Below are 69,067 nucleotides of genomic sequence, written 5' to 3' on the forward strand. Positions count from 1 at the left end.
AATTGGTTCTCTTCCCTCAAACAGGCATCTAAGACTGAATCGATTATCTTTGCTGATGCTTCTACTAGTGTCGTTCTCGCTACAGGTTTGGTCAAGGTAAATGATAAGTTTGAATTGAAAAACGTAGCTTTGGTTGAGGACTTAAAGTACAAATTGCTTTCAGTTTCACAAATTGTTGATGAAAATTTTGATGTTCACTTTAAGAAAACTGGAAGTAAAGTATTTGATTCTTGTGGTGATTCTGTGTTGAATATTTCTCGCTATGAAAGAGTGTTTAAAGCTGATTTTGAAAATCCTGTTTCACCTGTGATAACATGTTTGGTTGCTAAGTTTGATAAGGATGTAATGTTTTGGCATCCTAGACTAGGACATGTTGGTTTTGATCATCTCAGGAGGTTAAGTGGTTTGGATCTTTTTCGTGGTTTGCCTAAACTTAAGAAAGATCTTGATTTGGTTTGTACACCGTGTCGTCATGCTAAGATGGTTGCTACTGTTGACGGTCGTTATCGATCAGTTTCGACCGTCAATATTACTAAAATAGGAGAGAACTAGTGATGCTTGCAATGCATAAGTATATTAGAATAATAATATTCTACTAGTATTAGGTATACTAACCTTTTGCAGGGAATGACAATAAAGTGGAGAATCGACATCAACATAGACGATAAATCAATCGGACGATGTCGAGAGATAGACTTATGTATGAATGGGCCAAGAGCTCAGAATTGACACGATGAATTGGGCCAAAATTCACAAGTCTACAAAGTGAAGCAATAGAGGAAGTCGCCAGCCGAAGATGGGCTGGTTTGGGCCAGCCCATGGTTCAGCAACCCCATGTCCACTGTTGAGGCTAGGGTTTGGCATGGACGTCCAAGATTGCACCCCAATGACAGTTGGAGGGTACTTCGGACAATTCCCCTTCCACAACCATCATAACCACCTCTATATAAAGGCTTCACTCTCTATACTTCAACACACACCTCAAGCAAGGGCTCTCTCATTCCTCTCAAGTTTAGTTTAGTAGTATCTAGCTGGTGGAATAGAATTAGAATAGGAATCGGGAGTCCGGAAGTCTTCGGAAGAGTTCGGGTATGGCTCTAGTAGCTTTCCTTTCCTCTTTTGTAAGCTTTGTACTTTTATTAGAATTCTCTTCTAAATACATTTCTAGTATTGAAATACTTTCCGAGTATATGAGTATCAACTTTACATTATGTTCTTGTTATACTGAATATACTGCTAGCTTATCTAGGAGATGTTTTGGTGCGGGTATAGTGTTTGCTTATGCAATTACTCTATGTCATGACGATGATATTAGAGTAGTATCTGGTGGTTTAGACGTGGTGTCTAAATTACGGGATATCATTATTTAGGGTTATATATTGCGGATGAGAGGTGGGCCGCTGATGGTGATAGCTCAGTACGGGTATTCCTCCGCGCCTATATATAATCCTAAGTTAATTTCCTGGGGAGGGTATTCCTCCGTATTTAGCCCCGGTTGGATGGTCATGACGGGCTGTCGTAAGGAACTCGGCAGTCAGGGGTGGCTTCTCGAAGTACCAGGAGGGCATCGGATAGAGGGTATTAGCTAGTATATCAGTTAACTAGAATGTATATATACTATGTATATTAGAAGTACAGGAATAGATTCTCTTTCTCTTTTCTTTCCACCTAGCTTAGATTATTTATTATGAGGATGAGTAGAAATGCTTGTGTGTCACTCTACCCTTGGATTATCTTAACCCCTGCTTAGAATATGATTATCACAAGTAATATATAAATTATTAGTTGAGTTCTCTCTACATGATCTTCCCACGGGAAAAAATAAATACGATACCCTTGGAATACTCTCGGGTGAAATGCTACAATGGTATATCCGTGCGCTTGCGGATGAACTCTGTAACCATAATATACCAGAAGTGTTTCTGCGCCATTGCTGGGATTTATATTTCTAGTAATGTCGTTAAGAAACACCAACAGCTACTTCACATGCTCCTATTTTTTCTATGATGACGGATGCACCAGGATAGCTATTACACATGGATACTGTTGATCTAGCTAGAATGCAATCCGTTGGAGGAAAGTGGTACGTGTTGGTTATTGTTGACGATTTTTCTCAATATCCTTGGGTTTTCTTTATGGCAACTAAGGATGAGGCTTTTCAACACTTTCGTGGTTTGTATCTTCGATCGGATCTTGAATTTCCTAGTTCTTTGAAAAGAATTCGAAGTGATAATGGTGGTGAGTTTAATAATGCTTCATTTAAACAATTTTGCAATGAAAAAGGTCTCGAACATGAATTTTCTTCTCCTCGTGTTCCACAACAAAACGGTTTTGTTCAAAGAAAGAATCATGTTTTGGTTGAGATGGCTAGAACAATGTTGGATGAATATCACACTCCCAGAAATTTTTGGGCTGAGGCAGTTCACACTGTATGCTATATTTCAAATCGGGTTTTCTTGAGGTCAAAATTTGGAAAAACTTCTTATGAGCTTCGATTTGGATGTCAAACCAAAGTTTCACATTTGCGTGTTTTTGGTTGCAAATGCTTTGTCTTGAAATCTGGAAATTTGGATAAGTTTAAGATACGCTCTACCGATGGAATGTTTCTTGGTTACCCCGCACACTCTCGTGGCTATCGTGTACTTGTTATTTGTTGAGACTTGTGAAGTTTCTTTTGATGAGGCTAGTCCAGGTACTAGACCCGAAATTGCAGATACATTGTCACAGGTTCAGGGAGAGGACGGTCATATTTTTTAAGATGAGAGCAACGATGACGACAACGAGGTCGGCTCGGCAGATCAGACCGGGTGCCAGGCCGGTTAGACCGCCGGCAAACCTCCGGTCAGACCAGCGCAGGACGTGCGGTCAGACCGGCCAGGGTCGTCGGATTCCAGTTCTATTGACGCTGATCGAGATGGTCCTCCAGAGGCTACAACTTCGACCAGTGAGGGTACGGAACGTGAAACAAGTTCAGAAGTCACTGCTCCTTTGCATATTCATCGACGACATCCGTCGGAACAAATTATTGGTAATATAGGTGAGTGGACTACAAGGTCTAAGGTAACGTCTCATGATGTTTGTGCAAATTCTACATTTGTTGCTTCTTTTGAACCCAAAGATGTTACTCATGCATTAACTAATGAATCATGGATTAACTCCATGCATGAAGAATATGAAAATTTTGAGAGAAACAAAGTTTGGACTTTAGTTGAACCACCTTCTGGACATAATGTTATTGGAACCAAGTTGGTTTTCAAAAATAAACAAAATGAGGATGGTTTGATTGTGAGAAATAAAGCTAGACTTGTTGCTCAAGGTTTTACCCAGGTGGAGGGTTTGGATTTCGATGAAACTTTTTCTCCTATTGCTAGAATTGAGGCAATTAGACTTTTGTTGGCTTTTGCTGCTTCAAAAGGTTTTAAATTGTATCAAATGGATGTGAAAAGTGTTTTTCTGAATGGTTTTATACAGGAGGAAGTTTATGTCAAACAACCACCAGGTTTTGAAAATCCTGATTTTCCCAACCATATTTTTAGATTGTCTAAAGCTTTATATGACTTGAAACAAGCACCTAGAGCATGGTATGATAGGCTCAATGGGAAAGCTTGACAAAACGTTTTTTGTTCTTAAGCATGGTGATAATCAACTGTTCGTTTAGATTTATGTGGATGATATCATCTTTGGTTGTTCAACTCATGCTTTGGTTGTGGAGTTTGCTAAGACTTTGCGCAAGGAATTTGAGATGAGTATGATGGGTGAGTTATCGTACTTTTTGGGATTGCAAACTAAGCAAACACCTCAAGGTACATTTGTGCATCAAACGAAGTACACAAAGGATCTTTTAAGATGGTTCAACACCAATTGGTTCTACAGCTGTGTTGGATCTTGATGAAGATGGTGAAGTTGTTGATCAGAAGGAGTATAGAAGTATGATTGGATCTTTGTTGTATCTAACTTCTTCTAGGCCAGACATACAATTTGATTTGTGTTAGTGTGCACATTTTCAAGCTTGTCCTCGTGCTTCACATCGTGAAGCGGTCAAGCGAATAATGAGGTATTTGAATTATACACTTGAGTTTGCAATTTGGTATTCTACTCCATCTTCTATATGCTTGAGTGGATATTCCGATGCTGATTTTGCTGGTTGTAGAACTGATAGGAAAAGTGCTAGTGGAACATGTCATTTTCTTGGTACATCATTGATTGCATGGTCTTCTAGGAAACAGTCTAGTGTTGCTCAATGAACTGTTGAATCTGAATATGTTGCTGCTGCTAATTGTTGTTCACAGATTCTTTGGCTTATATTAACTTTGAAAGATTATGGTCTTACTTTTGAGAAAGTGCCTCTCTTTTGTGATAATACTACTGCTATAAACATTGCTAAGAATCCTGTACAAAGCATATTGATATTCGCTTTCACTTTTTGAGGGATCATGTTGAGAAGGGTGATGTTGAATTGACGTTTTTGGATACAAAGTTGTAACTTGCTGATATTTTCACTAAACCATTAGATTCTAATCGCTTTGCTTTTCTTCGTGGAGAATTGGGAATTATTCATCCTTTTGGCATGGTTTGAGGGGGAGTTTTTGTACCTCATGGTTTTATCAAGCAAAATTTGATAATAAGATAAATTAAAAAAAAGGAGCTTTATTTTATATATATGGTATATTCTTGTGCATGCTATCAATACTATGAAGGTTAATTTGTCTCTGGTATAGCTTGTATGTATTCTAGTCTTTTTATGAGGCTTAGATATTGCTTTTAAGGGAGATGATGCATGACATTTTATTTCTATACTTTAATTAAAAAAATATACAATATTGATACTAGCATATGGTTTGATTTATAAATGCTTTATATATATGATTTATTCAATTGTTATTCCTCAAATAGCTTTGTTATTGCTCATTGTGCAAGAGAATAAAAAATATCTATGTGAGAAAAAATGAATACCAAATCCTTGGAAACAATCGTAACAAGGACGTATTCAATGTGAGCAAAAATAATGGGTGCCGAATCCTTGGAAACAGTCTTGACGACAAGGATGTACCCGGAATAATTGAGAGAAAAAATATGAGCAAAAAGGCTCAAATAAAAGTTAAAAAAATTCTCTTGGTTGTTTTGTGCTAAAGCTAATTTGAGAATAAGTGATAAATGCAATATGTATATATGTATAGTGTTTATTTTTCATCCTATGTGCTTGTTAAGATGTTGCATTATAAATCGTATGAAATCATGAATTTTGATTGTTGATTTGAACTTAATTGTAAAATATTTGGTTCATGATTATATTTTAATGCATGCTTGCTATATTATAAATGGGTTCATCTTCTTTTTGTTGCAACACATGACTTGATGTGCTATATGTATGCTAAGCTTTTTAACATCAATGAACATGATTCCTATGCTTAATGAAATCATTGTCAAAAGGGGAGAAGAGAAGAGATTGTGCATGTTTTTTGGTTTTTTGGTCAAGTGGGGGAATTTCTTTCTTTTTAAAAGTGAGAGAAGTTTTCTTTTGGATTTTGAGCACGATGTGTACGTTTGTACGAAGTGTGCGTGCTTTTTACCACTTCGTTTTTATTTTTCCAAACAACAAAACATTTTTTGATGGGTTTGCCAATGTGTTCATCAAGGGGGAGATTGTAAAATCAAGGTGTGTTTTGATTATTATTCTGTGATAAACAATTGGCATATGAGATTATTGGTTTTGATATTTGGAGATTATGGGCGAACTGGTTTTGGAGATGATTGATTTTTCAGGTGATGAACAGGGTTACTATTTTTCTCGGGTCCGGTCAGACCGGGCAATTGCTGTCGGTCAAACCAGCGCTATGCGAGCGGTCAGACCGGCCAACGCTGTGTTGGTTTCGGTTTCGGGTTGTTTGTTTGGATATCCGTGATTGTTTCATGTTTATGGCTTCTAGATGGATACTATACGTATGTAATACTGTTGTTTGCTACTAATGAGTTAAGTTGGAGATAGCTTGGTCTCGGAATATGGTTTCTTTATTTGATTCATGTGTAAGTGACTTGATGCCTCGGGAGAGTATTGCCGGTGATGGATTGGGAGTCGACTTGGGGATAAGGCGATGTCCATGACGGTCAAATATCATGCGGGATACTTAGGATAGAGTTCAATGCACGTGGTTGGTGAAGATTCCATATGGCATACGATGGAGGTATTGTGTGCGTATAGGATGCGGAGTCGAATTTGGAAAGAGTCCAAATTTGGTATGATTGGAGTTTGTAAAGTTTGTTTCTTTTACGGGAAGGTTTCCTAGGTGGATTAGGACTTCTAGTATGAGTTTGGTTCGTGGCATTAGGCTGCCTACCTCATGTATAAATAGAGAGGGAGCGTGAGGCTTCCCAGTATCACTATCGAGAGCATTGAGTTGATAGTTTAGTTAGGTTTCGAGTTTAGTCGAGATTTTCGTGAGGAGATGTCCCATAAGGCCTTCACACACTATGTCCCTCGGGCCAGAGATGTTGAACTAGCCAGGCTCTGATACCAATTATAGAATTGTAAAGGGCATTTCCGACCCCAAAAGCTAGCCATTGAGGCGAGGCGCTCCCCCACTTACTTCATTTGCCCTTCCACAACCAATGTGTGACAATTCAACACTGACAAGGCTAAAATGCAAGAAATTAATCCAGTTGAATTCAGATCTCTATTTTAACTATTTTGTATGTACTTCTCGCCAGATGGAAGATAAGTTTAAATGAAATCTAACACCAGATGGAAGATTCTTGGTTAAATCTCATTATTTTGCTTTGGCTCATATGGGAGCTCCTAATATTAACAAAACTATTTGAAAGTTAAAAATGCCTCTTAAAGTAAAGATTTTTTTTGGTATCTATGTCGAGGAGTGGTGTTAACAAAAGATAATCTGGCTAAGCGGAAATTGAAAGGGAGTAAGATCTGTTGTTTTTGCCACAGAGAAGAAACGATAAAATATTTATTTTTTTTTATTGTCGGCTAGCCCGATAGGTTTGGTCTCTAATCCAGATTGCTTCAAACATTTGTTCGCCTAGGAACGTATCACATATGTTTAGGCAATGGGTTTTATGACATACCAAAGAGTTTAGACCTCTTGTCTTCCTAGGGGTGGCAACAACTTGCTGGGCAATTTCGCTCAAGGAATAACATGGTTTTTGATAGGAAAACTGTTTCTTCTCCTTTGCAGGTTATTTCCTTGATTACACATTGGCTCCGATCATGGGTTATTCTCCAGAAACTCAATTTGCAGGACTTTGTCACTTCGGCTTATCTACATTTGGAGCAAGTGGTCAAGGAGTTTTTTACCCCGGCATATGGGTGGCGACCTAGTTTTCGGGTTGTAGGGTCTTGATCTTGCACGCTGGTTTTTTCTCTTATTTTGAGTGTGTTGGAGTTTGTTGGCTGTGTGCACGACAATGGTGCAAAGGACGAGAGTATCCTCAGAATGACTGAGATCAATAAAGCTTACATTATCTAAAAAAATATACTTCTCACTAGCTCTTTTGGTTATCCGAAAACTACATATATATTTAAGATATCAAGCAACTTAAGTACGTACATAAAAAAAAATCTCTATGTAAGGGTGTTGATCAGGCGTGAAATGTTCTCTTCCATTAACCTAACAAAAAAAAGGGGTGAAATATATAACCAAAAGTATATCCCCACACAAACATGAATTCATTACTGCAAAGAAGACCAATAGTTTCTATTGGGCCAATTAGCAAATAACCATGCATGGCGAGTTGTTGACTTGTTGCGTCTTAAAATCCATATGAACTTCAGAATTTTCCCAACTGTTTGGATTATTAGGAAAGAGGAAATCCACTTTAGGCGTGGGAAGCAATAGGAACACTGGAGTTACTTCTTCTCAATACAAGTCACAGGAGAGTGGTGGCTTCAGCAGTTGATGCATTCCATGTATTTCTCGATGACTCGTGCTTGTGTTAAGCAGCCCTCATGATCCTTCAAGACTGAAAGCTGGAGTACATAACTGGTTTTAGCTATCCATGCTTAATGACAGTATGAGGTGCTATCGGTTGGCTCAAGACACGAGGATATGCTGTTTCACCGTTTTGCTGCTTGGTGTGCTAACAATATTGGATTACAGACTTCTGTCAAATGTGTGGTTTTAAAAAAATTAAGGTATTAAAACAATTTAATAACAATAAGTTTAGTGTTCTTTTGCTACTTCAGGGTAATGCATAAATATGATATTCTATGTTTTACCTTATAACGAATAGATTCTAATAATTGGTTTATTATCTGTACTTAGGATTACTCCTAACGTTTAGGAGTTTAATTGATCCAGTTTGTTGAGATTTGTAATTTTGAAAAAAAAATTCAGGAACTAAGAGTACAACTGTGTACAAGTCTACAGCTAATTGTTCAAATTTTTCATCATATGTACTTTTCTTAGAAGAAGCCAAGAGATTTCATTCATTTAACAGAGAATTACAACACCTACAAGGCAAAGAGATAAAAAAAACACGGTTGAATTCTGATCTTTATGAATTATTTTTTGTGTTTCTTTCAAGTTGATCAAAAGATATTTACGAATGGAGGTATTCATTTAATGCAAAGTACCGTATATTACACATCTACAACTACATCTAAAGCTATTTACAATCACCTCCAAGTCTCACTCTGGCTCACTCAATTGTTTCAAAACTATTTCGAATGAGGGGTATACATTTAATGCAACGTACTATGTATTCAACATCTACAACTACTTAAGTACGCACATAAAAAGAATCTCTACATAAGGGTGTAGCGACCTGAAGTTCTTTTCCACTATCCTAACAACAAATGAGCAATACATACCCAAAAGTTTATCCCCACACAAACATCAATAATTCCCAACTCCAAAGAGGTCCAATAATTTCTATAGGGCAAATTAGCAAATAACCCTAGTGAATTTTTGCAGCTTGAAATCCATATATATGACCTTCAGAATTCCCAACTGTCTGGATTATCAGGAAAAGAGGAAACTAACTTTAGAAATGGGAAGCAACAGGAGTAGAGGCCAAGGTTTCCAGTGCTTTTCACATCCCAAGAAACCATGGAAAATAGCATCCATGAAAGAACAACGGCAAGTCATCATTCCTCAACACTAGAGTCACTTTGCCGTTCGTGCAATTTGCTACAACTTGGCACCTAGCAATATATCGAACCAAACACTCCCTATCATCTCACTGACTTTCATGAGCTTTTGGTTTTAACGATCCCTGCTTGATGACACTCTGAGGTGATATCCGTTGGCTCCTCGTGACATGAGGATATGTGTCGTCGTTGCAGGGTTTGGTGCTTGGTGTGCTAGCTAACAATTTGGATTGCAAACTTCGGTCCCTTGGTATTACAACAATTTAATAACGATAAACAAGTGTTGTTTCCATACATCCATACTTAAGTGTAATATATAAATATGTGTTTTTATTTTTTTTACCTCAAAAAGGAATAGTTGGTAGTATACTTGCAATTACTCATAACGTTTAGGAATTTTTATCCAGATTGTTGAGATTTTAATTTTGAAAAATAAAATCTAGGAACTAAGAGAGTACAACTATGTATGTACGGGCCTATTGGTTTTGGAAGAATTTTAACACATAAGAATAGAAAATGTAGAGGAATTGAAATGTGTAGATACTTTAATTCATATATATGAATTTTCCAAGAAGTTTGAGTGGATGGAAAAATTCTTACATTTTCTCTCTGCGACTTCTATGAATAGAAAATTTCATTTGGTTTTCCTATACCTACATTCCTATGAATGAATGACACTCATAGGAATTAATCCTTAGCAATCCAAATCCTTTGCTTTTCCTCCAAAATGACTAGGCCCATAAATCTACAAATTAATTGTTAATTTTTCATCCCATGTAGTCTTTTTTAGAGGAAGCTTTCGTTCATTTAATTAAGAGAGAATTACAATCACCTATAAACTACTCCATCCGTTTCATATTATAAGTCGTTTTGATTTTTTTTCTAGTCAAAATTTTTTAAATTTGACCAAATTTCTTTTTTTTAAAGAAAAGTTTGACCAAATTTCTACGAAGATGCTGCAGTATTGTATATCGCATGTATTATACATTGTATCAATAATCCATCCATGTACACGTAGATAATCTCAGCATGACAGCGTGCTATATATTCAACCAGCGTGGCCGACATAATTGATAGAGCCGTTAGTTCAGTGATCTTGGTTAGGAAACAAAAATTGTAATGGGTAAAATAAATATTTGAAACCAGTGGAATGCTTTGTTGTAGGCCATTGTACCGAAGGTTGGGCCTTCAAGGAAAAGGAATAAGTTCACTTTGGGTCCCTCTATTTGTCGTCTAGTCCGATATTGGTCCTTTGGTCTCAAAACCGGGTACAAGGGTCATCCACCAACCGCGCTACAAGACCCTCCCCTGCCAGATGTACGCCACCTGCGCTACAAGACCCTCCCTAGCAGAGGAGATGAGATGCGAGCGGAGCCACTCTGCCCCGTCGCCGTCCGCTCCGGCCCCCGCCCATCCCGCTCCGCCGGCTGGAGAGCGATAGAAGAGGGAGAGAGGGGGATAGAGAGAAGAGGGTAGTGAGAATGACGTGTGGGTCCACATGGGCCCACCATTTTTTATTATTTGTGTGTGCGACTGACATGTGGTTCTACGGATATTATTATTTTTTTATCTAATTGCCACGTAAGCGCCATGTCAATGACACGTTAGACAAAGACCTAGTCAAAAGGAGCCACGTAAGCGCCATCTCAGCAAAAATCGAACACAATACTGCCAAGGGACCTCATTTAAATGGTTTCGTAAGTTGGGGGACCCGTCATACCCGGTTTTACGGCCAAGGGACGAAAATCGGACTGGACGACAAATAGAGGGACACAAAGTGAACTTATTCCTCAGGAAAAATTGCTAGCTTAGGTCAGGTTCAGGCCTAGGGTGATTGTTGGGCTGATCTGTTAGTTTGGTAGCTGAGATAAGCCCATTTAAGCCATTTTTTATACATCATATTGGGTCAGATTATAAGTTCCCTAGTGGTACGTCAGGGTCGGTTCAATCAATGCGCTATTAGTCCATTATCATTAGCTCTCCAAGGGTAGCGATCCATTCTTTCCAGGTAAGCTAGATCAATACTTTTTTTTGGGTAGCAAGAGAACCCATATCAAATTAAGTAAATAGATTAACTAGTTAGCGCATATCGAAGAGTTGGAGATTTCCTGCCACTATAGAAAAAAATGTTGTTGATGGATCAATTTTCTGTAAGTGGGTCTCAATGTGGATCGAGACATTAATTTAGCAAGGACAAAATAATGGGCCAAGAAATTCAACTAAATTCCAGGACTATCCACATATATCACAAGAGATATGGCCATATGGGCATTGCTAAAGCTTGCAGGTTAAACAGGTAAAACAATCCCACATATCAATATTTTTGACAAACTAGCAAGTTAAATTGGGAAAAAAACCACCTTCCAACATTTGTGTATTATTTATACAAAGGATTTCTCAAAAAAAAAGTGAGCCATGTGTTGCAATACACACACTTTATTTGTTGCGTACAAATCAAGATCCCCTTTCTTAACGATGCCAGACATCAAGAAGCCTACAACACTCTATCTCTTCATGCAGCGTATGATGGTGGTGACGTTGAATTCCAAGTTATTGTGACCTGAAGTCTAGTTTGTTTTGTGGCTTTTTATTATCGAATTTTTTGTCTTTTGGAGTCCGGTGCAAAAATTTATGCCTTTTTCACTGTCATGGTTATCCAGTTTTGGTGATTTGCTAAATGGCGCGTTATATGCCTATAATATTGTTATTCCAAGGTAGTATACATGTATTAATACAATTTCATGCTTTCAATAAAATTAGGACCATGAAGCCTTTCATGTAACACGATAAGCAAATTACTCCAATCTTATCTCCATTTTCACATCCTTCCAAATTCTCCTACTGTCAATTTATTCTATTTCTCCAACAACTTCGTCTTTATTTCAAGTACTTACATCAATTTATAAATTACAAAGAAAGGAATGTTGTTGGTGATATGCCCTAGAGGCAATCATAGAGATGATTGTATCACATACTCTGTTTATATATTTATCCGACGTTGTTCCTTGAAATAGATAACTCATTATTGGTTAATGAATATGTGATTCTTTCATAAAACTCTTTATGTTGTATGTTGCTATTTCTAAAGGATACCTGATAAAATATCATATGTGGAATAAATATGTTTAAATGATCAGCATATGTATTAATTGATGATTATGTCTCATGGATCATGGTATAGAGATACCAAATTAATAATGTGGACACATGTTGGGAACATGTTGTTAGATAGACCCAACATGAGACACTGCAAGAGCCATATGTGTTGTGTCATCGGTGATTTCATTTAATGTTGGTATTAAATCCTTAGACCTGAGATTATCATGGTTCCCAACATGTGTAGTAGCTTACTTAGGACTGCTAAACGCTACTCCGTAATTGGATAGTTATAAAAATAGTTTTCGGGCATGCTATGAAACATGTGGTGGGATATAAATAATCAAGATGGGATTTGCCCCTCCTATGGAGCGATATATATGGCCCCCTCGATGTTATAGATTATGGAAGTGCATGGCCATGCCAATGGTGATTTAGGAGTCAATCACAAGTTCGAGTGAATGATTGAGCTATCAGAGGATGGCACATATCTAGCCTTGAGTTTAATCGATATCGTGAGGCAAAGGGGTTCATACAAGTATACACTAGAGGTTCAACCGATATGATCTTTATGTATGTCCGGTGGGTCAATACATTCTGCTAGGGGCTGCTGTTGACATGTGGACCGAAAAGGAGTTTTCGGGTTACAGCTGAGTTTACGTGAACCTACAGGGTTGCACGCTTAATAAGCCGGAATAAGAGGATTGGATAGAGATCCAATATGAGCTTAATTCGGATAGGGATCCGAATAGAAGTCCTATGGGCCTTGGAAGCCCGAGTCATGGATCTTACATATTCGTGAGGGACGTGACCAGCGGATAGATCACATCACGTGAGAAACCCTAGCTGCCACTCCCCTCCCCGAGCAAAACCCTAGCCGTGCGCAGACACTAGCACGTCTGCGTGTGGCGTTCCGTCCCTGTATGTGTGGATACCGGTAGAGGTGCCGCTGGTTTGCGGTGCTGATCGGTGTGAGAGCACGGCGAAGAGAACGCACGAGGAGGATAACATCGAGCTGCTGCGATCGACTACTTTCTCTACACCGACGCGCGCTACGTTCCCGACATTCCTTCGGCTACTTAGCGCTTACTTCCGCTACACAGCGCGTCGAGTGGTAATGATCTATGATCTAATACTTGTATGGTTCCTGGTTTACGCGGTAGAAAAATTTTGATTTATGCTATCGTAGCCTACGCGTATCCCAACAAATGCAACTTACATTATGTAAGCATCCGATTATCCAAAAGCTACTACATTTTTGCATCCTTCCAAACCCTTCTACTGTTATTTTGTTTTATTCTCCAATAATTTTGCCTTTAATTCAAGCATTTACATCCCAAATCTACAGGCAGTGGCAGACCCAAGATTTGAACCCAGGCCTAGCCAAAAAAAATCCGAATGCAATACAATATGATTCGATATAAAAAGTGGTAAACGATACGGTATATAACTCTAAATGGTTCAATACAAGTAGTAGAAAATAACAAATAAGTTTAAATCTTACCTAAATGAAAATGTAAATTGTTCAAACATAACATAAGGTCTTTAGATAAATAGGATATTACAATACTAGTCAAGACTCAAGAGCTTTTGCTTCTTTGTTTCAACAAGCTTAATAGAGAGCTCACCAATGTTGTTTTGGCCTTTGAATCTATCATCCTCTCTCATATCATCAATATATGTATCAAGTTGGAGCTCAAGTTTCATCAAATCAGAGCCTTCAATGTCCTTAGGATAAAAGCTTGCAAGTCCTTCAATGTCCTTCAATGCCACCGCGGCCGCCAACGCTCCCACCGTCACCGCCGTATGCTTGGTCGCGTGTGAGTTTTCCCCTTATAGTGCTCGAGTTACCTGCAGCCGACTGACCATATGCCCGTGTAAGGGCTTCCCAATGATCCATCAAATCAGAACGCTGGGACCGCGGGAGCCGGGAATCCGGGAGGCCGCCGGGCGACGGCCGGACGTGGGACGGAGAGGGCGCGGCCAGCCGGCCAGGGGTGGAGTCGCGGAGAGGGCGAGGCCGTGCTGGTGCCAGCACGGCGCGCGAAGGTAGCGGCGCTGCCGCCACGGCTGCCGGATGGGCACGCGCGCCTGGCGGGAGCCGGCCAGCCGGGAGGCTACCAGACTGACTGACGGAAGCGGCGGGAGGAGCGGCAGCGCGAGTAGCGGCCTCGCGGGACGGCAAGAGCGCCTGAGTCGCGCTAGCCTCACGGCTCGCGGGAGCGCCGTCGCTGTCAGTCGATCGGGACTCGGGGGTGGGAGGCCGGGTGGGGAGAGCGCACGGGAGAGAACAGAAAATAGAGTTAGGTTTTTTTTTGTTGGGCCAGGAAAAATGAATACCTGGTCTTCACTGGGCCGAATTCTAGGGTAGTCCTGGACCTACCTGGACTACCCTTTGGGCCCGCCCCTGTCTACATGTTACAACTTACAAGAGAAGCAGTGTAATACAAGCATTCAATTGTTTTTTTCACTATTAAATATACGATATGCGAATTACCTTAGCTTTGTGAAAACTATTTTAAAAATGGACTCAAGTACGTGACGCACAACAGATATTTTGGTGTTCTACCTTTACTTTACTTTATTTGTAGTTGTTACCAAAGAAGGTAATTAAAAACATACATCTAAACTAATCAACCTCACCAGCAACATTCATGTCTATGCTCTGTTCACCCTTCCTTGATACAAAAGTTCCATTTTACGTCATAACCAAATTCCGCCCTAGTAGCTATCACTGAAATGACTTTTTTTTTCTCTGGGACTGAAATGGCATTTCTCTCTTCTGCCACAACCATATTTATGCATTGCTAACTTTTTTTCCACTCCTATTGAGGCCAACTAGATGTTTCACACTATTAATGTACTAGGAAATAATAAAAATATATGGGAAAATAGTACATCCACTGCTCATAGAAACAAGAAATTTTCAAATTTACACAGTAACCAAAACATAACTTTGGGAACTAGTTTATGTTATAAGATATTTATAGAACTTTAGTAGATCATATCATTATGAAATAAAATTTAAAGATAATTATACAATTTAAACATAATGTGTAGCCAATATGAACTAAAAGTATTTAAAATATTTGCAAAAAATATATCTACATTAACAAAAAAAAATAATTATTAATATTTCCTTACGCTAAGGAATGCACCAATGTGATAACTGGAGTATGAGACTTCTCCAGAATTTTGAGGACTTATTTTGTGGAATTGCCTGTAATAGCGATAGAAGTTTTCTTGTTTGCAGATGACCTCATTTCTTCAATTACACGCATGCCGAATTTGTACTTATCTCGAGTGGTATGGACAGGAGGGTGAAGAGCATAATCTTCAGATATTTTTGTGGTAACCTGAAAAGAGAAGAAGTGTGTATGTCATGAATATTGCAAGTAGGTATTAGCACTTGATAATTGATCATAAGAATGAAAAAACATTTTGCTTCGTTTGCCATGTTCCATGCATGTGGAGGTGAGGTGCTCTGCATTGAGATCAGGATTGCAAAAGAGAATGTAGTGTTGGAAGGAGAAACAAAAAGGTGTTTGTGATATTTATATAGCTGAGTGGTAATGGTATACTTTGTTGTGGAGATCTTGGTATATTAATATGTGATTCTTTTTATTATGTTTATGAAATCATACTACGAAATGAATTGGAAGAATCTCTGCCCAATGATGGATTTTGAGCAGATGTGGTTATTTCTGGAGAGAAAGTATAGGACCAAGTTGAGTAGGAGTATGATCTGGTAAGCAGTTACATTTGCATAGTTAATTTCCATATTGTACCAAAAAAAAGGGTAAATTAGTATTAATGAACTTAAAAACTGGGCATCCAAAATCAGTCCATATGGCACGCTTCAGCCCCAGAAGCATGGTCTGGATGAGGGACAAGAAGATGAAATGGCCAACGCCTTCGGCCTCATCCCAGTGCAAAACATGAAGAACTTTCCCCAACATCCATTGGATATACCATTTTCTCCACTGATATATATTAATATGTACATGGACATGAATGAATATATGGGATATTATGGTAAACATATATAATCCAATATACTTGGCTTAGAACATGATACATACCATTTTAGTGCCTTCTTAATTTCAGGATTACTATATTCGAAACATCTTTGTCTTCTGATCTTGTCCAAAATTACTATATAATAGACCTTGTTGTATACATGGATACCAAGTAGAGAGTAGCCGTAAATTGCACAAACTAGCAAATAAGGGACCGCAAGATAGCAGCTGCCTTTTTTAACCAATTTGTTCCTATATGGATCAATGAAACCAAAGGTGTATAAGGAAAATCAGCAGAAATAACCCAATGAGAAACTTAAAATCTTTCAAGATGGTAAGAACAGTTACTGACCTGTGGTACTCTATACAAGTGTAGTTTGGCTAATGCAAAGGATAGAAAAGCAACATTAGAGGAAAACCTGAAATAATCCAGGCACCAATGGAATGATGATGAGTGAGGATTAGTACGATGATGGGAAGATTTAAAAGAGATTTACAGAGCCAATTAATTAATGGTGCTAATGGCATCTAGACTAGCAGTATTGGCCTTGAGGAGAGGAAATGGATAGTCATCACTCCCCGGAGAAGCGGAAGGGGATTGGTGTGGGGTGGCAATGGTGGGGGTGGGGATAGGATGAGCCGCAATGAGAGCATACAGCTAGCTACCTGAAAGAGCTAAAGCCAGAGTCGCAAACCGAGGGCGCGGCTCCGATGGATGGTGTAGCTACATGCCGTGGATGGCCTACCTCTCCAAGGAGCGAGCCATTGCTGTGACTAGGGGTGATAATGGGCCCAACATATTAGCCTATAAAATGTGAGGGCTGGACCCAAATAGAGTTGGGCTGAGACTTAATAGATTTTTGAGCTAAAAATATTTGAAGGCTAAGATGGATTGTGAAAGGGCCCATGGGCCGTGGCACATTACCACTCCTAGCTGCGACACGTGAGGAGTGAACGGCGAAGGGGCGGCAAGCTCATTGCATCAGCGGCAGATAGTTTTCACAATTGTTTATGAAAAATATAGGTATCATATATTTTTTACAATAGTAAATGTTTGTAGCACAATCCAATGTCTCTAGAAAATGTCTCTGTCACATATTTTTCGCAATTGTTTGGTATGTTTTTCATACAGTTCAATGCCTCTAGAAAATGTCTCTACCACATATTTTTCATAATTGTTTGGTATGTTTGATGCACACTTTAATGTCTCTAGAAAATGTCTCTACCACATATTTTTCACAATTGTTTGGTTTGTTTGTCACACAATCCAATGCCTCTAGAAAATGTCTCTACCACAGTTTTTTTCACAATTATTTGGTATGTTTGTCACAAAATCCAAACCCTCTAGAAAAATGTCTCTACTCTCTTATAGACATAAAAAATGTGACTATAAAAATATTGCAAGATACAAAGGCATTTTATAAAATGTGTCATCATTTGTATAGGCAATTCACCGTAAGGCCCCAATGAGATATTTTTGAAAATGCCTCTATAGTAATAAAAAGATGTCTCCGTAAGGTATTTTTGTTATACTAACATGTTAAACATTACTTTCTAATATAATGAAACTGGAAGCAAATTTTTCCTCCTTTTGTTTGATGGGTGTAGAACAAAATTATACAACACACACTAAATTAATGCCCCTAATTGCACATGTACTATACCATTTCATATAATGTGGATCACAATCTTTGTCCCTTTTTTGCCTCAATGCAAATATAATCGACTAACCCTGCGCTCACTACTACTTCAGAATAGTAAAAAAAAAAAGGGTGGAAGCATAATACTAAAGAACAAAGAAGGGTGCATTTGAAAATTTCAAGATAGAGAGCTCGACTGCAAACTATTTCAAAAAGAACTAAGAGGAAATTATGTGCCACTACATACACTTTAGGCATTACATCGCCAACATTATTCAATAATTTTAAGATATAGGGCTTGAGTGATATTGTTTTTAAAAGCAAATGACATGTTGCGCCACAGACACTTCAAGCATTACATCGCCGGCAGTATACGAGGCAACTTTCCCCCAATCTATAGAGGTACGACCTCAGTGGAAAGGAAAGTGCACGTCTCCACGGTATTCATCGTCACCAAACCCTCCACTACTAATAGTCTCTCTTAGTGTTCCTAATGGCAGATCTCATTGAGCACGTCGTCCGCAACATGATGAGGAAGATGAGCTATATTGGAAGGTATGGTGCACAAGCCCTACTCCCACCGCTGTTGCTGCAGGTAGTAAAAGGGAAGTAATAATACTAAAGAAACAAGGCAAAGGTCATGACATATGGCTCAATTGCAAATTATTTAAAAAAAATAAAGAGGAAACGGTGTACCACACCACGAACACTTTAGGCATTGCATCACTAGTATTATTCAATAATTTTAAGATATAGGCTCAAGCGTTACATCGCCGACAATATACTAGGTTACTTCCCCCAATATATAGAGGTACTTCAACGGAAAGGAAAGTGCACATCTGCACGTTATTCTTCGTCAAGCGTTACATCGCCGGCAGTAAACTGGGCAACTTTCCCCCAATATATAGAAGTACTTTAGCGGAAAGGAAAGCGCACATCTCCACAGTATTCATAGACACCAAACCCTCCACTGCTAATAGTCTCTTTTAGTGTTCCTAATGGTAGGTCTCATTGGGCACGTCGTGTTGTTCAGCCAAGAATTGTGGTTAGATATCCCAGATCCACAATATGATGAGGAAGATGAGATATATTGGAAGGCATAGTAAAAGGGAAGTAATAATAATAAAGAAACAAGGTAAAATTCAGGACATATGGCTCAATTGTAAATTTTTCAAAGAAAAATGAAGAGGAAACTGTGTACGCACCATAAACACTTTAGGCATTTTATCTCCAGCATTATTCAATAATTTTAAGATATAAGTTCAAGCGATATTATTTTTAAAAGAAAATGGTGTGTCGCACTACAGACATTTCAAGCGTTACGTTGCCAGCAGTATGCAGGGCAACTTTTCCCCTCTATTTAAAGGTACCTCAGCAGAAAGGAAAGCACACATCTCCACCATACTCTAGCTATTCATCATCACCAACTCCTTCGTTGCTACTAGTCTCTCTTAGAATTCCTAATGGCAGGTCTCATGGAGCACGTCGTGTCGTTCGGCCAAAAATTGTGGTCGGATATCCCAGATCTACAACATGATGAGGAAGATTAGCTATATTGGAAGGAATGGTGCTCAAGCCCTACTCTCACCGCTATTACTGCAGGTAGCTGCCATCTCATGCCTATTGAGAGTTATGGTAAAGATGCTATCATTTTTGCGCGTAACCATGAACCGTCAACGGGTAAACTATTTGATACTTGTGATGATATTTGATTGTTTTTTAAGCTTGCAGTTGTTCTTTTTGCACAGTTCATGTTGACAGATCTAGATCTGAGTTTGAGATACGTAGTATTTCCAGTCTGAAGAATAAGTCAAAGACCTATGTGTAATCAACCCATATTTTCAATCTTCATTAGTTTTAAATGGAAGTTCATGATATTAAAAAACTTGAGTTTGATCTCTTAGGTTATTCATGAGGACTCAAAAAGTTTAGATCTAAAGATCCAAACTTTTGAATAGTTGTATTGTTTTTTTTTTGTTTTGTGCTGCACACATAACTTTTATCATGGTAGATTTGGATATGAGGGCGTACAAGATGTTCATTTCTTTCTCAAAAAGTACATGGAGATCTAGTAGAGTAGTATTGAAATCATCATCTATATGATCTGTTTAACTTTTGCAATAAAGAAATAGTATTACTACATGAAAGTTTCACTTTATAGACATATTTCATTGGTTTACACAGTGAATCCACTAGAGTTCATGACAATTAAATAAAATCTCACCAGTTAGGCCCTCGAGAAAAAAAGTTGGAGCAACATTATATGAGAACATATTACCTATCTTCGGGGACAAGAGTTGAACGACCTATCTATCTACTTCCCGTAGCCCAGGACGGGCGTCGTCATCTAGGTACGACTTCTTATTTTGATCTCCCCTATGCCTAGGACGGTGTCTGTGCCAAGAGCCATAGTGAGTTGTTGTTTCCATTTGTTTCTTCTTTCTAAAGCGTAATTGTATTTTACATAAATAGTGTCATGTTTCACTACCAAGTTTCTTTTTACAAAACCTTACTCAATTGGATCTAGATCGGATGGCTTAGATTTCACAAGAGTCTATTTCATGAAAAAAAAATCAGACAGCTGTAAATTTTCTTAAGACTAATCAGTAAAAAATATTTATTATTATTCTATATAAAACTAAAAACATTTCAGCAACATTATCTCAGCCGTTTCACCAACCTTTTTTTTGTCCTTTTCCTGGTACATACCCTGCACCCATTCATGAAATCAATTGAATATGACCAAAGCACTTCCAAAGAAGGAATCACTCAAACCAGTACTAGCACATTCAAGGTGCTTAATTAAAACACTAATTTAAGCATAACCAACCAAACATCTACACCTGTTCCAGCCACTAGCCAGCCAGAAGCAGAATTCCACCGCACGAATCTCAAAGCACCCGATCAATGGGTCCCCACCTGTCAGGCAGGGGGAGGGCAATTTGGTCAGAGGGAAATCCCAACGGGCCAATTCAGATGCTCGCAGGAGGATAACTCCACTGCCTGCGGTGGCACTGTGCCAGACAAAAACTCTCCCAGAGAGAGAAAAATTCAGCTTCTTTGCTCTGTGAAAATGTGAATGCCAACAGTGCATTGGTTAAACCAACGTGGACCCCACCTTTCAGGGGTACATTTTGCATCCTTTCTCATCTCAGAACCCATCTTTTCATTTACTTTTATGCTTGTAAGAAAAAAAAAAATTTTAAACTTAATTGTGAAGTTGATTTTATATATGGTTCAGTCATAATTTATTTCACAGTATTTTCTTTTGAACCGCTTAGGACATTGTAAAAAAATACCCATGAATTATTTTTTATTACCAACTAGCAGTACGAGGGTATGTTTAGTTCGTGAAAAGAAAATTTTTGAATGTCACATCAGATGTTTGACCAGATGTTGGAAGGGGTTTTCGTATACGAATGAAAAAAACTAATTTCATAACTCACCTGGAAACCGCGAGACGAATCTTTTGAGCCTAATTAAGCCGTCATTAGCACATATGAGTTACTATAGCACTTATAGCTAATCATAGACTAATTAGTCTCAAAAGATTAATCTCGCTATTTTCATGCAAACTGTGCAATTAGTTTTTGTTTTTATCTATATTTAATGCTTGTCCAAAGATTCGAGGTGACGTTTTTAGAAAAAAAAATTGGAACTAAACAGGCCTAAGCATAAATATAAACTAAACAATGGACTATCGGTCTCTCTCTACTCCTATGACAAGGAAAGTATCTGCCGGATTTATTTCTCACCTAGAAAAAAAAAATAAGTCTAGAGAGAGAAAGGGGCTGTAATGGCGTGTAGGAGAGAGAAAGCTTATTGCTAGGGGGGTAGTAATGGCGTGTACTCACTCGAGTAGTCATGTACAGCAGCTTCAGTTCATCCATTTCTACTACTACTCTTTCTCTCTCATCTTTACTTGCAACTTCTGATAGGCTGCTGCTGCCTGTGTTGTGTGTGTGATCGATCCCTGTGGCTTCTTTTGGCCACCACAGCCTTTTTGACGTTTCCCGGAGCACTTCTCTTTCTCTCTCTCTCATTCTCTCTTTCTTCCTCGCGCTACAGACACTGCTCTTGCTGCTGCTGTTACTGCTTGCTTGCTTGCTTCCCTCCGCTTGCTCAGCTGGAAAAGAAAATCTGAATATTCGCAAGAAACTGATCTTGTTCATTTTAGGCATTCATTCATTCATTCCTGCAGCTAGCCGTTTCGATTCTGGGGCTATAAATCGGCGCCTTGCTGGGTTGCTCTTCCTACTCGTGCTTAGTTTCTTTTGCGCTGTGTTTTGCTAGCGTTGGTTGGGAAATTTTTGTGAGGGTGAGCATTCTTGACAGGTGAGAGCATTTGCTCATGGTGATCTTTTTCTTTTGTTGGTTTTCTTGGCTTTCTTGATGTTTGTTTGAGGGTTTTGCAAGTAGAGTGGGTGTGTCCTGGAATGGTTCTTGATCAGTGATGAAAAACAAAATCTTGTCTTTGCGATGTTTGCTCCATGTTTTGGGAGATTAAGGGCGTCAATCTTTGCAAGCCAGCTGCCAGATTGTTGCAGGCCTGAAAGGCACATTTTTTTTCTTTTTTGTTCAGGGCTTAAAAGGGGTTTGCTTTGTTTCTCTGGGGAATTCTTCCTGTGGCATCTGATTCTCATAGCCTATAGGCCAATAAAGTTGCTTAAAGCTTCCTTCTTTACTGCTTTCCTTTCCTATCCTATCTTATTTAACTACCCACTCAATCACATTTATTAAGCCTGATTTCTCTTATTGATTGCTCATTGTGGCAATTGTTAGATCACCCTGAACAAGCAGAAGAACAAGGGGGAGAAGTTCCTGCTTCTGTAGAGATGGCTGACATGAAGCAAGAGGAGATCAGCCATCCACCAATGGATCAGCTGCAGGGGCTGGAGTACTGCATAGACTCCAACCCATCCTGGGGTAAGTTTGTCATTTCACTCAAGCTCCTTTTTTTTTATGTACAGATAATGATTTCACTGAAGTGACTAGGATTGTAGGGTTCATCTGTCTGTTCCTTGTCTGGTATTTAATTTTGTGTGATTTAATTTTCATGGTACAGGGGAGGCAATTGCCCTGGGGTTCCAGCATTACATCCTTTGCCTGGGGACGGCTGTGATGATCCCCACCTTACTGGTTCCACTCATGGGTGGAAATGCTGTAAGAATCTTTTCACTGTTTTACCATGCCATTTTATCCATTCAGCTATATACTCATATCTAGTTATTGAAATCATTGTAGTGTGTATCCTGTAATAATAAATGCTACTACTTTCAAGATGAATCTTCTGGTTAAATGCATTGGATTTATGTACCGTTGTAATTAAGCTTGTGGAATTTAATAGTATGAAACAAAAGTTGTACTCTGCAGATCAGATAAATGAATTTTGGTACCTACCTCCTGTTCCATAAGATGCTCGTAGGGAGAGGGCTCTATGAATGATAGTATAGTACCCTCGAATTAGTTGGTCACTTCACTTGCATGTGTCCAGCAACTCTCTTTCCAGATAATGATGTTTTTAGTCACTGCTTTTGTGATGGAGTGCATGCTGATAGGTACATGTTTGTCTGTTTTGTTTCCAGCATGACAAGGCAAAGGTGGTGCAAACCATGCTGTTTGTGACTGGGATAAACACAATGCTCCAAACTTTGTTTGGAACTCGGCTTCCGACCATCATCGGAGGCTCGTATGCGTTCGTGATCCCGGTTATATCGATAATAAAAGACCCATCACTGGCACAAATAACTGATGACCATACTGTAAGCATGCCATGGTTTTTTCCCCCTTCTAGATAGTCAATATCATTAGTGGTCATTTCAGCATCACAAGTTTCATTTATTTATTAAAAGTTTCCTTTTCTTAGATAATAATGATTAAATGTCCTTTATCCTATTGCAGAGGTTTATCATGACTATGAGAGCCATACAGGGGGCTTTAATAATATCCTCCTGCATCCAAATAATTCTTGGCTACAGCCAGTTGTGGGGGATATGCTCCAGGTACATACAACTTCCTCGTGTCCAATTTGATCGTATAGTCCAAATATCCAAATTCTTGCTTTGTCCATACTAGACGTATTTTTCCTCTTCTTAACTTGTATGGACAAGTGAACATGAGACTGAGCAGTGTTTTGGTTTACTTATATTGCAAGTAAGGGTTGTCTTCTACCAAAGCCTTTTTTGTGTGTTTGTGTAACTTTTGGCATCATGCGTGTTGACATTAGGAGCACATGATCAATCAGTAGATTATGCCCTGGTTATTCTTTATAATAGCCCTGGTTGCCCTGGGCCCTTAAGACATCCACTTTGTTTTCTCTCAGTGTGAGAAGTGGGCATCACTTTAGAGACAAAGTGCATCATGCTAATATACTAAAATCAAAGAGTGCCAAATGCCAATTATCCAAAAGTAATAGGACATGGCTGCGACCCTTCGGATTGACGATAAGAATCTTAAAATTTCCCGGTGTCATGTTGCAGGTTCTTCAGTCCACTTGGGATGGTTCCGGTGGTTGCGCTGGTGGGGCTTGGCCTTTTCGAGAGAGGATTCCCAGTGGTAAAGTCTCTAGTGCTGTTTCTTTGCTAAACCCGCTTACTCTCTATCTTTATCTTAACTGGTTATTGGCACTATGCGAACATATGCTTCCTAGTTGGGAGCTTTCAACAGGACCATTTGGGATCATTTCATATAGTTGGAACTGAAAGTTGAAGTGTTTCATTTCTATGATTGAATTATACACAGTGGCATTTACAATAAATCAGGATATTTTGAGTAGCATCAAACACATATTTACACTTAGGAGGATTATCAAATTGTACAAACTAGAATAAGTATGCTCTATGTCTGCTTACTTGGTTGTTAAGCTAACATATGGACATTGTGTTTTTAGATTGGGAGGTGCGTGGAGATTGGGCTTCCAATGCTTGTCCTGTTTGTTGCTCTTTCCCAATATCTGAAGCATGTACAAGTGCGCCATTTTCCGATATTGGAGAGGTTCTCAGTGCTCATTTCGATCGCGCTTGTCTGGGTTTATGCTCACATCCTCACAGCAAGTGGGACATACAAACATACCTCTCTGCTCACCCAGATAAACTGCCGAACAGACCGTGCCAATCTCATCACTTCTGCAGACTGGTTTGTACTTTGTGGATTTTTCTTCAATTTTCATGTGATCTTTGGTACTAGTAGATTTCTAATGTTCATCCTTTTTTAAAAAAAATATATTTTTTTTTCAGGATTGACATCCCATACCCACTGCAATGGGGTCCGCCAACATTCAGCGCAGATCATGCATTTGGTATGATGGCTGCTGTTGTGGTGTCCTTGATAGAGGTAACATTTCATTACTGTGAAATCTATACCAAGCTGTTTAAGATAAGTATCTTGTTAGCATATGTCATTATACTGATCTGATTTGGTGACAATTTTTTGAGTGATTCAGTCAGCTGGAGCATTCAAGGCTGCTGCGCGGTTGGCGAGTGCAACACCCCCACCACCATATGTCCTCAGCAGAGGCATTGGATGGCAGGTTTGTTTCTTCATTTCTGCAAATATTCAAAGATTACACAATGCAAGGCCATTCTTAAAATCCTAGTTGTGATCAGATTAGTAGAATCTTGGCCACATGAATGCAAGACCTTTCTTAGAATGAATTTAATCATCTGAGTAGCATTAGGATCTGAGTAGCTCTACAAAAATCTGTATTCTGCTGTTGATCAGGAGTATAATGCTTTTGCCCTTTATGTGAACAATCAGGGAATTGGGCTGCTGTTTGATGGGCTATTTGGTACTGGAACTGGCTCCACGGTCTCTGTGTAAGTGTTTTCCTTCTTTATCGAAAACTATTTACTCTCCGATATCCTCTAGCACTATCATGTATTCCTAACATAATGCATACGATTTCGCCAACGCAGAGAGAACATTGGTCTTCTTGGATCAACCAGGATTGGCAGCAGAAGAGTGATACAGATCTCCGCTGGTTTCATGATCTTCTTCTCCATTCTAGGTAGCACATTTTCTGCACAAAAAGATTATGATCCTGAATCACCTTTCCTGGTTCTCAACACGTCTCATGATTTCAGGGAGATTTGGGGCTCTGTTTGCTTCGATTCCATTCACAATGTTTGCCGCCATATACTGCGTCATGTTTGGATATGTTGGTAAGTGTCTTAGGTATCAAAATTACCGATGTTCTTCTCACATATCTTTCTTTCTTATATCTATTCATTTTATCACCAAGATTTCAACCCTCTACAACACATGTCTTGCTGGATCTTTTCTCAGGTGCAGTGGGGCTCTCCTTCATGCAGTTCACCAACATGAACTCGATGCGCAGCCTCTTCATCATCGGCGTCTCGCTGTTCCTCGGCATTTCCATCCCGGAGTACTTCTTCCGCTACACCATGAGCGCTCTGCACGGCCCTGCACACACCAGGGCAGGATGGGTATGTCCACTGAAACTGAATTTTTTTTCTGAAGTTGTGTTCTGAAACTTATAAACCTCATGATCTTTTTTTTTTCTCTTTTCTCTGTGTGGTGTGTGGCAGTTCAATGACTACATCAACACCGTCTTCTCCTCGCCCCCGACCGTCGGTCTGATCGTCGCGGTGATCCTCGACAACACCCTGGAGGTGAGGGATGCGGCGAGGGACCGGGGGATGCCATGGTGGGCGAGGTTCAGGACGTTCAGAGGCGACAGCCGGAATGAGGAGTTCTACACCCTGCCCTTCAACCTCAACCGGTTCTTCCCTCCATCTTAAAGACAAGCTCTTGGAGGCAAGGAGAGCTAAAGCATTAGGAATGGAAGCCGGCCATTGAGTGAATCTAACCATCCCCACCATGGTTGTAATTGTGGTTGTGTTCTCCATAGTGAAACTAAGAGTAGAGAGGTAGATGTAGAAGAAGTAGAGCAAAAGAAATGCTGGGAATGGCTAGAAACTCCAGTCTTTACCAGCAAGAACAAAAAAAAGGATGGAAATTGGTTGGGTTTGATGGAATGCTTGCCTGGATTCATTGTACATGCATTTTGAGTTCATGGTTAGTGATGAGCAATGAGATTGACTTGATCTGTTTCAAAGAAAAAAAAGGGATTCTCAGACTAAAAGAATTTCTATGTGGATCTGGAGTTCTAGACTTCTGCTGAACTTCGTTTACTCCATGTGATTCCTGGCAAAGCATGATACAAACATTACTTGCATTTACGGTATGTCATGATTTTTTGTTAAAAAAAAGAAAAGATCTTGAGCAATACATTGGATATTTGGCTTCATCAATTCCCCCGGTGCTGCACATAGATGAGGAGATTTAAAAAAGGAAAAATTAAAATTAGATTCCGACCTGCCGGATTCGAACCAGCATTACTTGCATTTACGGTATGTCATGATTTTTTGTTAAAAAAAAGATCTTGAGCAATACATTGGCTATTTGGCTTCATCAATTCCCCCGGTGCTGCACAAAGATGAGGAGATTTAAAAAAGGAAAAATTAAAATCATATTCCGACCTGCCGGATTCGAACCAGCGACCTAAGGATTGATCTGCAACGACTACAGTCCTCCGCTCTACCAACTGAGCTAAGGTCGGTTTGTATTCCAGATTGATCCAATTATTATTTCTTTAAAAGATGATCGCAAAACAGTTTTGCAGATGCGGCTTTTCGAAGGTAAATTGCTTGATTCATTTGCACGGAGATGCATACTGTTCATGTCATGAAAAGGCAACACACACACTTCTCCCATCGCACGTCAAACAGTTGACAGTTCGCACATGTAAACATTCCTGTTACAGCAGAATGTTTGGAAACCTTTTACATACACGGAAACAAAAAAAAAAGCAGTAAAGCATGGTATACAAAGTGCTAAAACATACTCTCTCCGTTACATATTCTAAGTCGTTTGGCTGCTTTCTAAATCATTTTTTTTATATTTGCCCAAATTTTTGGAAAAAGTATTATCAAATATATTTAATGTTAAATTTAGTGAGAGTAATTTAGTGTTATAGATGTTGCTAGTTTTTTCTATAAATCTAGTCAATCATAAAGAAATTTAACTTAAAAAAATCAAACGATAAGCAATCACTAGCCTATCTGCACCAGTTTCATCTCCCCAGAGAGATGCTCCAACCTTTTGATACTTTATGAAGAAAGCAAAAGGTTCGACAGGTGATCCACAAAGTTTTGGGAAACTACGTTCTCACCTACATGGAATTATACAAAGCCCATAGAAAGATAAAGCAATCCTTTCCTTGTCAATTCCTGTCAAGACAACCCATCCCATGGATATCCATGAATCATGAATCATGAACTTGATGACATGAGAGGTAGAACAGAAAGATTTCATGTTTTGGTGAGGAATTGAGGATTTGCAGTGGGCTACGCAACTCATGAATGAACAAAAAATGGGAGAGAAAATACAGCAGGTATGCAACCCAACAAAGGGCCAGATCAATATAAACTAGAGTTGTTCGATCAAGTCATGATATTGTTGGAAATATAGAGACATGGATTAAATAAATCACGATATTAAATATGTAAACCACACAATATAGGCATGTATACGACAGATACAAACATACAAAATATAATTGATACATACCCGACGGTTCTGATTATGTTGTGGAAGGAAGCAACACGTATTGCACGTATGATGCATGCTATGAATGGTGACAACGATGCGCAGTGCCCAAGCGTAAAAGAAGATGTGCCATTGTGGATGAACAACAAGCAGACACGTGTTGAACGCTTCCCAAAATCCTCTCGCGATGCAGGACATCGAAGATGATGGATCCGAGGACCTGCTCTCATGATCACACATGCACACGGATTGGTGGGACAGAGTAGACCATGAATGACAGTGCAGTACAGAGAATGAGGCAAATCCTAGATTATTTTCATATGTGTTGCATGAAGATGGTGACTTAGTATTTTATAGAGATATCAGAACGTGTGATCTAACTAAACTAGTTAAGTCATGTGTACCCAAGAATACGATGAGTTTTCAAACACCACAAATACTAAGATGCGTCTGTGCAAGCATAAGGATCCAATTTTAGCGGACATTCACATGCACGTCGTGCGCGCGCGCCATCTATGCATGTGTCGGAGAACTCACCCTTTCAAGGCATGTACAAAGGTAGAGTTTGATACGGGTTGTTAGTTAATACATATGACTTAAAGGCTATCCTCCTATAATAATTGAGACAACAAAACCTCTTAACGATTACTGCAAAAAATAATTTATTATTACCCTTTTTTCTTTACCTCACCATCATGTAACAAAATTTAGAGTCGTTGTTATGTGTAGCAACAATGTTCTCCTTTCCTCCCCCTTTTCTCTTTCACGTTACCAAATTTACTTGCATGGTAACGGAGAGAGTCCATTAATAATAGTAAGGTGTCACTCTACAAATAGTAAGGTGATACTAAAGGTTCATATTCAACCCTTACTATTAGGGGGGTCTTTATAATATTTCTCTAAAAATTATTTGGCCAAACCTCATATAATAATTGCAACAGACCGGAGATATCAACATATAATTAAGCTAACCTCACTTTGTATAAATGTCATTCTCTACGAGACTGCGACCACGGTCAAAATTGTTACGGTTATTGTCGACAGTTTGCTCAATGCAATTTGTTAGACACCAAAAGATGGCTTCTGTTATGTAACAAGCGTATACTATGACTCACCTTTGTAATCTTCTACATTTCACAAGCTCACAAAGATAGTCATGTATTCACTTTGTAATCTTCCACATTTCGCAAGCTTATAAAGATAATCATGGAATAGGAAATCAGCTGGTTCAAAATTTTACCAACTAGTTACTCACCTTAATAGATGTGGAACACGTTACGAAAGGGATTAACCGAACAACACCTAACAACAACCTTGATTTATCCCCACAAAAAAAACAACCTTGATTTATGCTCCTGTAGCTGAATTTCCTTTTAGCGAATTTCAGAAAACTACATATACTTCGAGCAAATAGTCACATAACTAAAAATATAAGATATCATGTCACTATAGAGTATCAAATTTATCACAAATTAAACTACATATTTAAGATAAATTATCATAAAACTAAGGATTTATTATTGAAGCTGTTACAAAACTGCAAGTTTAGAGTTTAAATCCCTAATCCAAATTGTTCTGTGGAAGCTATAAACGTTATAGTTGTCTGATCAAATTGGTGCAATATCATTAGTTCTATAATTTTGTTTTACTAAAATGTTACTTAAAGAATATTAAGAAAATGTAGTTTTGATACTCCACAATTCCATCTTAAACATTGTAGCTCTGTGATAAATTTGGTTATATATGGTTTCGTGACACAGCGATTTAAATACGTAATTTTGAGATAGTTTGGCAAAAGTATTTACAGCTTTACTTAATTTACATTTCCTTTTCTTTTGGAGATCTGCGATTCTGCAGTGGCAGCAGAACTAACTGCGCGGCTTCCTCCAATCTCAGCCGTCCAACCAACCAAAACCAACGGTACAGATTTTCGTAGCCCAAACCCCAAACCGCTTCACCACGCTCCTCCATCCACCAACTCCGGCCACGCCGCCGCCGCCTGCCATGCCGCGCCATCTCCCCGCCGCCGCCGCCAGCCGCCGCCTCCTCTGTACCACGACCCACCTCCTCGCCCTGCCGCCCGTCGAGCCGTCCCCGGCCGCCGACGAGCTCGCCCGCCTCCTCCTTGCGCACCACAACCCCTTCCACCCGGCCGAGTCGCCGCTCCAGCTCCTCTCCGGCGGGGGGGTCTCCCTCACGGGGGACCTCCTCGTCCAGCTCCTCCTCCGCCTCCGCGGCGCCTCCAAGCTCGCGCTGTCGCTCCTCCACGCCGCGCGCCTCCACCCTCCCCCCGCCGCCTCTTCCCGCGCCGCCGACGCCTACGACGCCGTCGTGGACGCGCTCGGCCGCGCGCGCCAGTTCGACGCCGCGTGGAGGCTCGTCGTCGAGGCCGCGGCGGACGGCGCCGCCACGCCCCGCACGTTCGCGGTGCTCGCGAGGAGGTACGTCGCCGCCGGGATGACGCGGCAGGCGGTGCGCGCGTTCGACGACATGGAGGCGTTCGTCGGGAGGGAGCCCGACGCCGCCGAGTTCACCACGCTGCTCGACACCCTCTGCAAGTACAAGTATCCAAAGGTTATTTGCTCATAGCTAACTTTCTTGGCTTGATAAAGATTGGTCACTAGTTAGTTTCAGAGGATGTTCTGAATGAATTCGTAGGTTTTCACTGTTCAGCCCTGAGATTATTTTTGGCTGGATTGAGTTCAGTGTAAATGCCTTAGCTTCACACATTTCGATTCTTTTGTTCTCTGCACGCTGTAAAATTTTAGCCCATTGAGTAGCCGTTTGTGAAAGTGTGGTTTTGATTAATTCGTTGAGTATCGATCGAGCTTCAGATAAGCATACCAAATTACCAATGTACTTTGTGTAACGAGTATGAGCTGTGTTTTCTACTGTTCGCGTAGTATGAATCTGTTTGTATAGCTTAAGGCCTTGTCATGTACGTGGTTTGTAGAGTGAAGAAAACATTTGTAGTTGCAGTTTCATGGGATGTGCACTAGTATCGCTGATGAATATTTTGTGTCTGATATTGCCTGTTAGGTTGATTCATCCTAGAACTGTTTGCCTTTTGTTACACTTCATTGTGCACAAGGATTTATGGGTAGATTCACATCTTATATTGAATAGTTCCTTCTTAGGAGTTTTCTTAATTAATGGATGACGTTAGTACATGAGCTTCATGTTTAGGCATTTAGCTTCTTGTGAATATTTTTTTTCTGTACATTTTTGTAAACTTTTTATTGTGCTGCCAAGCAACATTAACCGAGCAACTCTGATTTGAGTAATATGTTATTAGTGTAGGATTGGATTTGACCACTAATTGTGTTATCTGTTGAGAAACCTATAGAGAGCAACACTAGAATGACAGGTACCAGAGTACCAGACTCATGCCGGTACAATATTAGGTCGTATGTTTATCAAAATTTCATTGAAGTGTGCTGCAATTGCTTATCTCTGAATATTAGGATGAATATGGAGTTATGATTTTGAACCTTCATTGTCTGTTGAAAGTTTCAGTTTTCCTAATAACCATTTCTTGCACATGTTAGACCTTTTTTTACAACAGAATTGTTCGTCTTTGCTACTTCATGCGTTTTGAACTTCTGATGCTTTTCACTATTCTAGAATTTGCTGCTGCTGAGTTGATAGCCAATCAATGTTAGCTAGACAGTCACACATACTTTATGCGTGCTAGTGTTTGAATTACATTGATCAACTGTCTGCCTGTAACTCATTTTTTGGCTGCTTTGTGAACATTCCTTGTTAAAGGGGACAGCTCCATGGTTTCTTCTGCTAATCATTGTCATTTACTCATCTGTCACCACTGCAGGTTGCAGCGGAAGTATTCAACAAAAGAAAATACAAGTATGAACCAAACGAAAAGATGTACACTGTTCTAATTTATGGTTGGTGCAAGGTAAACCGAAATGACATGGCTCAGAAGTTCCTAAAAGATATGATTTATCATGGGATAGAACCCAACATAGTTACATACAACATTCTCCTCAATGGTATCTGTAGGCATGCAAGCTTGCACCCTGATTACCGGTTTGATAGAACAGTTCGTGCAGCTGAGGATCTCTTGAAAGAAATGCATCAAAGGGGAATCGAACCCAATGTTACAAGCTACTCTGTCATCCTGCATGTTTACAGTCGTGCGCATAAACCTGAACTATGTCTCTGTATGTTCCGCTCAATGAAAGAGAGAGGCATTTGTCCCACGGTGGCAACCTACACTTCTGTGATCAAGTGCCTTGCTTCCTGTGGGAGATTGGATGATGCTGAGAGCTTGCTTGATGAGATGGCAAGTGAGGGAGTATGCCCCTCGCCGGCCACATACAATTGTTTCTTCAAAGAGTATCGAGGGAGAAAAGATGTGAATGGTGCCCTACAGCTGTACAATAAGATGAAGGCCCCTGGTTCACCAGCCACACCTGATATTCACACTTACAACATACTGCTTGGAATGTTTATCAAGTTGAACCAACATGACACCGTTATGCAAGTTTGGAATGATATGTGTGAGAGCACTGTTGGTCCTGATCTCAATTCGTATACCTTGTTGGTTCATGGTTTATGTGACAATAAGAAATGGAGGGAAGCATGCCAGTTTTTCATGGAAATGATAGAGAGAGGTTTTCTTCCCCAGAAGATCACCTTTGAGACACTATATCGTGGTTTAATACAAGCAGACATGTTGAGGACCTGGAGAAGGCTGAAGAAAAGGGTTGATGAAGAAGCAGCAAAATTTGGTGAAGAATTCAAACCATATCACATTAAGCCTTACAAGAGGTGATCCGCCACCATTGGCAAGATATGATATGTTCATTCTTTTGATTGGTTCAAGTTGTACCATAGCCTCCAAATTATGTTGATCCGCCACCATTGGCAAGATATTCCATTTGACTTTCCCTTGAGTAGAGCTCGAATGGAATATCCATCCTGGTAATTGAGCAATTGAAAAGAGTGCGTCTTACCAGAAGGACACGCGAGAAAAGGTTGAAGAACTAAGTCGCATTGTTGCCAGATTTTGTAAAGGCACGATCGCTTAAAGATGTGGGCCATAATACTAGGTACATCAATTTAACATGAGTAAATTGTAATTCTTTGGTGTGTTTGGAGAAACTTGAAGTTGAAGGTAAGCTACTTCTTCCTACTGCAGTTCAGATATTCACTTTGAAGTTCACATGAGTGAAAAAGATTCTATGAAGCCAGTTGTGAATAATTTCTGCATCTCTTTTACTCTCCTTTTTTACCAGTCGAGGTATGGCTATGTCCCAGGTTCAAAGGCTTGCATTGGCTACTTGGAGAAACTGCACGGCTGAAATTTCTCGCGAACCAATCGAGCTTCTGGAGATGGATATGGTTGTTGGCTTCATTTGCATGATGATGCTCAAGACTTTGTTTATATTGTCCCAGCACAGGGCATCTGATAGGGTTAAGTTTGAGTCTGTCTTCGTAGAACAGCGATATCTCTTGTTATATTGTCCCAGCACAGGGCATCTGATAGGGTTCAGGTTTGAGTCTGTCTTTGTAGAACAGCGATATCTCTTGACTGTCAGTACTTTATTTCACAGAAACTAGTGTAGGTTTGTTCCTACAAGATCCAAGTTTTTTTTTTATTACAAATAGGTTTAAGCAACATCAAAATGAATATGTTTAAATGTAAGATATTAGTAAAATGCTTTTGATTCGAATCTAATTATACAACTTTGTTGGTAAATAATTAGATTATTTAAAAATATTGCTGTTCAAAGCAGAGCAACTATAAATAAAAACCGAATTAAAATTTTTGAAGCGAGTATGTGATTTCACAGAAAGTAGTGTTGGTTTCTTCCTACGAGATCAAGTTTTTTTTATTACAAATAGGTTTAAGCAACATCAAAATGAACAGGTACAAATGTAAGATATTAGTAAAATGCTTTTTATTCGAATATATACAACTTTGTTGCTAAATAATTAGATTATTTAAAAACATAGTTGTTCAAAGAGCAACTATAAATCAAAACCGAATCAAAATTTTTGAAGTCAAGACCGACTATTATTTAAAAAAAACATGGAGGGAGCAAGTTTTGATTATGTCCACCAAAATACCACGAATATGCTTGGGTGTGGTTTTTGCAGAAACTTCATTAGTATTTTTTAAGAACTTGTCTTAATAAGTAAACTTATCAACTTTGTAATATTTAATTCATTTATATGTGTCCTCAATAAGCTATACCATTTTAAAAGACTCTAATAATCTGCCATCACCACCCTATCATCAAGGAAGGAAGGCGTCATCGTTGAGATTAAAAGAGTGATTGCTGCTTCCTTTGCTTCTTTGTATTGCCCTAGATCTTGTAATCGTGTGGCGCATGCCCTTGCGGAGTTGGGTTGTAAGTGCTCTCTGAATGCTGGCCTTTCCTGGGACGGCACGCCTACGGGCATGGAGAGTATGGTGGATGGCAATTTAGCCAGGCCGTTAAGTTAATAAAAGCTTTTCCTATCAAAAAAAAAAAGGAAGGCAAAAGATCGAAAAGAAAAAAAGAAGAAAGGCAAAAGAGGTATCCTGGCACGCATATTCAGAGGAATTTGATGGTACCGTTCGTTTCAGATTGGACTAGAACTCTGTAATTTTGGGATTCCTTTGGTTATTCAATTCTGGTTTCCGCAATCCTTACATTTTTGAATCATTGGAGCCACTACCCTGGCTTGGTTGCGTCTCATAAATTCAGAATTCCCCGCTTGCACATCATTGGACAATGGATTGTTGTTCACCAAGAGCAACATCGTATGCAAGGCATTTAACTATTGATTTAGCACAATATCTTCGTGTTAAATGCGGTGAACAATTCAAATTCTGCCAAACATCTTGTGTTAAAATGCGGAAAATAATTCAAATTCTACCAAACACGGAAAAGAAACAATTTCAGAAAATATATTTGAGCAAAGAGTACAATTTTGGAAAATGGAACATGACCTTTCCTAAATGGGCTGAGTTAAAGCACAGAACTTGCTAAAAGTTTGCAGCTGATTAAGAAACTCACAGATTTCTTGGATGAAGATAAATATAGGCAGCAAAAAGTTTCATACAACAGTAGAGAAGATGATTTTTACAATATAAGTGCTATGCTGAACAATTAGATGTTTTGTTAAGATTCACGATATACTAAAAAGAAGAATACAATATTGCGATCCATTGAAATATATGCCATCCGCACAAATCTCAAAGCAATTCTAATGTTAAGGGCTTCGTTGTAAATTGACTTTCCCTATCAGTAAATTGATTTGCCCTAGCAGTACAGGGACCAAATGAAGAGCATCAGCTCACCAGTACATAATATAGTAAGTAGAAATATGTGTTGTGTTCATAGGTATATTACCAATAGAAAATGAAATATATCTAATGTTTGCTCATCATGGTTATATGGTGAGTTTGTGTTCATAGTGGCTTCTAGGCTACAACATGCACCAACAAGTATCCTGAACAATAGGGACAACAAACAACACTATGTGCTCATCTTTCTACAAGTAATGTGCATCCATCATCTAAACATAGGTTTCCTTTTTGTCTCCTGCAAACAGAATGAGAGAGCCTTTCACATCTGCTGTTGATGAGAATCTAGGTAGGATCATAGGAACATACTCGACGGCTATGCTTGTCCACACTTCCTTAGGCACGCAAGGCCTTCTTCCTGGTATTCCTGCCTTGTAATCCAGAATTCAGGTGAATCCTGCTAGGTGAACAGCCGTCAGCAAAGTAATAAAGCAAAATGAGCAGATTCCCATGCGACAATGCACACACAGTAATGCATGATTTCATCTTTTGTGCTCCTTTTCTGTTCACCTCTCTACTTTGTCCCAAGGCTTTGCTTATAATAACCGATAGATATATAACGCTGTGGGAAAAGTATATTACCTTCATGATTCCAGCGAGTACTGCACCACCCAGGTAAACCATGTGTTTTCTCCGTGGCGGATCCTCTATCCGCAAACGCAATTTCTGCACATAGACAGAAGTGAAAATGGTCACATTCCTTACTGAAAAGACAACATCCATTATTGAATAAGAAAATGTGTTGCACTGGAAAAAAAACTTGGGAATTTCCTTGTGTTTGATTTCAATAAGCTTATGAAATTTTCAACTGTTGTCAGCTACAAAATAACCACAAAAAAATATTACCTTCAGTCCATCTTTGTTTCCCTTCAGAACCACATCAAGATAGCGATCAAGCATTTCCTTCTCTAGTCTTCAAAAATGTTGTAATGTGTTAAGTCATACCCAATATTGAAGCTTATAAAAACAGCTAAACACATACATTGGTAAGAAATAGAACAGGCAAAAAATCAGAGTGGCATAGACCACCAAAAATGATGTGAGCTTCAGTGTAAAAATAGTGTTGTTTGAAACTAATCGTTAATATGTACTGTAGTAAACAAAAGAAGACAGAGCGGGATATGTTTGTCAAATCTTACCGACTTGGCAGACCAGGATACATGGTACTTCCCCCACTCAGGACAATATGTTGATAAAGCTGCAAGATGTTATCCAGACATCCAATGAGAGAAGAACACATGATCCAATGCTTATCTAGAAGTACTTCATAACAACTTAAAATACAATTAATCAAGTATAGAGACTAACATAACTGGCATTTATTTGTCCCTTCTTGACTTAATTTACATTAACACATACACATGTACTAAATATGAAAAATTATCAACATTTGGAAGTGTGTTCAGCATTTGACAGTAATTCAACTTATGGTGTTTACCTGTGCAAGTTCTAATTTAAGACAACAACATAAAAATCATGTATATATGTAAGTGGATTTTTTATGCAAAACCATGGTCTTATCAAGTTGCTACCAAATAACAAAACAAAGTAATCCTAAATTATCAAAGATTATCTTATGCACAAATTCACTAGACAAGCCATGTGTAGTTGAATTCAAAGTGTGCCTTCGAAATTTCAATTGAAGACTACAGAGGTTCTATATCTAACTCATCAATTCATCAACAATGTTACAAATAAATACTTGAAGATAAACAAAAGCAAGTGAAAAGATTGGAGCAACAAAATATAGCATATTGTATGGGTAAGCTGTATACTGTCATCCGGTTGTCGATGTCCATTTCTTGAATGCAACGGAACGCCATATCTGCCATTCCATCACCCTCAACATCTATGAGTTCCTGCTCAACAAATGTTTTATCAATGTTATGTTGGTACTGATCCTAACAGAGAAATGCATGCCTTAATGTATATCAGCAAGCTATGAAAGAATAGTATGAGTACAAGCTTACAGGAGTAAAAAGAGCCTCAGGAGCTTGAAACCGTTCAGTGCCCACTTTGATTACCCTTCCATCTGGAAGCTGATGACAAAAGTTCAGCCAATAATACAAAAAGGGACCAAATAGAAACAAAGCAGGTTAACATACTTACAGTGTAGCTTTTGACAAGGATAGTGGTTTCAAGTCCTAGCTGGTATTCACGCTTGTAATCATAGCTGTACATATTTTCCCTTTTCAATTCTATGAAATGTGACAGCAAGCTATAGCGAAAACAATTAAGAACAATAAAGCAACTGACCTTAAATAACATAGTTTCTCTTTTATTTCCCGGACTGTTTCAAAGTCGGCAGATTTGTTCATAGCATACCTTTAAAGCACGAAATTAAGTTGATAAGAAAAACACTGAAGCAAACAATTGCATAAGCCTGTGTTTTCAGAGCATCTTTTATCTACAAACATATAAAAATGATAAAGAGTATTACCCTCTTCTTGAGAGTAGATCAACAAGATAAGATGTTATGTGCCTTCCAGCTACATTCATTCTTTTTGTAATATGTGGGTAAGAGAATCCATCAACTACCGGCACCTGGATCATAATAAACATGACGGGCAAAAGTAAATCTAGATAAAACTTTCTTTCACATTGCAAATTGACAATAGTCAGTATTCAATTGCTTAACTTTTTGTGCTTACTACTTACTACACACGTTGGTGATAACCTTACAATGTTAACTGGCTATGTGCGAGAATAACTAAACGGGCACTAGCATGCCATACTAACTATGGACTATGGAGTATAGTTTAAATTATCATTTTATTTCCATGATCGACATTTTGACCAGAAATCATAGATTATGGTGTTCAATGGCTGTGATTTCTACTAAGCCGCCTACAAGGAAACAAGGTATGCATATAGTCTTGGTCATACATCTTCACTGGATCAACAAAAAAAGGTAGATCCTCTTAGTTGTTGAGTTGAGGAATACCCATTAGCACAGTAGAAAATTATAAACATGCATCAGATAGATATTTTTGTAGTGCACCACAAGATTAACAGAAATGGAATCTCTGCATTTCAAATCTTTGTAGATTGTACAATATAGGGAAGACTATTATTATCATACCACATGAGTGACACCATCACCAGAGTCTATGACAAGTCCAGTCAGCAAACCTGGAAAGGATACAAACATAATACATGTTAAGAAAAGAACCAGTACATTTTGTGTTTGTAGGTGTGCAAGCTCATACATGTGTCTGTATACTGAGAGGGGGGGAAGGGGAGAGAGAGAGAGAGAGTACCTTGAGCATATAGCGAAAGAACAGCTTGGACCTGGATGAATACCCCAGCAAAGTTGTATTTCTCAAACATTGTCTCAATCTATTTATCGTAGGATTCAATTTGCTAGTTAGTGATATCTTAAAAAACAAATTTCATAGTACAGAACAGCCAGATGGGAGAAAACAACCTACCATTTTTTCACGATTTTTCACAGGATTGAGTGGTGGATCTGTCAGTAGAATTTTACACTCAGAAGGATCAACCTAAAGAAACAAAATAGAAATACATTGATTTACCTAGAGCTAAGAGATTTCAAGACACATAACGGAGAATGTTGATGAATTATGAGCATATAAATTTAAAAGGGTCTGATGTTAAAGTAATATAAATCATATGAAAAGTCATACTTTCAGCTCACTGTAAAATGCATGATCCCATATATGGCCCATATCATCCCAACTTTGAACAATCCCATTTGTAACAGGATATGATACGTCAAGTTGATGCCTCAAGTCAGCACAAGCCGCTCCAACCACAATATCCTGCGTGGAACACAATCACAATTATAAGGTGTACTGAGAGAGAGACAGAATGAGGGAATGCCAGAAACACAAAGATAGACATTGATTTCAGACCGTCAATTCCTGCTCCTGGAGTGACTCCTCATAACGGAGCAATGGTCGCCCAACAACACAAGGGAACACAGATGTAGGGAAGTTCTCTCCCGCAAAGCCACACTTTACATACTGCAACATTAGCCATTAGGTACCGAATTAGAAATTAACAAGATCACCTATGAATATGATATGTTCTGCTGTTGTTTAAGGCTTTAAGCATATCGAACATCAAGCCACAGGAATGATGTGGAAAATACTTAACAGAAACTAAGCCAAAGACAACAGCATAATTTCTTTTGGACCGCAAAATATCAAACTAATGTGGTTTATATGAATGAACATTATCTATTCCAGTTCCGCATTTGGAAGGACATTATCTAAAGATTCAACAGAGAACAATAATCTCATCGTATTACAGCAATTTTTCCTGCCTATGTGGAGAACAATAATTCCACCATACTAGAGCAATTTCCCCCTTCAATTTCTTGCAATGTGCACACGTATCATTTCATCCTAGATTAATTACAGCTCAGTAGTAAGCAGCAAAACTTATTCGGCACAAATGAATCTAGAGCACAGATGCTAATTACTCCCCAACCAAAGAGAGAGAAACAATCCTATCGTATATATTCAGGAAATTTCAGAAGAAATCCAAGAAACCGTCCAAGAAGAAGAACCGGGACGGAGGGGGTGCAGATCTAGGGGCAGGAGCGTGGAGGTAGAGAGGGAGGGAGGGAGGTCGCCACGCTGGATCAGGGATCAGGCTGCGGGAGGAGGGGGGGAGGGCGGGCTTACCCCGGTGCCGTTGTCGCACACCACCACGTTCCCGCTGTCCATTCCGCCTCGCCGTCGCCGTCGCCGATCGTCTCCCCGCGCGCGCTTGGGAAGTTGGAAGGGAGAGGGGGAGGAACAGAAGGCGAGAGAGTAGGGGAGGGACGGGGACGGGGTTGGGAGAGTAGTCATTTGTCTCACTGACACGTGGAGCCCATTGCCATCGGGCCCACGTGTCAGCGACCACGTCTCTCCGATCTTAAGCAAGAGGATTTTGATAGAGGGAGCTAAATGCCTCCTTTTAATTTTGTCTTCACAAAATTATCATCCAATAAAGGTGGTTTGTTATACTTTTATCTACATGGCCCGCTAGCATAGCAAGGTTAGCAATTTCTTTATATTTCATTTCTTCGCTAGCTGTTAAAGCCTAACAGCCACCTTAATCATAGCAAAGTCCCTATCGTTGTACCCGCTAGTTGTCAAACTAGCTCTAACATGAAGGAGGGCGTCAACCCTGACGATGAGGTGACCGCTTGAGCTCGACAAAGACAAGGTGTGCATCTTGGAACTTGGGTGGCGACGAGCTTGACGTCACATCCTAACCTGGGGAACCCTACGCCCTCTAGTTCCTCTGCCGCCTAGGTCTCTCTTCACAACTGTTGTCCTTGGAGACCCATTGTTATTAAAAAAATACCTCCACTTCTAAGTGGGGACTCCTCCTGCACCAAACTTCCTCTTATCGCCTGGCGAGTTATTTGGCCTCAACGCTTACCTTGTGCTAGAGCTCCTCCAACAATGAGCAGGCATGGTAACAGGGAGGCTTCCGGCAATTGGTAGGGTGGCTACCAATCTACAACGGCTAGCGAGGTGGCTATAAGATTGAGACGACCAGCATGAAGGGGGTAGTATGGTGAGATGAAGAGGGAGAGAGAGGCACTAATCGGGCGTTTAGAGGGTTGCCACCTAATAGTTAAATTTGTCCTCAATTGAAGGGACAGATACTCACCAAGCTAGCGCTACCGCTGGTCAGGAAGCCGAAGCCAGACTAGTAAAAAAACGTTTTTTACCAACGACCAAAGCCTGAGCTGGTTTGATTTGCTAATAGTATTATTTGATTCAATAAATGGAGAATGTAATAATTTTATATGTAGTAGATATAGTGATTAAAAGTATTTGTAAAGATTGAGCGAGTATATTAATGTAAGCCTGCATTTTACTTATTCGTCTTTTTCTTCTCAAATATTGCTAGACGTCTTCAAATTATATTAGTTATAACTATAGTTCACACAATTCAATAATTTAACCTTATTGTCTAAAATGATGCTATCTTATTACGATTGGGAAACTTTTGTTGTTAAGTTCTTAACACGATAAAATTTAGCTACAGGTTATAAGACCTACTCTCAATTTTATTTTTAATTTAACTTCAGAATACTAAAATAACGATTAGCAACTTTCTATAACTTAAAAAAACCAACGTATTTCACATATGATACAATTCAATAGTTTAACCTTATTGTCTAGAATGATGTCATCTTTATATGATTGCAAAACTTTTTGCTCTTAAGTTCTTAACACGATTTTTTTTTTAAGAATTACACGGTACAACACAGACACTCACAACGCATGCACACTCACCCCTATGAATGCGTGCACGCAAACCCTACCCCTATGAGCATCTTCGAAGGATGGGCCGGCAAATCCTGGAGATCTATAAAAACTACTCTCAATTTATTTTTTTTTAATTTAACTTCAAAATACTAAAATAACGATTAGCAATTTTCTGTAACTTAAAAAAACCAACGTATTTCGCATGTGATTACAATTTCGTGTTCATATCAATAATAGTAGCTTGTGAGATGCTCGGTATGTATCTACCCTATAGTTGAACAAATAGTTTTACTCATTCATCATATCACATATCCAACGGTCGAAACCCATCTGAAGATTTTGGATCCAACGTCCCAGATCAGCGCGCGTCCCACACCCCCCTCTCTGCCGCAATCACCGCGCCTCCTCCGCATTCGCGCGACCGCGCGCCTCTCTCGAGCACCTCCCGATCCGATCCGATCCAGACCGGATCGCTTCCCCTCCCCCTGGCAAATCACCGCCCCCTCCACCCGGATCCCTCGCTTCCGCGTCGCCGGTCTGCATTCGCGCCGCCCCCGGTCAGCCCGTATCGCCGGTCCCCATCATCGGCGGTGCCGCCCCCGGTCAGCCCGCATCGCCGGTCCCCATCATCGGCGGCGCCGCCCCCGATCCCCCTCGATCTGCACTGCTCCCGACGAGTTTAACCCTTGCGCGGCTCTGCTGGAGTGTGAGTGCAAGAACAGCGCCGCCGCCGAGAACACGCTGCTCCGGGCGGGCTACGGTGGGTGGCTGCTCTACTCGGCGGCGTCGGCGGGGGACATGGCGTTCGTGCAGGAGCTTATGGACAGGGATCCCTTGCTGGTGTTTGGCGAGGGCGAGCATGGCGTGATGGACATGTTCTACGCCGCCGCGAGGGGCGGGAACGCCGAGGTGTTCAAGCTGCTGCTGGACCACGCCATGTCGCCGAGGTGCTCGACGAATTGTCCCAACGGGGAAGGCGCAGGAGCGGTGGTGGCTGCTCCTCGGTGTTCTGGCTGGAAATGATGAGTAGGGCAGTCCACGCCGCCGCGGGGGGCGGCAGCGTGGAGATGCTGAGGGAGCTCATCGAGCGTCGCTCCGACGTGTCGGAGTATCTCGACTTCCGTGGATCCACCGTGCTGTATGCTGTTGCAGGTAGAGGGCAGCTAGAGGTGAGGCATCTACTTCTTGGCCATTGCTTACTTCTGTAAAATGCTTGATACAGTAACATTTTTCTTTGTGCCAATATGGATGACAAAGGTAGATCCTCATTTCATCAGAATGTTTGGGTGAAATATTTCCATACCCGATATCTTTTGACGTTATGAAACCCATTTTACCTTTAGATGCGCTGCAGGTTATTATCTGGTAATCGATTTCAACATAAATATTAAAGTTGCTCTTGATCATGAGAAAATAGATATATTAAGGAACAAATTATTTTCATTCGTCCTTTCTGAACAAATGGTTTGAGCTTGGAAGGATATTGTTCAGCTAGAATGCTGCGTGTTACCCAAGTAGACATAGAGATATGTAGATAGTTGTAATTAAAGAACATTTTTTTTATCTTATATAATAAGCATACCATGCCCAGATGATCAAGGCTCATTTAGTTAATATCGTCATGCTCAACTCTCCAGTGTATTATGAAGGCAAAGAATAAATATAAAGACCATACTGATTTGGCCTCTTTCACATGGACTTCAAGTTGTGAAATTCATGACCGGATTTTCTTTAGTAATTTTAGTTAGAAGCAACCCAGCGCTTCCGACTGAGATGGTTGTGCGACGACTGGTAGCGCCCAGCAGTTGAGTTCTTGCTGGACAACTGTGGGCGAAGCGGCAAAATGGCTCACGAAGGCCAGCGGCGGCTGGAAATTGACGATGAAGAAGCGGTCAGTGGAATTTCTCTTCTCCATAGCCACTTAGCCTCTCCTTTCAAGATAACTCTGTATGCTTGATGCCCCTCTAATAATAGCTTAGGATTTTTTGAGGCATCGATAGCTGCAATCAGTGCTCATGTCATCATTCAATGACCTGTAACAATTTCGAAAGAACTATGTTGGGCACCAGATGAACCCAGGCAGATGTTCTTTGGATCGGTTTTTGTACACCACAAGGTTCTATCTGCAGGAAATTTAACAAAAAATAAACTGGCCAACTATATTCGCTATGCAATGGAGTTTATGGTGAAAGCTCAGTTGCTTTTTGTTCCATGTAATATCCTTGAATTGTAGTCTGAAACCAACTTCTTAATATAATGGCAGAGCTCCAACCTTCAGAAAAAGAGAAAAAGTCACCTTCTCCTAACTTACCCACTGTGTTGTTTTTTTCCATTCACATGCGTTTGCAGCTTGGCAACTAGAGGAGGAGCTGACTTCTAGATTGATCTGCTCTCTTATTTTCCAACAATGAGCATTTGTTACAGGCAATGAGCTTGTACAGCAAAAAAGGCTCAAATATGAAACCATCTGTTACAGCTTATATGTGTTTGCATTGAATTAGCAAGTACAACAAAGAAGGCTCAAATTTCCCTTTTGTTATTGTTAATACTTCATGAGCTTATGAAACTATTTTAGTAAAATTCAATTCTCTCAATTCCTCGGCCATTGCGCCAAAAACGCAAGTTCCATTTGGATTCCCTTTTTATCAATGATAACCGCAGCACTGTTGTCATAGCGTATTATTATACCGTCTTCGCATTTGAACTCAGTAGTTCCTCATTGAAAATTAGACTCTATAGATATGGTAATATGGAGAATACAAAGTGGTTTGAAGCACGCACAGAACCGGAAGCGCCCTTTGTTTCAAAGAGATGACGAGTTATTCATATTTAATTTGATGGTCAGAAGACAATCTGTAGTTGCCGCCACCATCCCTCATGCCGATCTCCAGCAACGTGCGGCTGCTTAAAGCGTCACTGCCGCCGTCTCTCCAAATTGCACTCACGTTGTCTCTTTGTCGTTGAAAGGTCCTGCGTGCACGCTTCCTAAACTATTAGACGGGGCATATAGTAATATGATCTTATCCATTTTTAAAGTTTTTTTAGCTAATTGTGTTAATTCATCGTTCCATTTTACATGTGGAAGGAGGGATTTCTTTCTAGAGAACACAGCTCCACAGCCTGATTGTACCGGGGAAAAAATTGAAGCCGGACAGATACAGAGGTAAATATTAACAGGGAGGGGAAAAATGTAGAAAGGTGAGCCGATACGGTGAACATATCATATAAATTTTTTTCCCAACATGAAATTTTAAAAGTTATTAAAGACAATGGAATTGCACCGTAGCGTTTAGCACGGGCATATTACTAGTATACATAGTGCTAAAACGTATAACAGGCAAGCACCAGGTATTTGACAAAGAACATGGCATATGCAGGAAAGTGTAGTTACTTTATACCTGGTATGAAATTGTAATAATATGCTAATCAAATACGTTGGCACGCCATGTTCTTTGTCAACTGAAATTGTAATCATGAGTGCCCTTTGGGTGCTAAAGATCATGAGAAGCAGATGGGTAACTAGCTAATAAAAATCTTGCTCAGAAAAAGATATGCAATACTACTTCCTTGTCAAATGCCATCACCACTAGCACGTTCTGTTCAATCCTGTCAATTCAGCCGTTCCATGGATTCATGAACTCTGATAGTAGGGAAAAAGGGCAATTCGACTGATTACGTTGGAAGATGAACAGAACCGCTCATGTCGTCACCGAGAGTTTACATGGCAAGGCAGTGGGAAAATGTAGTACCCAAGAAAGGGCCCAAATCAATTTATACCAGAGTTGCCAATCAAGTTGTGATAGCGCCACTGGAGGTATCGTCAGGTTTGCCCATGCACTCAGCACTTGTCGACGCCATTGTGCAAAGGGCTCTTCTGCCCCATAAGTTTCCAAATGCCAGCATTGCCGATTTTGGTCCGAGCAAGGATCAGACGTCCAGAGCGGTAGTGCTTGCCGCCTTGCTGGAGAACTGAGGGATTGTTTGTCTGATCCTGGTTACCTTCGCAACCCTTGTTATGGAGGAATTGTTACCGTGGTCGGCAAAGGCTTGTTCGCTGCAATTTGTTGATGCCAAAGAGAGCTTCAGTTCTGTGACAAGGAAGCACAGTTATCTTGGTGTTTATGTGTGCATAAACACTGATAGGAATGAAGAGTCGGAAAGTTGCAAAGTTATGTTAGATGGTTTCAGTATCTCATTTAAAACTAGTTTTGCATTTACGTTACCAAATGAGTGCATACAAAGACTCACCTTGCAATTTTCCGCAGGTCGCAAGCTTACAAAGGTAGTCACGGAAATTTGTCAATACACGCTTCTCTTGCTCTTTGAAAATGTCTACCAGATTCTCTTCTGTGGTTGAGGGGGTTGCATCTGGAGCTTTTGAATCCTGGAAAACTGCATCTTGCTCATCACACATCAGTGCCTGGGTTCCAGGAGACAGAGGCCTCTTGTTACCCTTCTGTATATCAAAAGGGTCGGCTCTTGGCAATTCCAGCCTACCTTCAGCAATAAGAACTTCGTTTGAGCTCTTCTCCAGTGAACACATTTGTTTAGCTGGTTCTTTCTGAATTGCTTCTCTATCATGGTTTGTGGAAGAAAGGCAACTATCTACTCGATTTAACTTTTTTCTCTTGGTGTTTTCCTTCATTCCTGACTCTGAAATATTAGTAACTTTAAGATGAAATATAACATGGTAAGATGCATATTCACAACGTAGTGAGCATCAATACTGCGATGAAATGCCGTACTGCAATCGTTTAGAGATTTCTAGTAGTAAAGATGGGAATTTAGTGATTCAATGGGTATGAACCACGAGTATCTGACATGTAAAATGTTGGTGAAGATTATTCAGATATGGATAAAGGATGAATTCAGATATCAAAAGGCAGATAACACATGCCCAAGTTGGCTGGATTTGGTATCAGCGTGATGATCACAAACTAACATGTTTGAACTTAGTAAGAATACACAGGATGAAGCGTGTATGCGTATTAGATTTTTAAGAAGAGTGCAGAACTAAACCAAAATGCAATCACCATAGTTTTGTGATCTACCACTATGCAAATGGCTGTATATTCTGATGGAAGCATTATTCCCCACATATATATTCAACTAAGCATGACAACTGATGCTGATGTAATTGTTAATTACTACATTAGCTGGATACCACAACCACGTCAAATCGTATGGCTACATGATGCCATTTGGTAGAGAAACAAGGAAAAAGAACAAGCACATGTGTCATACTTAACATGATATATGCATTGATATATGTCAAATATGTGGACATGAGGGTTGTGGACGTGCAATTTATCACCAAGTCAACATCCAAGACCATAAAAAGATAAGGAGTTCCAGTGAAGAAATTGTAATTTTGATATTTTCAGATATAAACATATTTTTTTTCTTGAGAAAAAAGAGAGAATATAAGCACAGTTTCAATATCCAATTGAGAAATGCTTAGGTATTCCACACAAGAAAAAATAACTTATAGTTTGATATTTATTTCCCACAAGAAAAGAAATCCATCTGGTGTAAACTCCCAACTTAGAGCAAGACTATTCTGGCTCCTTTGCTCGGTTAGAGAAGAGTACATTATCCACCCAAGCCTTGTGGATAGTAAGGGGATAGCTGGAGGCATTTCACCAATATGCTCAACAGGTTATCTAGTAGATCATAATGACAAGAACACTAGATGATTTTACCCCAAAAAATAAAAAACACTAAATGATTAAACATATTATATGTGGTTACAAATAAAGGCTATATTGCCTTCTACATGAAAGTCATTATCATTTCTTTCTGGGGTATTTCGATGACCTGTAATGATATAATTTTCATCTTTTGAAGGTTCAAACATGAATTTTCCATGGTTATGCATAGGGAAAAATTCTGTTATACCAGATATACAAACATGGCTAGATAATCTCAATCTCTGATGGCTATATTGTAATATAACCAGATGGACCAGTCCCAGTATTTTATTCAATAATATTTGCTCTATCATACTTGATTTGTGCTCTTTTAATGCCTACACAAGAGAGATGGCCAGTTGTCAATTGATGGCTTGGCAATTTCTTCACCCCTACACTCCAGTTGACACTCTTATTAAATTCTCTAAAGGAGCAACAAAGCAATTCCCATCTGAGAAGATCCAACATATTGTTTTGTTCCCAACATTCAGTGGTAAATAAAAATGCATGTAAAATATAGCCAGAGGTTGAATTCCATTGTCATAGAAGAGTATATTGTAGCAACTGTAATATGAATAACTCATCGCTAGTATTGTTTTTTAGAGAGAAAAATACCTAAAAGTGTTGCGCCAGCTTGTCTTGACACTAGAATTAAAAGATTACAGAGCTCATTTACATCTTCTATCTGGATGATGTCTGCTAAACTTGGCCTTAAAAAATGAAATATATGTTATACAGTAGAATGAAAGAAGTACAACAGAGAAAACCATTATGACCATGAGAAAATTTTCACCTGTAAGTAACTTCATGTGGTACATATTTTACGAGACTTTTAGCATCTTCTCTAGTAACAGAAGAAGTGAGTGAACACGAAAGAGCCTGAAATGGAGCTAACAAGGAGGCATGTCAACAAACAGAGTTTCAGATTCTGTTTATGCACCCTTGCTAATTGAATGGATTGAGGTTTAGTAAAAAGCCATTTGATTGCTCAGAAGGATTATTTTGTTTTATACACAAAAGCATTATTCTCTAATCAACTATCATCACTTATCCAGATTGCTGCAGTAGATAGCCTTAAATTGTGTTGTACATTAAGTATCAGCCTATCAGGAAGCAGGGCCCGTGACAAATTTGAAAAGTATGCTGCAAAAGAATTACATGTGAAGTGTTGTTGTTAATGGAATGATCGCTCACAGATGCAGCCAATGAAAGACTGGAGTCATTTTCTGCTGCATGGAAAATTATCACAGATTGTCCAACCATCCCACTTGAAGCAGGATTCTGCACATGATGCGCATGAACAGTGTTCTTCTGGGAAATTCTATCTGCATTACTCTTGTAATTCTTGCAACCCGTACATCTGCAGTTCTCTGAACAGAAAACACTAGCTTTGAAGCATTCACAGTATTTCTTCAGACACTCTGTTCTCTTGCATTTACACCCCTTTGTATGTTTACCCACAATATCACCCTCTGCTGCTTTGCTCTGGAATTGAAAGATAGAATGAGTTTCATACACATCATGGAAGCATATGTTATACAAGTACGCAGCTGAACATCTCATTGGTTCTTCATATGAGAAACTTTGCCTTAAATCTTGACATGGGCTTTTTGCACCCAATGACTGGTTAACTGCTAAAATATGACTGCACTCAAACTTAGCCAATCTGATTGAATCATAGGAAAAGTACCAAGAAAAACAAAATAAAGTGGTAATAATATCATGACAATAAATTAATTTCTAGCAATGGAAAAGACCTGTAAGTTCTAGATGACCATTACAATGCATTTTGTGTCGCTGTTGCTCTGAACCTCAAAGAATATTCAAAAATAGAATCCAAGGAAACAACATCTAACTGACTTGTAGACATGAAACTTTGTCTAATGACATAACAATGTATGAATTTCAGTCCCTGGAAAATAATATCTGCATCGTTAACTGTGAGAGTTTAGGACACCAACTAAGTCTCAAAACTTGAGGGTGCCAGTTTCATTTCAGTTTCTTGGTGAAAAAACGTAGCATGCTCTCAGGTATTTTGAACTTCCAAATTGTAAAGTGACGACATGCACGCTTAACTTAAGAGATATGAAATGGCAAGCCTAGTGGTATTTTACAATAATTCATGGGGCGGGGGGGGGGGGGGGGGGGGGGGGGGGGGGGGGTTTGGGTCTTAACAGAGAGGGTATATACACATTATACATTTATTTTGGTATGGTGGTACCCACCAGGTTTGGTTAAAAGCCGGTGTTTATACTGTTCACAACCTAGTGTGAAATCGTCCTTTATTATACCTTTTGCTCATGAACAAACTGAACAGGCAAACAATTAACCCAAAAATGATATGGATAACTAAGGCTTATAGGCTAGCTACTAGAGAATTAGAATCTGAACAGAGAAAACATGCCATCTTGCAATAAGATACATCATGCCCTACCTCACAGTTGTGGGCTGTGCTATTCAAAACTTTTGGCATAAAAGCTGCAGGATTCCGTTCCAATGCAACATTGATAGCATCCTGTCTTGCATTCTCATGATTAACATTGTTGCAACAGTTTGTGCAATTGCAACCAATGCAGTATCTGCCTTTTTCAAAGCACTCACAATACCTACAAATTCAGGCAAACCAAAAGACTAGTATGTGTGAATGTGTGATTATGGTTACAAACGAAACCAGGTCATTGGCTCTGGTTATTACTAAAAAAGCCTAGGGCCATTAACCTTGCAAGTGTAAATTCCTCGCAACAAAAAAAAAAAGGCTTTGCAGGTAGGAAGGAAATTGATCAATGATGGAAGCATGCAAAAGTTAAATGCAGCATCTCATAATTGCAACAAACCTTCAGAGAAATAGGTTGCAACAAGCGTTCAGAGAAACAGGTAGGAAGGGAAAAGAAGAGATAGCTTGCAAAAAACAACTTTCAACCAACATGAAATCCAACTAACGGTTATTAATTTCACACAAGAACATGTATTCTAAACTTTGTGGTTGAAGAGTGTCTACTGACATAATATTTCTAACAAAAATTCTACAAAGCAATAAAAGCAGCGCCAAAGTTCTAAAAAAATAGTAACAACTTGTTTTATATTTATCAAATAGGAAAAAAATTATATGGAAAAACAATTCTTACGCAGCAATTGGAGGAAATTTATTATGGAACCTACAGCTTCAGGCATTTCGAATACTTGCAGCTGCAGTTTGTTTTCCTTGTCAGTGTCACATCTTTTGTTTCAGACCACATTTCGCTAGATGGCTTTTGAGAACTCAGCATCCTGAAGAGACAGAAAAGAAGACAATTTACCTCCTTTAGTAAAGTGCTCCATCCAATTCTTGCTCTAAGAAAAGGTAAACTAGCAAATGGAAAACTCAGTTACGTACCATGTGAAACATATTCATTATCTGTTCTCCTAATTTTCTCAATTAATCCAAGAAACTCATATATGCATTAGTGCAAACAATGGCAAACAGTGAATTATAAAACTTTAAAGGTATGCATCATACTATCACAAATATGAAGTTATCAATTTCAATTTCTTCAACAAAGCATTCCATCTCACTATTCCAAGAAATGGAGAACTCACACGTCAATAAAGGTTGCAGGCCTTGGCAACAATGGCCTCTCCATCTTCGGTGAATCTTGCTTCAGCGCTGGGGATACATGTTGCGGTGACCGCCGCACCTGCAACTTTGTGGGCTTTTCAACTGGCAATACCTCTAACTTTGGAAAATCTTGTGGCAGCATGGATGAAGACTGCTGCACTTGCAGCTTCTTGGCCGGAGGTGGGCTAGGCAATGACATAGGACGCTTCTGGGCAAATGTTGAAGGGCATATCACTGGAGGCCATAGTGGCAGTGATGAATTTACTTTTGCCAGTGGGAGCTGATAGCAGGGAGGTGTTCGGGGCGGCCCAAGCGCATGCAAGAGCGCTGCCGCGGTAGCAGCGATATCTGCCTTGCCAGCATACGAGGCAGAGGCAAAATCTATCTTCACTGACCCTGGACAAAGCTGTAACGGCTTCTCCATTTCCCACCACTTCCTAGATCCCACTCTGGTGCCAAATTAAACACCTGATCAGACAAAATCAATCCTCTTCTCCGAGATCATCTAGCACATTACAGATAAAATCAATTGGGAATTTGGGATTGATCAGTACTAAATATTTGGACCTCCAGGCTGAGCAAAATCAATCAAAACTCACATGTAAATAAAACAAAAGAAGAAGCCAGGATGCACATCGGTTTCACCGTCATTTTGATCACTACGAAACAGTGGCGGATCTAACATGGGAAAATGGAGGTTCAGTTGAACTCCCCCGAACATTTTGAGAACAAACTTAAGGCAAATTTGTAGAACAGCAGCTAGGGTTAACGCAAATTCGAGAAGAAAAAAGGGTACGCGGAGAGAGAGAGCTGAGAAAGTGGACGTGCGTAGCCATGGATGGATTCTCACCAGGATACCGCGGAAGCAGCCGGACAACCGACGCGCGCCCCTACTCGCTCGCGGGATGGATGGGGATCGGTGCAGGTGGTGGCGGCGGCGGCGGCGGACGAACTCACGAGGAGTCGGCGTCGCCGCCGAGAGGAAGAAGGGGAAACACCGCCGCACGACTATTTCCTTTTTTTCTTTTTTTAAACACAAATATTCTTTTTTTTTGCTACATTTTACGCAAAATCTAAACCGATAGCGCTCTAGATTTAGTGTTAAAGAGCAACGCACTCATTCGTGAGAGAAGGTCTAGTGCTACTAGTACATGAGAGAAGGTCCTGTGCTACTAGTACAGTTACGTGAGAAAAGGTCCCGTTGTTACAAGTACACACAATGCATTCTATTTTTTTTTCTTTTTATAGAATTTTCTCTCAAATTACTTATCCGATCTACAATCTGATTACACCGTTACGTTTGTTGCAATTAAATCTTTACAACAAGATCTTACATGATTATATTACGATGAAAAAATATTTATATTTATAAATTACTTTTATTATATACGTAAGTTACTTTTATCATATATATATATAAGTTACTTTTAGATTTGACTAAATTACTCCTATACATTCATAATTCATAATGCTCTAAGTTGATTATTTTTATTATTGTTTTTAGTTAATTCTATATTCTGTGGACTTTATAAATCTTCTCTACACTTTACTTGCGAATTTACTCTACATAGTTTCTTATTTCAGCTCACTCACAATATAATTATTTCTACTACAGAGAGTTACTCCCCCCTTTTCATAATGTAAGTCATTTTAGCATTACCCATATTCATATAGATGTTAATGAATCTAGATATAGTTGTAAATTAAAGTTACTTTTCTTTTGTTATAAGTTACTTCTATAATATATTTCTATAATATATGTAAATTACTTTTAAGCTTTACTGAATTTACTTTTTATATGTCTAAGAAGTAACTTAGTGAAATTTAGAAGTAATTTAGATATATCATAAAAGTAATTTATGATTTTTCATCAAAATATAATCATGTGAGATCTTGTTGTAAAGATTTAATTGTTATGAATACAACGGTGTAATCGGATTATAAATCGGATGAGTAATTTAAGAGAAAATTCTCTAAGAAAAAAATACATAGATATTGAGTGTACTAGTAGCTTTTTTTTTTTGAAAGAAGGGTGTCTCTCTTTAGCACTATCCAGCTAGCACTCTCGGTGTAGTTGTGTCCTACATTTTATTGCCCATGTTTTATTTGGATCACCATTCAACTCGTGTTTTCGCTTTGGATTGGACCACCCAACTTTTTTCTTAAGCAATGAACAATGTCAGATACCTCGGCTCCTATTTAACAATAAAATTCTCACAGTTATGTATGAGACATTTTTTTCATTCAACAAGTTGTATGTAAATGAATAAAAAAAAGTTGAGAATGGTTTAAAGTGGTGCAAAGGTAAAATACCCGGTTCAATTAAAAATATTGGTTAATGGGTAATCCGAAGCAGAATATCCGTAATAAAAGGTGGTCAAAGGAAAATTTACCTTTTCTTTTCTTTTGAGAGGATAAATTAGTCTTTGAACAAAGTACTAACGGAGATAAACAAAGAAAAGATAACGACCGTTAAAAGATTTTTAGATCCAAAACAGACAATTCATGTCACATGTGGACATGTGGATGACCAACATCGAAACAACACTATCTCTATCTGCCGCTTGCATCATCGATCACAGTTTTCTAGAAAGTTCGATTGATCTCTTTCCTCTTCGTGGATCGTTTTCTTTTACCTACGGTACATTGCATTCTGCGCTCAAGATCACGATGCATGATTCTTCGCGCAAATGAGGCCTAATCCCACTCACATTCCACCCCCCTAAAAAAAATCTTATCGAATGCGTAACACTGATCGTTGCCCGAACACTTCTCCGACTCTTAATCGTGCTCGGACGCACGGCGGTCAGCGGCCGCATAATCTCCTGCACCCCTCCCCCCAACAAATGCACGCACCTCCGCAAATCATGCCGTGTGCCCCCACGAGGTCGCATGCAGTTCCAATGCCAATCGCTCGTGATCCTTCCTTCTTCTCAAACGCAACTTAGGCGATTCAGGCTGATGCAAGGATCTACATCCCCTTATAAGCATTGTCGCACTCATCACGTTTGATCTTGCACCAGGCATGAAGGTGTGGCATCTACTTTTAACCTAACTAGATGAATATTCAGCCTCGTTGCTGCAGGAAATTAAGTTGCATAATATGCACAAATAAGATGCAATATGATTATTAAAACTAAAACAAATTGATACTTATGAATTTTAAGCCTAAAAATAATTGAGATTGCATGGTATTATGAGAGAAGAAAGAAGACACAGTTTGAACTATAGATCTATTATCTAAAGGCTAGAAATAATCTGGGTGATACGACTTAATGAGAGAAGATAGAAATAGCATTAACTATACTTAGTGGTGATCGATGAACTATATATGTATAATATAGGATAAGCCTAGTGTTTGGTTCCTGCCATAACTTGATCACGCTATTTGTAGAAATTTGGGACCCTAGGCCTTATATTTAATGCTAACAACAAAAAGCTATACTAAATAAGCATATCCACCTATTTAAGTAGTGGTGATCTAATGAAGAAGAATGGCTACACCAATTTAGAGCCTATTTAGATTGGTGCCATTTTAAACTATACCTTTTTTAAAGGTCGATAAACATGTGGATGCGTTTAACATTGATAACGTATAAATAATTTTGGTTACAACATATTTAGTTTATCCTACAAAAATTTGACAATATTACCAATTTAGTTTTTCTGAAGAGGCACTTAATTTTTCTTATTAAGTGGAACAATGGAATTCTTATTGTTTGGAACACACACTCACATTGTTGTCACGAGATACAACCATTCGAAGTAGCCATGGTTGTCATCGAACACTTACCAGTGCCAAGAAAGGACTTTGAAAAAAAAGGTGAAATGAAGAGAACTAAGCATATTAAAATGCATCGGTGTAGATTGAAATATACGATTTTAGGGCCTAAATTTCATGGCCATAAGTGGTCGATCATCTTACACACAGGGATAGGTGTAGCTATGGTATAGTACCACTTTTAAGAAATCAAGACCATTCATGATTGGTACATTTTCTTGCTACAACTTGTCTTAAGGGTGATAATGGCTTGTTACATCTTGTGAAAACTATTGTGCTAAAGTTAAATTGTCAGCTAAACAACCCTACATATGGAGTATTATTGTTCATAGCTAGGTAGTGCACGTGGCGCTGTGATATATTATTTAACAATTTGAAAAAAATGTGTTAACGGAAATCGAGGTTAAATTTGTGCGGGAAAGATTCCTCCAGCTGTTTCCAGAGACACGCTATCCGGTAATAATCATCAAAACAGAAATATATCTTCAGATTTTTGTGCAGTGTTTAGAGCGAGTACAATAAGATGATATAAGCGAGTTATACATATAGCCACATCATATTTATGCTTATGTGGAGGAGAGGAGAAAAGGCATGCTACAGGTTTATAGCCAGCTGCAGCACAAATTCTAATAAGCCATGAGAGTTCAAGTTTTATGATAGAGATGACTATCACATCTAATTTCATTATAATATATACATCATTAAATTAAGGGGTAATATGCATAATAGGTTGCCTCTACCACACAATCGCAATATCTCTAACACTCTCATATATTTCTTGAAATTTGTGTAGGGTTGCTCCTTGCATGAGAGGTACCTATTTCTCTCTCATATTTCTTCTCTCCTCTCTCCTCTACCTCATTTAGCCCTATGTGGTATCTTAGGGCTTATACTTAGATGCCCATAGTACTTGCCCTGAGAGAGAAATATGGGGAATGCATTAATGGTAGTTAGGCTGTGTTTAATTCACGCTAAAATTGGAACGGTGTGATGGAAAAGTTGGAAGTTTATGTGTATAGGAAAGTTTTGATGTGATGAAAAAGTTGAAAGGTTAAAGAAAAAGTTGGGAACTAAACAAGGGTTTAACTATTGTATTATTAGTAGACTATTAAGTGAGTAATGGGTTAATTTTTGGATATATGTTAACTTGCTCACTATATGGTTCATCACGTCAGTGTCTTACGGCTGCAGACTGCGCCTAAAGCATTTTCCCAGACTCTCTCACACCGAAACGTAGAGAAACTCGCGAGTTGGCCCCACGTGTCATCCTCACGACCGTGTCCAACCCAGGGACCCAAACCGACCGACCTCCCACCACATCCCCCGTTCCGCCGCCTCCGCTTCCGCATCGCGCCGCCCCGGCCACGACCTTCTCCCGCCGTCCTGGAACCGGGCGATGGCCGCGTCGTCGTCGTCGTCCCGTCCCCTGCTCCGCCGCGTCGCGGCCCTCCTCGGCGGCCGCGTGCGCGCCAGCCACCGCCTTCTCTCCTCCTCGCCGTCCTCCTCCTCCGCCGCCGCCGCAGCAACCGAGAGGGCGTCGCCGCCGTCGCCCGCAGACCCGGATACCGTGCACATGACGGATGGCTGCATCCGAGTAGGTCCCCGTACCCTCCTCCCTCCCTTCGTTCATTCCCTCAGCAAGATCGTGTCTCCCGTATTCTGTGTGGAATATAGGCATAATAGGAGGTTTCTGCTGAAAACTTTTGGTAACATGATGTTTTCTGTTTGATTTGGTAAGATTTGATTTAGGTAATCTGTCGTGATGTTCTGGGAAAATATGCGGCCTCCCTCTTGAGGTTTTTTTGGGCTTTGCACTGACAAAATACCGATATAGCGAATTGAATTCGGAGTCAGCTAGTCACCGTGTGCTATGTTAATCTGCTTTGGAAATGCTACAACTGGAAGCACATTTTCTGAACATTTTCACTAGTTCAGTAAGGGGGCAAAATGCAAAAGCCTGCATGAGAATTCGTTTGGGTATGACAGCCACAAAAAATGGGTGTTGGATTGCTTTTTTTTTTCTTTTTCTAAATGGAAGTTTATGTTGGAAGCTGTGAAGTGTAGGACAACTACAAGCAATGAAGCATAATAAGTTGTTCCAAAGCTCAGAGTGAAAAACTAAAAACACTATTAGACAGCCGAAACATAATCTTGTCAGCACTTTGATATTTAAGTTATTGCTACATTATATTTGGAGCATGCACACACCTTCATTTCGCGTTCCCGTAAATAATAGAGTGGCAATAGAAGGCTTTGACGCCCTTCATTTGATTGCGCCAGAGCTAAATGCTGTGTTGATTATACAAGTTTGTTTGGTCACCTAGCCTTGCCTATATTTCTCACTGTTGAAATGGAGTATTCTTTTTGGGCTATATCAGGGTTTCTGTGACAGGATTTCAATTCTTGTTACATGTGTTCAGGGTCTCTAGATGAATGCATTTTCTGTTGTTAATACTAGACAGTAAAAGTGGTTTCATATGCTTACACTTATACCCCATATGTTTGCAAAACCTTTAAAATATTATGAAAATTTTGAAATATGGACATTGCTAAAGGGATTTCCTGAAATTTCATCAGAGGTGATATATTTTTTTTTGGAAACAACAAATATTTCCTGCTTTTTTTTTGTTTTTGTCTTTGATTCATTTTCAACTGTTACATTTGAATATGCTACTTCTATCACATTTTGTTCAACGCAGTAGGAACATTTGAGAATTCAATTTGTGCCAAGTTGACTTCAAATATGCTTTTGGTGTTCAGAATGTATCCCCCCTCCTTTTACATACTTTCTTATAATTTTAGTTTTCCTAACAGCTTCGCATTTTTGTGTTCTTTGGAAACTTAATGCTTCACAGAGATTAAAAGAATTACATGCTAAAGAACCACCTTCTGAAGGTAAGATGCTGCGATTAAGTGTTGAAGCTGGTGGATGTTCTGGATTCCAATATTCTTTCTCTCTTGATGACAAGAAAAACTCAGATGATCGGTATGCCAATTTTCCTGACTGGTTTGTCCATTTTAGACAAGTGTAAATTCTGTATTTCTTCTAAGCATTATTGTGGAAACTTATGAACAGAGTGTATACCTTATAGATGATTTATGTAGTGAGTGTGTCACATACTTCATCAATAGTTTTACTTATCTCAACAATTGTTGTTACACATGTAGGATCTTTGAGAAAGAAGGTGTTAAATTGGTTGTGGACGATGTCTCATATGACTTTGTGAAAGGTGCCACTGTGGATTATGAGGAAGAACTTATACGCTCCGCATTCGTGGTTAGTTTAAATTTGACCTATTTGATTCTTGATTTGAATACTCTCACCATGGAAACATGTTTGGTCAAATCTTCTGCTGGATACCAAAGTAGTTAGTTGAGAAAGATGTCAGAACTTCTCCTAGTTTGGTCAAATAAAATCCTTTTCCTCTTCCACCATATATGTTTCTCTGGCTCTTCTTCATCATGACAAGTGCACACATGGTTTCTCTGGTCTGGAGGGGTTATTGGTGGACTGGGGACGTTTAGGTGTTAGGGATACATTATTTTAGAATTAGTTATCCTCCTTGCCCTTTGGGTGTTAGGGAGAGGTTACTTTACAAATACTTGTCAACCTTGCCACTTCCATGAATTTTTTGCTCTACAGCAATCAAGCATACATTCAACATGATATTGTTCTAAAGTTTGGATTCAGAATGTATTGTATTTATATACATTGGGTACAGCTTATATTACTTGTAATCTTGCAGGTATCAACAAATCCTAGTGCAGTTGGGGGCTGCAGTTGCAAGAGTTCTTTTATGGTCAATTAGTTTCAGCTTTAGTAGCTTGATGAGATAGGTAATATGTGATAGCATTCTGTATTGAAATATACTTCATTGATACATGTGTACAATTTGGTATATTTGGTGGTTCCAAAGATGTTATTTCTACTGCTTCTACCTTGTGATCCTTGTGATTACAAGTTATGTATACTGAATCATTTGGCCTTCAGTATTTATTTGTATGTTGCTTCTTTCAAAGTGCTAAATAAGATGCAATCTTTTGTAACATTGATATGAGTGTATATATGTCAGAATTTTCTCACTATCTTGAGGTTGATCCTAGTCTAGTATATATAATATAGGGTGTGGTCGTTTTTCTATTTTGTCTGTGGTGCATTGGTAAAGTATCGAGAGTTCCTTGTACTTAAAGATTGATTGCATATGATTTCTGTGCGACAAGTTTATCTCAATGAACTAAGTCCCTTTGGGCATGATCTTTTTGCTGATATGTTTTTTTTCGTCCTGAGTCCTGACTACACGATCTAGCACCATGCTTTACTTCAAACTCAGTGATTTCCAGGCAGTTGCTTGATATCTTTGGTGATCACCAGGTATGGTGTTTGTGAGATATCACTTTCTGAGTAGCAGACAGTTCCAAAAGGTAAAATGTACTACTCTGTTCACTGAAGATTGATCTGAACGTTGTTTTACATGGCAAGAAGTTGAAAAGAGATCTTATGGTGGATATTTAAATGCTTACTGCCTCGTTGGAGTGATATATTCTCTGGATTTTCATAGGCATATAGAGCCAACAACTTGATAAACTCCTCATATTGATCTCTTGGTTAATCCTCAAAACCACAATGTTTTGTTCTACAGCATTGAAGATCTAAGAGCAGAATGCAACTACGAAGGCAAATCTTCAAATCTAGTGCTTCATTTAGCTTGGAACATATTGTGATTCCTAATCATTCTCCTGGATTCTGAACTGGATGGAACTATTTCCAAAACTTTCAAGTTTCAGCCTCATTATCAAGGTCCTGGGAAAGTAAGATATCATACCAAACACCTCTAACAATTATCTTTTCCTTTTGCATTATTACACCTATTTTAGCAGTTTTGTCAACTGCTGACAATAACATTTTGTCAATAAATTGAAATTTAGCAATGGAAGAACAACTGAACAAAGATTATGCTATCTAACTGATATATTTATGGGTACAAGCAATTTCCAGAAAAAGAAGATACAGAGTATCTTTCATGATAAGGTGGCACCAATCTAGTTCCACAACTTGCACCCTCAAGATTGAACAATGTACATTATCTCAAATCATCACATCATTTATAAATACATCTTGGCAGTTGTCACTATAGACTATATAAAGTTAATTGTAAATGGCATACTTAAAGAATAATCCCTCTTGTCATGTTCTTTTTGTAATGAATGCTCCATGCAAACCATAGGGTACTCTTTGTGGTAATATTATCTTGGCTATAGGTTCACTCTCAAAGTTTCGGGCGTCAATGATGTGTACCTGTAACGTAAGAAAATGAAGCATTACCATACGAATTTGATCCTGCGAATAGTTTATCAATACATCTGTTATTGTTAAATCATTTGAACTTCTGATTAATAGTAGGTCCGGTCCCAATTTCTAATGTTCTGATAACTTCTTGCATGCCATATCTCAAGTCTTATATCTTTGGAGAAACAAAACGGACATTTAGTAGGTTTTACATTTAGAAAAGCAATTGCAAGTAAAATGCTGGAATCGATAATTTGTAGAATGCATTATGATTAGCAGAAAACTGATTTCCATATGTTATCGAGACATTGTAGGACACATAGAACAATAGAGTTGAAATTAATGAGGACATACTTTTGATATATTGGTTTCCTCATCATGAACAAATGAAACTATCCAGCCATCATCTTCATGCGCACCTGCTGCCTTAGGCACAAACGTTACTCCTGAGCAGAATTGATTTTTTGCTAGCTGATGATACTCTACCTTTATTAGATCTTCTCTGTCTATCTGCTTTGAGAATTCCAAATTGTTTCATGTCATTAGAAGATCATAATAGTTTCCAATTATGCATGATAGGAATAGCGAATTACTTGTTCATTATAGATCATATGATACCTTAGTAGCTATGTTTTGTTTTTCTTCAAGACAAAGTTTTGCAAAACCAATAAACTTTGGTCGAGCTGCAAGATTTAGACTGAAATTAGTTTCTATAGATCAACATTATAGTATGACAAGCTAGAACGTACTCTAATATATGGCATCTGCTTTATAGAGAATACGCAGTTATGTGGTATATTTTCTTATTTTATGAGAAGTAGTCAAATGTCCATATAAGAAACATGACAGAAGGAATACAGATTTACCCAAATTATGATATACTATTTAGATGCCTGTCTATTGCAATGGAACGGGGTGGTTTTAGTTTTTCTCCCGTATTTTTCTCTCTCTTAGTTGGTTAGTTAGGAACGTGGTTCATTTTTTCTGTTCTCCCATAATTCTTTTGGTTGGTCAGTTTTTTTTGGTACACCATTTTTTTTGGAGCGGGTTTTTCTATACGTGGGGCCTGTTTGGTAGAGCTCCAACTCCTAAATTCTGCTCCAGGAGTTGGGTCTGGAGTGGAGTTGTGGAGCAGCCTAAACCCAGCTCCACCTCTCTAGTTCATTTTGTAAGAGTGCTCCACCCAGCTCCGCTCCTATTTCTGATGGAGCTGAAACTATTTGGTTGGGCTCCAGCTCCAGGAGAGGTGGAGTTGGAGCTGGAGCTATGCCAAACAGGTCCGTGGGATGGGAGTGGGAAGGGAAGGAGGATGTATTTGTGTAATAGCAGAGATAAGCAATTGCAATTCTAGTTCTAGAGTCCATCTGTTCGGACCATAGTATCAGCAATTCTGTAATTGCAGTTCAATTGTTTAGTACTAAGGAGCAACTTGATCTCCCTAAACTACAATTGCTCAATAGCATTTGTAGTTTAAGTAACCTACTGATGAAATCAGTTTTGAAGGATAAATGAAGGCTTGCAAGCAGAATGAACATTTTATTATTCAGGCATGTGTACCTTTTCTTTAATTATTCTGAAGGTACCTTTTCTTTCACATGTGTTTTGGATGAAGGAAAAAACAATTATCAGAGTAGTATTACTTTTTGATGCACTATATGGTAAAAGCAATTTGAGAGCTTACCAATCTTGTGGGTATTGTCCGCTCAATTTTCTTGTTCAACTCAAAGTGTGTATATGTATGAAAAAAAATGAAAATGAATATTTAGCAATACCTATTTCATGACCACCTCCGAAACAAGCTGAACAATCCGCCACTTGTACATATGCGTACCTATGGCGTAGGCCAGAAAATTTATCATTGATAACTGGGAATTCCAAGGCAACATCTAAGCTAGTTAAGTATTTGCCTGCAACAGTCCTTGTTTTTAGGTTCAATCTCCATTCATACAAGCGAGAAAAGTTCTCTTCATTTGGTTCTTGACTGGAAGTATCCATAACCATGTTCTTCTGCCTTGGACCCATAATCGCAGAACTTGGTACATGAAATCCCCTTACTACAACCTAATAATAATCAGGATAGCAAATTAGAGTATGCAAGGATATCCCACAAACAGTGAAATACACATAGATTGGACATACAATGGAACAATTCACAAGTGACAACTTTTAGGAAGGTTTACAATTTTGTATATATGTAAAAGATTTGAGTGCTTGATGTGGGTGAGAAATTGACATTGAGTTTCTGCACTCCTTTAAAAGAGAGTAGTGGTGGTGGTGAGTGGTGAATCTGCCACCACCACCCCACCACCAAACTCTCCAAATTTCTGACGTGTGGGACCACTGTCTACCCCCTCTCCAAATAGTTGCATAGAGTCTAAAGTACAAGACAATTGAGTCCGCTTGAAACTTTTTACGGCTAAAATATAAATCTATACTCCTTTAAAAGATAGTAATTGTGGTGATGAGTCATGAATCTGCCACCACCACCCCACCACCAAATTCCCCAAATTTCTGATATGTGGGACCACTGTCCACTAGTTGTGTAGAGTCTAAGGTATAAGTCGATTGAGTCCGCTTGAAATATTTTACGGCTAAAATATAAAAAGATGAAAAATCTCTCACTAATTCTAAAATTAAGCTCTAAAATTCAAAATAGATTTCTTCTTTGAAATGTGCCGATGTGATATTTTTAATTCTGTAACAACACACGGGCATTTTGCTAGTCACAAGAGAAACAGGTAGTCGTCGAGCTGCTGCTTTAGCTATTTGATCATCTGACTATCTGAGTTACTCAACTATTGCTTATGCTGCTTCCTTTGAACACACATTTACTGTAGTTCAAAATTGCAGTGGACCTGTGTCTAACTAAGGTAGATCTGTAGAAGTATTTAGAGATAACATAGATGCCTACCTCATGACCTTCCTCGAAGCAATTGACAAGATGGAATGTGCAGAATGGTTCTACATAAAACCATATTACTGAGTCTGCATCACCGTAATGGGGCATAACCCCAATTCTTGAATAGCTTTCCTCTTCAAACTCAAGCACTCTATATGAGGGATGAAGAAGGATAAATTCGATTTGTGAGAATAATTTTGGATTTTTGGTATTAGCTATACCAAGTACTTACGGAGCCCCTCTTAGCATCCTAGTTGGGTTGAGGGTAAGTGGTGAATCTATGATGATGTTGTACCTGCAATCATTGAGGATGTTAGATTTCACTAATTTTTCTAATTGGTTTGCTATTTCTAGAAAATTCATTACATCCTATTAAAGCTATTGTGTTCATGCATATTTGAAAGTTTTTAGGTCCACTTTACTTTTATATAAGAAAAGTGGAGCTTCAAGAGAACTTGACTTTAATAGAACTATTTTGACTTTAATGAAGTTATAGCTTATTTTATGTGGCATAGTAAAAAATGAATATATTATTTTTTTGGTTATTCTGTACAGTTCAATAGAAAACTGCTAGACAAATATTGACTGAGCTGCTGACTAATTGCAAGCATTGAATTAGGCACAGTTAGAATGTGAGTTCTCAATCCTACAGTTAGTAGCAGAGCAACTCAGCTGGTTGCTGCCATAACTGGGATCCATGGATTTGGTTATTCCATATATATCATTTAGGGATTAATAGTGCTCTGTGTTTCAAATTCTAATAGATTTTTTATGGAGTCCATGTCCATCCCATGTGAGTTAAGACATTGTTGTTTTATTTCTGTGTAATGTTTAAGAAATTTGTAAATGACAGTAAACCAGACAAAATTAGTGTACTTCATATCATGAAAAAGAAACGAATATGATGGTTTTCTACTAGCTTCCAGTTGGTTCTAATCTAGTTCATAAGACACCATTCCTCTGTTCTTCACAATAAAATTGCTATTTTTTACTTAAAAATTCCCTGTTGAAAAAAAATAAAAATTAAGAATCCTCAAGAAGCGACCAAGATTGATTGTTTTCTTGTGCATCAGTCTATGTGAAATGTGCTGTTTAGTATCTTCCATTTCTTGAAATTAAATAAATATACTATTTGAAATAAGAGCAATTCTTGAAATTAAATAAATATACTATTTGAAATAAGAGCAAAATTTTACATGCATCTAAATATCTAATGAAATCAGAAGAGCAGCCATAAAAACAAATATAGCTAGCTGTAGGCAAGAAACTTACGTCCCCGTGACCCCAATTTCATGACAATATGTGCATCTGTCTAGCTTGAGACCAACCTTTTGTTTAAGTTTTTCTCCATCCTCTGTGATGTTTATGAAGTTAAGCATATGACCCCATTTTTATTCAGGAGATGTAGCAGAAGACAATGGAATTATGAAAGTAGATAACCTGAGATTATGCCAACTGTTAGGAAAGGCTGTACCGCATTGATCCCGAAAATGACCATCTCTTTTGACCCAGGGATTACCTGTTACCGTGGACATGATGCATTGCATAGCTAAAACATGACAAAAGAAAGCTAACAGATGTACAAATGAAACAATGGAGCACTAGTGGCTTTAACTACAGTAGTTGAACTGTTATTATTGGAAAACTTGGAAAGTTCAGATGAATGAAACTTATAGGGACTGAATTTTGGCTGTATCTACCTTCAGTTTGATTTGTATATTTTTGCTTGTCATTATTTAAATGATGTGGTGGCCATCTGTTGTGGTGGAAACATGTTTAAAAGTTACAGATTTCCATGGATATTTCTGCAATAATCTTTAGCTATCTTCTTAGTTTTGAAGCAGAGTAATGCTGTACTAATTTACCAACAGAAAACAATCTAACTGTTTCCATGTAAGAATTAACTTATAGACAGTATTCATAGATGCTATGCTTGGTTCTGGTGTTCATCTCCAATGTCAAATCGGCTATGTGATGCTTGTCAGTTAATCTAAGCACATGCATTGCATTCTCATTACTTTATTTATGGTCATGGTACTCCCTATTTACGGGCCATAAAAATCTGATGTGTAAGCTATTTAGCTTAACATTTTGAAGAACTAGGCAAAAGGACCACCGACCTTGGGGTGTGCTGTAAATGGCAACTTCCATTCACCACCGAGATGCCAGCTGCCTAGTGTACTGAGGTTATGCAAGTCAACCTCGTGGGGAACATCATCCTCTGATGCTGCATAAACTCTCCCTGCATGCTCAAACACGCTAGTGTTGCTCATGCTTTTCATTACCTTTCGGAATCTCAGCTGCACATACTCAACAGTCAACATATAGCATTTCCAAAATGTTTGCGACAATCCCAAAAAAATTACAGAAGAAATGCGATGTAGTAATAGCAGCAGGCACCATACTGTGTTAAGAACAGAGGCGATGAGCATGGCGGGAGGGTTCCCATCGGTCATAGGGAGAAAGCATGGTTTCTGACGTTCTTTCTCAATCCTAAATGTTTCAGATTGCACGTAGCGGTTATTGTACGAGATTGACCATGTGCTGTTATTACTTTTGCAGAAGTATACAGCATGGAGCATGCCTTCTCCTTCCACCCAGATGTTATGGGACTGCCCGAAAATGGAACTAACAGATTGGAGGCCTCCATAGAGAGGGTTTCCGCCTGCATTCCACAATCATCAGAGCATCTGGGTTTGTTCCATGACATTTTGTGAAAAAAAAAGGAAATCTTATTCGGTCAAACGTATTACTAATAAGCTTGCATATGTGAATTACCATTTCTTATGTAGACACCCTCAGGAAAATCTGCTGGAATCTCTCCTTCAATCTCTATAACCCGTGTGATCTCCCCGATCTCGTCGACTGGTGCAAAATTGCTCTATAGAAGTGCCAACACAAGGTATGCATATAATATTTTGCCTTCTGCTCGTTTTTCAGCTCCTTGTCAGCAAGTTAACTGGAACAGAATCGAACCATTTGTATTTACCTCAGTGGGACGCAAAGGTTGACATTTGAATGTGAAGGTGTGATCAACAAATGAATCCAGCAGCTGTTGGTAAGTACTGTTCATGGCATTTGATGCCTCTCCCAGTTTGGAGCTTAGATGCACCTGAATCTCCCTGAAATACGGCTGAAACATGAAACAAAGCAGAGTATTTGGTTTACATTTCTCACTCACTGAAGGATCACACATCTATTGCTGTGTGCAAGATTGCCAACCTTTCCAGTGGATGCTTTCTGATGAGATAGACGAGCAGCTTTAGGGGAGATGGATGACCTGGAGCTGGAGATGCATACGCGTGGTTGAAGGGTATACATGGATGGCACCGTTTTTGGTCTCCCTGTATGCACATTTTAATTGATCGCCGGGGTTTCTATTTATATCTGCACTTCATGTGTGAATGCTTTTATGCCCACACGTAACTGTCCGTATCACGGTACTTTACAAGCGGTACGGAAACGAAACAAAATCTCCATCAGAGAGAACATGAAGTGACAAATTCACCGTACTTTTCAGTCGTGATTGCGTTTCTTGTGTTATATTAGTAGGATAAATTGGAGAGCACGTGCTCTCCATGGAGAAGGGAGAGTAATTAAAGCGGTAGATATTTTTGATAAACTATATAGAAAACGCTACTACCTCCGTAAAAAAAAAAGGTATTTTCTTACCTAGTACCTGTCTAGAAAATGCACTCCCTTGGCTTTTTAGGTGGCGTTTGGATCCAGGGACTTAACTTTAGTCTTTGTATTTAGATACTAATTTAGAGTATTAAATATAAACTACTTACAAAACTAATTACATAAATGAAAGCTAATTCGCGAGACAAATTTTTTAAGCCTAATTAATCCATAATTAGAGAATGTTTACTGTAGCATCACATAGGCTAATCATGAATTAATTAGGCTCAATAGATTCGTCTCGCGAATTAGTCCAAGATTATGGATGGGTTTTATTAATAGTCTACGTTTAATATTTATAATTAATATCTAAACATTCGATGTGATATGGACTTAAAAGTTTTAGTCCCATCTAAACAGGGTCTTAGGACGGAGATCACTCAGACTCCGAAAGGGGGTTCCTTTTGGGCAGTGGTGCGCCAAGAAAATAAATACTTCCTCCGTCCTTAAAAAAAATTTACTACGATGTGACATATCCTAGTACTAGGTTGTCTTTTTTTGGGACGGAGGGAGTACCGTGCATCTTGGACTCGGTTGTCTTTTTTGTTTTTATACACGCTTTTCCTTATTGTGCATAGTGTCGCATCGCTATGATAGCTTGCACGCTATTAGTGCTAATTGCAGTGCTAAGCGAATTGATTCGTGTTAATTGTAGTTTTTATAATGAAAATAGCCACTTTCTCCGTTTCACAATATAAGACTTTCTAACATTGTCCACATTCATGTAGATGTTGATGAATCTAGACACATTGTGAAACGGAGGAAGTAGGATAGCTCACACGCTATTAGTGCTAATTACAGTGCTAAGCGAATTGATTCGTGTTAATTATAGTTTTTATAATGAAAATAGTAAACAAATAGTTAAGTTGAAAAGTTTTGAAACGAGTAAAATGTTTTCAAAATTTAACTTGAAAGTTCAAAAATTGAGTTAAAAGTTTTCAAAATTAGACTTGATAGTTTAAATTTTGAGTTGAAATCTTTTAAAATTTTACTTGAAAGTTCAAATTTTGAGTTGAAAATTTTCAAAATCTAGTTGTTAGTTCTAAATTTTTAGTTGAAAATTTTAAATTTTAGTTTCATATTTTTATAGGAAGTACTTTTAAATTTTATTTGAAAGTTAGCAAATTTTAGTATATATTTTTAAATTTTTTATATAAAAAAGAAACAACTTCCTATGAATAAAATAAAAGAAAAGGTTACCTTAATTAAATCCGTGATAATAAAAAACTAATTATTTGAGCAAATCATAACCTTTCCCGATCCCACTCTAACAACGCACACGTAACTGGTGGTCTAGTGGGGCGGAATCGTGAACTTATCAAAATTCGGAATTGCTTGTAGCTGGTGGGTCAAAACCGCACATGTGGGTGTGGGCCAAAAACACGCGCCACCTTGCTTGTCGGTGCGCCTGTGCGGAACAGGAATAGTGATTAAAACAGATGGCATCTAAAAGAGGTACAGATGACACCCACAATACCTCCATACTCTTGTGTTGACAAGTCCATACTCCCATCTATCTTTACACCATTTTTTTTATAAAGAAATAAACATCCCGGCCTTTGCTCAAGAGAGCTACAACCCATTATTACAATTTAGCACTTCATATCGAGTGTAGTCCAAATAAGACAGCAAACATCACGGAAAAATAAAGCGAACCATATGAAGTTAAAACCATGATTAAACAGGGATGAAAGCTGTGAATTATATCTATTCTTTTTGGTTGATGGATAATTTTATCTGGTTTTGAGATAATTTTATCTGGTTGATGGAATTCATTTTATTTTAAATGGCTATAATCGGTTGAGTTATGGATGATAAGACGTAGAAAAATAACAAATCAAACAAGGAACATTTATGTGTAAAACTTTTTTTCCTTTTTATGTTTCAAAAGCTAAGGCAAATAGAATCTACTGTTGCGGCCAGGGGCATATCATAGGATATCTAGGGCTCAACTGCTCAAGCTTTATGCTTGGGTTATGGACTCCAGTAAGTTTCATATTAATTTCTAAAATTTATAGAAAACTATGAGTCCATAAGCCAGGGCCTAGATGTGGCTCCTGGAGCCTCTGCTTATGACTGATAAGCCAATCAGGAGATGATTAGATTGATGAGACTAGCTCACTTCTAAATACGTGGTCGTGATATATTACGGC

The 69,067-nt window shown here is 38.9% G+C and overlaps 7 protein-coding genes, 1 long non-coding RNA gene and 2 other non-coding genes across 24 annotated transcripts; 5 read left to right on the forward strand and 5 right to left on the reverse strand.

Annotated features, from left to right (window-relative positions):
• Positions 1-2,914: 2,914 nt before the first annotated feature.
• On the forward strand, positions 2,915-4,244 carry LOC136351577 (secreted RxLR effector protein 161-like). The gene is made up of 4 exons (XM_066303755.1): positions 2,915-3,028; positions 3,659-3,755; positions 3,874-3,927; positions 4,009-4,244. The coding sequence occupies exons 1-4, from the start codon at positions 2,915-2,917 to the stop codon at positions 4,242-4,244; spliced, it is 501 nt and encodes a 166-aa protein (XP_066159852.1).
• Positions 4,245-20,085: 15,841 nt separating this feature from the next.
• Positions 20,086-27,012, forward strand: LOC4345399 (nucleobase-ascorbate transporter 2). Of its 2 annotated transcripts, none has more exons than XM_026020031.2 (14): positions 20,086-20,206; positions 22,638-22,781; positions 22,921-23,018; positions 23,441-23,617; positions 23,757-23,857; positions 24,335-24,410; positions 24,745-24,989; positions 25,091-25,187; positions 25,297-25,383; positions 25,611-25,669; positions 25,769-25,860; positions 25,937-26,014; positions 26,139-26,299; positions 26,402-27,012. In XM_026020031.2, exons 1-14 carry the CDS (start codon positions 20,119-20,121, stop codon positions 26,612-26,614), a joined length of 1,716 nt encoding a protein of 571 aa, XP_025875816.2. In that variant the 5' UTR covers positions 20,086-20,118; the 3' UTR covers positions 26,615-27,012. The 2 variants fall into 2 exon arrangements, with proteins under 2 accessions (XP_025875816.2, XP_015648564.1); XM_015793078.3 differs by lacking the exon at positions 20,086-20,206 and adding an exon at positions 21,938-22,190.
• A 337-nt stretch (positions 27,013-27,349) lies between these two features.
• On the reverse strand, positions 27,350-27,435 carry TRNAY-GUA (transfer RNA tyrosine (anticodon GUA)). Its single transcript is given in 2 exon segments — positions 27,350-27,385; positions 27,399-27,435. It is a non-coding gene; the product is annotated as a tRNA-Tyr (tRNA).
• A 2,928-nt stretch (positions 27,436-30,363) lies between these two features.
• LOC4345401 (pentatricopeptide repeat-containing protein At2g13420, mitochondrial) lies at positions 30,364-34,125 on the forward strand. 2 transcript variants are annotated; one of them, XM_066303859.1, is made up of 3 exons: positions 30,364-30,998; positions 32,254-33,561; positions 33,683-34,125. In XM_066303859.1, exons 1-2 carry the CDS (start codon positions 30,429-30,431, stop codon positions 33,217-33,219), a joined length of 1,536 nt encoding a protein of 511 aa, XP_066159956.1. In that variant the 5' UTR covers positions 30,364-30,428; the 3' UTR covers positions 33,220-33,561; positions 33,683-34,125. The 2 variants fall into 2 exon arrangements, with proteins under 2 accessions (XP_066159956.1, XP_066159957.1); XM_066303860.1 differs by having other exon boundaries at positions 33,705-34,125.
• A 1,518-nt stretch (positions 34,126-35,643) lies between these two features.
• Positions 35,644-40,549, reverse strand: LOC4345402 (actin-related protein 2-like). Of its 4 annotated transcripts, none has more exons than XR_010742881.1 (16): positions 40,395-40,525; positions 39,618-39,728; positions 39,390-39,524; positions 39,174-39,245; positions 39,003-39,081; positions 38,825-38,874; positions 38,183-38,286; positions 37,999-38,067; positions 37,852-37,915; positions 37,713-37,781; positions 37,518-37,601; positions 36,882-36,940; positions 36,589-36,650; positions 36,325-36,408; positions 36,052-36,139; positions 35,712-35,980 (listed from the first exon to the last, which is right to left on the reverse strand). XR_010742881.1 is itself a non-coding variant. In XM_015792840.3 (16 exons), exons 1-15 carry the CDS (start codon positions 40,434-40,436, stop codon positions 36,059-36,061), a joined length of 1,170 nt encoding a protein of 389 aa, XP_015648326.1. In that variant the 5' UTR covers positions 40,437-40,525; the 3' UTR covers positions 35,712-35,980; positions 36,052-36,058. The 4 variants fall into 4 exon arrangements, 2 of the variants coding, with proteins under 2 accessions (NP_001409474.1, XP_015648326.1); XM_015792840.3 differs by having other exon boundaries at positions 36,589-36,655; NM_001422545.1 differs by having other exon boundaries at positions 35,644-36,139; positions 36,589-36,655; positions 40,395-40,549.
• A 1,818-nt stretch (positions 40,550-42,367) lies between these two features.
• On the forward strand, positions 42,368-44,150 carry LOC9266842 (uncharacterized). The gene is made up of 2 exons (XR_010734518.1): positions 42,368-43,150; positions 43,717-44,150. It is a non-coding gene; the product is annotated as an uncharacterized lncRNA (long non-coding RNA).
• Positions 44,151-44,166: 16 nt separating this feature from the next.
• On the reverse strand, positions 44,167-44,313 carry LOC112936284 (small nucleolar RNA J26). Its single transcript, XR_003238411.1, has one exon. It is a non-coding gene; the product is annotated as a small nucleolar RNA J26 (small nucleolar RNA).
• Positions 44,314-45,353: 1,040 nt separating this feature from the next.
• On the reverse strand, positions 45,354-52,223 carry LOC4345404 (protein tesmin/TSO1-like CXC 5). Of its 4 annotated transcripts, none has more exons than XM_066303517.1 (9): positions 52,117-52,223; positions 51,248-51,715; positions 50,831-50,938; positions 50,106-50,277; positions 48,830-49,156; positions 48,465-48,550; positions 48,287-48,381; positions 46,230-46,634; positions 45,354-46,069 (listed from the first exon to the last, which is right to left on the reverse strand). In XM_066303517.1, the coding sequence occupies exons 2-9, from the start codon at positions 51,688-51,690 to the stop codon at positions 45,909-45,911; spliced, it is 1,797 nt and encodes a 598-aa protein (XP_066159614.1). In that variant the 5' UTR covers positions 51,691-51,715; positions 52,117-52,223; the 3' UTR covers positions 45,354-45,908. The 4 variants fall into 4 exon arrangements, with proteins under 4 accessions (XP_066159614.1, XP_066159615.1, XP_015650564.1 ...); XM_066303518.1 differs by having other exon boundaries at positions 51,248-51,734; XM_015795078.3 differs by having other exon boundaries at positions 51,248-51,771.
• A 4,149-nt stretch (positions 52,224-56,372) lies between these two features.
• LOC4345405 (iron-sulfur assembly protein IscA-like 2, mitochondrial) lies at positions 56,373-59,096 on the forward strand. The gene is made up of 4 exons (XM_015792886.3): positions 56,373-56,641; positions 57,903-58,033; positions 58,216-58,324; positions 58,794-59,096. The coding sequence occupies exons 1-4, from the start codon at positions 56,444-56,446 to the stop codon at positions 58,854-58,856; spliced, it is 501 nt and encodes a 166-aa protein (XP_015648372.1). The 5' UTR covers positions 56,373-56,443; the 3' UTR covers positions 58,857-59,096.
• An 892-nt stretch (positions 59,097-59,988) lies between these two features.
• On the reverse strand, positions 59,989-66,736 carry LOC9267611 (carotenoid 9,10(9',10')-cleavage dioxygenase). 7 transcript variants are annotated; one of them, XR_010734592.1, is made up of 13 exons: positions 66,456-66,736; positions 66,223-66,355; positions 66,012-66,114; positions 65,354-65,898; positions 64,674-64,752; positions 64,506-64,587; positions 63,466-63,528; positions 63,246-63,384; positions 62,242-62,395; positions 62,107-62,165; positions 60,953-61,017; positions 60,689-60,844; positions 59,989-60,343 (listed from the first exon to the last, which is right to left on the reverse strand). XR_010734592.1 is itself a non-coding variant. In XM_015792882.3 (13 exons), the coding sequence occupies exons 1-13, from the start codon at positions 66,587-66,589 to the stop codon at positions 60,233-60,235; spliced, it is 1,797 nt and encodes a 598-aa protein (XP_015648368.1). In that variant the 5' UTR covers positions 66,590-66,736; the 3' UTR covers positions 59,989-60,232. The 7 variants fall into 7 exon arrangements, 5 of the variants coding, with proteins under 5 accessions (XP_015648368.1, XP_025875713.1, XP_025875712.1 ...); XM_015792882.3 differs by having other exon boundaries at positions 60,689-60,847; positions 62,107-62,395; positions 65,354-65,533; positions 65,639-65,898; XM_026019928.2 differs by having other exon boundaries at positions 62,107-62,395.
• Between the last annotated feature and the right edge of the window lie 2,331 nt (positions 66,737-69,067).

The sequence above is a fragment of the Oryza sativa genome, chromosome 8, assembly GCF_034140825.1.
Source record: "Oryza sativa Japonica Group chromosome 8, ASM3414082v1".
In the NCBI taxonomy this organism is placed as follows: domain Eukaryota; kingdom Viridiplantae; phylum Streptophyta; class Magnoliopsida; order Poales; family Poaceae; genus Oryza; species Oryza sativa.

Coding starts and splice junctions, on each gene's coding strand:
- LOC136351577 (XM_066303755.1), top strand. CDS start 2,915: ATGGTCCTCCAGAGGCTACAACTTCGACCAGTGAGGGTACGGAACGTG. Junction 3,756..3,873: donor ATTTGAGATGAGTATGATGG/GTGAGTTATCGT, acceptor TTGGTTCTACAG/CTGTGTTGGATCTTGATGAA. Junction 3,928..4,008: donor TGATCAGAAGGAGTATAGAA/GTATGATTGGAT, acceptor CACATTTTCAAG/CTTGTCCTCGTGCTTCACAT.
- LOC4345399 (XM_026020031.2), top strand. CDS start 20,119: ATGAGAACATATTACCTATCTTCGGGGACAAGAGTTGAACGACCTATC. Junction 23,858..24,334: donor TTGTGGGGGATATGCTCCAG/GTACATACAACT, acceptor GTCATGTTGCAG/GTTCTTCAGTCCACTTGGGA. Junction 26,300..26,401: donor CACACACCAGGGCAGGATGG/GTATGTCCACTG, acceptor GGTGTGTGGCAG/TTCAATGACTACATCAACAC.
- LOC4345401 (XM_066303859.1), top strand. CDS start 30,429: ATGCCGCGCCATCTCCCCGCCGCCGCCGCCAGCCGCCGCCTCCTCTGT. Junction 30,999..32,253: donor GCAAGTACAAGTATCCAAAG/GTTATTTGCTCA, acceptor TCACCACTGCAG/GTTGCAGCGGAAGTATTCAA.
- LOC4345402 (NM_001422545.1), bottom strand. CDS start 40,436: ATGGACAGCGGGAACGTGGTGGTGTGCGACAACGGCACCGGG. Junction 38,875..39,002: donor TCTTTCGCTATATGCTCAAG/GTACTCTCTCTC, acceptor TATCCTTTCCAG/GTTTGCTGACTGGACTTGTC. Junction 36,140..36,324: donor TACTCGCTGGAATCATGAAG/GTAATATACTTT, acceptor TTCACCTAGCAG/GATTCACCTGAATTCTGGAT.
- LOC4345404 (XM_066303517.1), bottom strand. CDS start 51,690: ATGGAGAAGCCGTTACAGCTTTGTCCAGGGTCAGTGAAGATAGATTTT. Junction 48,551..48,829: donor TTAACAACAACACTTCACAT/GTAATTCTTTTG, acceptor GCTCCATTTCAG/GCTCTTTCGTGTTCACTCAC. Junction 48,382..48,464: donor CCACATGAAGTTACTTACAG/GTGAAAATTTTC, acceptor TCATTTTTTAAG/GCCAAGTTTAGCAGACATCA.
- LOC4345405 (XM_015792886.3), top strand. CDS start 56,444: ATGGCCGCGTCGTCGTCGTCGTCCCGTCCCCTGCTCCGCCGCGTCGCG. Junction 58,034..58,215: donor AAGAAAAACTCAGATGATCG/GTATGCCAATTT, acceptor TTACACATGTAG/GATCTTTGAGAAAGAAGGTG. Junction 58,325..58,793: donor TTATACGCTCCGCATTCGTG/GTTAGTTTAAAT, acceptor GTAATCTTGCAG/GTATCAACAAATCCTAGTGC.
- LOC9267611 (XM_026019927.2), bottom strand. CDS start 66,589: ATGTGCATACAGGGAGACCAAAAACGGTGCCATCCATGTATACCCTTC. Junction 66,115..66,222: donor AACCTTTGCGTCCCACTGAG/GTAAATACAAAT, acceptor GCACTTCTATAG/AGCAATTTTGCACCAGTCGA. Junction 60,344..60,688: donor AGGAAACCAATATATCAAAA/GTATGTCCTCAT, acceptor CTTACGTTACAG/GTACACATCATTGACGCCCG.